The 62,110-nt window shown below is 38.2% G+C and overlaps 4 protein-coding genes across 7 annotated transcripts; 2 read left to right on the top strand and 2 right to left on the bottom strand.

Moving 5' to 3' along the window:
* Window positions 1-3,394: 3,394 nt before the first annotated feature.
* LOC148868046 (serine/threonine-protein kinase STY13-like) lies at window positions 3,395-12,422 on the top strand. 2 transcript variants are annotated; one of them, XM_088972103.1, is made up of 8 exons: window positions 3,492-4,597; window positions 5,030-5,060; window positions 5,201-5,256; window positions 5,330-5,462; window positions 5,569-5,764; window positions 6,309-6,433; window positions 9,433-9,591; window positions 11,937-12,422. In XM_088972103.1, exons 1-8 carry the CDS (start codon window positions 4,362-4,364, stop codon window positions 12,231-12,233), a joined length of 1,233 nt encoding a protein of 410 aa, XP_088828229.1. In that variant the 5' UTR covers window positions 3,492-4,361; the 3' UTR covers window positions 12,234-12,422. The 2 variants fall into 2 exon arrangements, with proteins under 2 accessions (XP_088828228.1, XP_088828229.1); XM_088972102.1 differs by lacking the exons at window positions 5,030-5,060; window positions 5,201-5,256 and having other exon boundaries at window positions 3,395-4,597.
* A 9,072-nt stretch (window positions 12,423-21,494) lies between these two features.
* LOC148868045 (MACPF domain-containing protein CAD1-like) lies at window positions 21,495-44,333 on the top strand. Its single transcript, XM_088968246.1, has 10 exons — window positions 21,495-21,876; window positions 22,503-23,045; window positions 23,518-23,840; window positions 35,275-35,373; window positions 38,410-38,648; window positions 38,739-38,934; window positions 39,052-39,129; window positions 41,957-42,140; window positions 42,309-42,472; window positions 42,993-44,333. The coding sequence occupies exons 1-10, from the start codon at window positions 21,495-21,497 to the stop codon at window positions 43,629-43,631; spliced, it is 2,847 nt and encodes a 948-aa protein (XP_088824372.1). The 3' UTR covers window positions 43,632-44,333.
* Window positions 44,334-44,424: 91 nt separating this feature from the next.
* LOC148868044 (appr-1-p processing enzyme family protein) lies at window positions 44,425-51,339 on the bottom strand. 3 transcript variants are annotated; one of them, XR_016108239.1, is made up of 10 exons: window positions 50,952-51,303; window positions 49,451-49,499; window positions 49,266-49,368; window positions 49,068-49,163; window positions 48,913-48,987; window positions 48,491-48,560; window positions 48,231-48,304; window positions 47,006-47,073; window positions 44,849-45,032; window positions 44,425-44,711 (listed from the first exon to the last, which is right to left on the bottom strand). XR_016108239.1 is itself a non-coding variant. In XM_088973888.1 (8 exons), exons 1-7 carry the CDS (start codon window positions 51,276-51,278, stop codon window positions 48,236-48,238), a joined length of 789 nt encoding a protein of 262 aa, XP_088830014.1. In that variant the 5' UTR covers window positions 51,279-51,339; the 3' UTR covers window positions 46,807-47,073; window positions 48,231-48,235. The 3 variants fall into 3 exon arrangements, 1 of the variants encoding a protein (XP_088830014.1); XR_016108238.1 differs by lacking the exons at window positions 44,425-44,711; window positions 44,849-45,032 and adding an exon at window positions 45,697-45,923; XM_088973888.1 differs by lacking the exons at window positions 44,425-44,711; window positions 44,849-45,032 and having other exon boundaries at window positions 46,807-47,073; window positions 50,952-51,339.
* An 8,510-nt stretch (window positions 51,340-59,849) lies between these two features.
* Window positions 59,850-61,562, bottom strand: LOC148868043 (expansin-A8-like). Its single transcript, XM_088973887.1, has 3 exons — window positions 61,182-61,562; window positions 60,787-61,099; window positions 59,850-60,694 (listed from the first exon to the last, which is right to left on the bottom strand). The coding sequence occupies exons 1-3, from the start codon at window positions 61,327-61,329 to the stop codon at window positions 60,391-60,393; spliced, it is 765 nt and encodes a 254-aa protein (XP_088830013.1). The 5' UTR covers window positions 61,330-61,562; the 3' UTR covers window positions 59,850-60,390.
* Window positions 61,563-62,110: the final 548 nt, after the last annotated feature.

The following is a 62,110-nucleotide window of genomic DNA, read 5'->3' as shown; positions in this document are numbered from 1 at the left end:
ATAAAAGTTGTCCTATCCAGATACAAACCCGATGAAATGTTGACCACTTGAAACAGCCAATACGCAACAACCAAATGGTGCCATGAATTCTGCTTAGACTGTTAGACAGGTTCGAACTTGAAGCAGCCAATTCCACCACTTATCAATCACCATCAACAATCTCGCCTTTCCAATTTGGTGTTCAAGACTTACTTCAACAGTTTCTCTCGGCATCTTGAACCCCAGAGATGCTTTTCCACACCAGAGACGGTTTTCACCCTTTCCGGTTTTCATCGAACATAGGAACACCTTCGGTTGCTTCAAGTATGACTTCTCTATCTGTTCCTCCATGATCGAGAGATGCTAAGAGAAGGTCGAGCGAAAGGAGGAGAAACTAGGCACTCTGTAGTCGGCTAGAGCTGTTGTTCATCTTAACAACTGTCTCACTCTCCATTCTCTCTCTCTTAGACTCTTCTTCTTCATCTTCTCCAACGGGCCAGACCTACTCTCTGTTCTTTCCTTCTCTCAGTCTCTCTCTCTCACTCGACACTTACTCGGTCTCTCTCTCAGTTTTTTTTTTTTTTTAATTTCAGTATATAAAAAAACCCTGAAAAACCGAACCGCAATTAACCGATCCACCAATTAATTGGTTACATCAGTTCGGTTTCGATTTAATTAAATTTAAAAACTGAACAAGTCGGTTCAGCCTAAAAAATCACCCCAACCAAATCATGGGCAACCCTACGACTTGGAATGGAAAGGAACTGACCCATACCCAATCCATTTAACCTACCTTCTTTCACCCGATCCGGCATATAGAATGTTTAAAGGGCCTAGTACCTTCAGATCAAGTGAATGGATATGAGAAACCCAAAAGCAGCCTAATAAACCATTGGATATGTGATTGACTTGAAAACAATGGTCGGCAGATGTATGTTGGGATTCAACTGAACTGGGTTTTAGTAAGTAGTTACTAAAACTAAAATAGTGGATATTTCACTAAGTACGATTAATTTCACTAATAAATTTTGAAATTTATTAATGATTTTCACTAACTACAACTAATTTATTAATAATAATTTGCTAATTTGTTGTAAGCAATGATGATTATTTATGATTTTTACTAATTTGTGGTAAGTTAATAATATTAAAAAATTATTCAAAATTTTCACTAATTACATTTATTTAACATTAATTAACTAATCAATGGTTGAATAAACCTTTTGGGTTGGGTATGGATAAAAAACGATCCAGAACGCTAGGTAGACACAGATCATAATAATTCTACTTGGATCCGGTTTCGGGTATGGAGAGATGAACCCAGAAATCGGTATTATACCTTCTTCACCCGTTTTTTGCTATAGTGGCCGCTCGACAAAGCGACCACAGCAGCGAAGAACGGTTCCCTTTCACTATAATTTTACTATACCAAATCAATTCAAGTTGGACATTCTTTGTATAAAAACTGACTCATATAAGCTAGGGATACACTGACATTGGAGGAGAGGATTGATTTGCAGCATGAATGAATTGAGATTAATTTGAAGAACCAAAAGCACCTGAAATACGAAGAGATGACATATAGCATTAAATAGTGAGAGATGCGCACTAAAAAAATGAGAGAAAACTGAGAAGTAAACGAAGAAACATCACATGTTCCATCGCTGAAACGTGGTGCCCCTATTCCACTCCTATTTCTTTGTCCCAAACAGAGAGAGACGGAAGCAAAAGTACCAGCAAGATTTACTTATTTTTAATAGTAAGTAACCAGAGACTCAGCTACCGGTTTGGAAGATTAATAACCAAATCAAACGAAAACCGAATTGAAGACAACGAATTTTGATGTGCAGCATCTGAGACATAAAATTTCATAATGAGAGAGTGTGTGAGTAAATTGCAAGAAATGATCAGTCGAACCCATGCTTTGGTCACTTCTCTATCACAATATTTTTGAGGATAGTCAGATCATGTTTTATGGGAAGAAAACATCTCTTGCAAAGCTTTATGAGTATTGAAACTTTAGTTCAGTTGGTTTTCAAAAACACCTAGTTACATCTGTTTCTCCAAAGCTGCCGTTTCGAGGAAAGATTAATAGGCCTAATTAAGATTATAGGAAAAGAAGCATTATCAAGTAACTATAATGTTTGTTGTACTGTGTAGACAGTTAAGGCTAAATTTGGAAGAAGTATAAATACAAATATGTACAATACAAATATATACAAAATACATAGTTTTGCACTCTACATATTTGTATTTGTACTTCTTCCAAACTGAATCTAAAAGAAAAATAAAGGATCACTTTACAATATGACCTAATGATGCTGCATTTGAATAGGACTGTGATAAGAATGAAGTAGATGTTGAGAAGAGGAAGAAGAAGCAGGGAGGAAGAGGCAAGATAGAAGGTTGTTCACGTCTGATGGAAGAGAGTGTGTGTGTGTGTGATTGGGCTATGCATGTTGAGGTGTTGATATGAGAGAGGGAGAAGGGAATCATGAAATGGCTTCATAAGGGGGTAAGAAAGGCAAAAATGAGAGGGGCTGAGAAAAATTAATGGAGAAAGTTGAGGTCGTATCCTATCAACTGATTCATTCATTTATATTTTTTGGGTAAAATATAAAAACCTCCCCTGAAGTTTCTCATAATCATAAAAACCTCCCTATAGTTTCATTTTAACAAATATCTCTCCTGAACTTTTGAGAAATTCAACAATTGATGCACCAGTTTTTTCTAAATACCCATTCTACCATCTTCTAAATTATTTAATATACAAAATTACTAAAATAACCTCATTTTAACCCAACAAAAACCTCTTTTAACAATCATTTCAGTAATTTTACATACATAATTACTGAAATATGTTTTTTTTATTGAGTTAAAATGAGATTATTTTAGTAACTTTGTATGTAAAATAATTTATAAAAGGGTAGAATAGATATTTGGAAAAAAAACTGATGCATCAATCTAATGTTTTTCATTTGGGACAGTTGATAGAAGGGATGTTTTTGTTTAATTTCTCAAAAGTTTAGGGGATGTATTTATTAAAATGAAACTATAAGGAAAGTTTTTATGATTGTTAGAAACTTCAAGGGAAAGTTTTATAATTTACCCTATTTTTTACTAAAAAAATGATATAGTTTTATACTAAAAAATAGAGTAAAAATTCATTTTACTCTATTGCTTCCTTTTACTCAACAAAAAATCATTTTTATACTTAAATTTTTATATTGCCCGAAGAATTTTGACCAATCAAAACGTTCGTGAATTTTGACGAGTAAAGCTGATCTGATTCTTTTTGGGTAATAGTAAAGCTGATCTCATCGGTTACGACTTTTATGATACCTATTGATTAGTTATTATTATTTTTTATGTTTGACTTTATATTGTGCACGACATCAGTGGAGCCAAGAAAAAGCGGAGCTGCCAACTATCGTTAGAGTAGAGATCTGGGATCAAATCCCGCTGCCACTAGGGATTGGGTAATCTTTTATCTGTCGTGTAGGCATCCGCCAGGCGCCACCCCTTCGGCCCTTCCCTCGACCAAGAACGTCCAAATCACTGATGCCTGCAAACGCAAGCTTTTGCTCCAAGCCTTGTAGTGCGTGTCTACTTTTGATTGGTCAGCCAACTTCACCACATCCCATTTCCCCTACTATAAGCTCTGACCGGGACAAATACTCGGAATATCTTTACCGAAACGCGTCTGATCAGAGAGAGAGAGGGAGAGGGAGAGGGAGAGGAAAGAAGGGGGAAAGGAGGGAGCATAGGGAGAGAAGCTTAGAGTGAGAAAGAGACGTTGAAGGGGATTTTTCGGGTTAGGGTTTTCAACTAAAACCCAGTCAAGGAGAAAGACAATCCCGAGCTTACGATTTAAGTTCTTCCTTTGTTTCTCTCTATTGACTGGGTAGGGGAGCTAGAGTATTCCGAGGCGTATACTGTATAGTTTGGGTGAAATTACCGGATATCGGATTTGTGGTCAGGCTTACTGCGCTTATTGACTGCTGTTAAGGATTTCGGAATTAATTTAGCTTTGTAAATGAATCAGCACAGACGAGAGAGGTTTGATGATTGTCACATTGAATTCCGTAGAAAAGGCGTTTGGCGTAGAGGAGATTCTTGTTTTCTCCTCTTCTTTAACTAATATCGATGGTTAATTTGAACAGAGGACGAAAAGTTTCAGAAATTAGGTTTTCGTTTGATGCTTGGAGGACATACAAGTGATTTCAAGAAATGTTTCCTAAAAGTTGCTGTATTTGAGTGGGAGCGAAGCTTTAGGCTCCCTCCACTAAGCAGGGAAGTGTCTATTCATGAGCTGGTTATTCCCTACTTGAGCAAGAAGGATAATTTAAATGAGGCGCCAAGCTGTAGTTTGAGGCTGCAACATGAGTTGCGGCGGCGAGGAGAACAAAGAAGGTGCAGATGAGGAGGAATTTGGACAATCGGCAAGGGACAAATCTGTTGAAGTTGGTTTCCATTTAGAGACACAGTCGGTCTCGCAGAATGAGTTGATTCCTGGAACAGAGTTCAAGATTGATGAAAAACTTCTCATCGATCCGAAGCTACTCTACGTTGGATCCAAAATTGGAGAAGGAGCCCATGGAATAGTTTACGAAGGAAGGTAATTTAAAGCTTATGGTAAAGGGGGCATTTTTCTTTCGTTTAAGAAAACTTTAACCATTATAGATGCTAAATTCCACCACTCCTAGTGTTGTGAGAAACTAATAAATAATCAATCTATTGCTATATACTGCTTACAGCACCATAGACATACCGTTCAATATTTATATATTTGTCTAAAACCTTTTTCTCTTTAAGTATCAGCTATCAACTGTTTGTCCTTTATTTTGACCTTATCTACAATATTTCATTGCACATAGCTGATCAACTCACACTGTAATGTTCCTATTTGACTCTATTTTGTTCATATTTTTTTTAATAGTTTTGTTTTAATGTTGATATTATGTAATCACAGAATATGTTTCCTCTTCATTCATTTTCTATGGAATTAAGCCCGATTTATCTCTTGATATCTTTTTCTTTTTTGTAACAGTTGCTACAACGCCAAATTAAACCTAAAAATGGTAGGGTTTTGCTTACAGAAAACCCTTGGTTTTTTCTCCACCATTTTTTGTGCCTCTAAACCTTGCCAAATGAATGCAATTTGATTGCATCAAGATTTCTAAACGAGGATCTATGCATATTTTTTGTGCACGCAATGCAGTTGCCTTCACTTTTATCAGGACAAACCACAGTTTTCCAGCACTGCATGCTTAGCTGGTATTCTAGCCTACATAAATACGATAATCGCTTTATCGTCGATGAAACTAATATTCATCAATTATTAATTCAGGTATTGCAATCAAATAATTGCAGTTAAAGTTCTCCATTCTGGAAAAACCCCAGAAGAAAGAGAAGTGCTTGAAGGTCGTTTTGCCCGGGAAGTAACCATGATGTCTAGAGTAAAACACGAGAACCTTGTCAAGGTATTTTTTCATACATATATATATATATGTATGTATCACCATTAATTACCTTTTTTTACCCTTTTCTCCTACTTGTTGTCTTTCAACTTGTTTTCCCCCTTTGCAGTTCATTGGTGCCTGTAAGGATCCTTTGATGGTGATAGCTACAGAACTATTACCAGGGATGTCACTTCGAAAGTATTTGACTAGTATTCGTCCAAAACAGTTGGATCTTCATGTTGCAATAGGTTATGCTCTTGATATTGCCCGAGCCATGGATTGTTTACATGCAAATGGGATTATACACAGAGATCTGAAACCTGGTATAGCAAATTGTGCTGTATGACAATTAATTTTTACTTGAGTTTGCTATAGTTATCTGTGCTGCAATTGTTTGATTTCTCTTTTTTCAAGTATTTCTTTATGCTCCTCAATTATTGACTAAAGATCATCTTGGTGGTTAGCATCTAATATCTTCTTTTTCTACTATTTTTTGAGTGTGCTGCTGATTATGCTGTTTCTGTTGGAAACATTCGGATTGCTGCCTTTTGATGATGAAATTGAAATGAGTGTTTTGGAGGATTCGATTTATTAGATAAATCCAAATTAATTATATAAAATGCTAAAAGAAGTTACTTCACTTTTCCCTATTACTTAGATGTCCTTTTTTCACCTTAAGCTTCTGCGTGTCTTGGTGGGTAATTTTTTTGGACAGTACTTTGGATGTTCAAATTGTATGGTAGAATGTACAGCTTGATATCCCCTGGCCACATATATCATTTAAGATTTCTCTCTCTCTCTGAAAAATAATGGTAGACATGGTCATGCATTGTTAGTCATGTATATTTATGAAAATTAATGATGCAGACAATTTATTACTCACGGCAAATCAGAAGTCTGTAAAGCTTGCTGATTTTGGTCTTGCAAGAGAAGAATCTGTTACTGAGATGATGACTGCAGAAACTGGAACCTACCGCTGGATGGCCCCTGAGGTATGTGCCTTTCCTAATTATCATTAGATAGCTACTAGTCTATTTGTGTGCTGCTGTTATAGAACTGGTGGTGAGTGGTGATTCTAAACTGTTAGTCAGTTCTTGAGTATCTTCTAGGAATTCTTTGCAGGATGAACAAGGCAGTGAACCTTCTTGCTTAGGAAAGGATTTCCAAGAAGCTTTTGATTGTTCTGGGGATCGTTTACCCCCTTTATCTGTCTGCACATTTGTTTATTTCCAAGAGAACTTTTTGGTTGTCATTTGACTGGGACATGATTTTTAGAATTGGCATAAAAAAATAATTGCTTGTAAATCCAAATTCATTTTTAAGTTATCACCTTTAATTTGTTTGAGGGATATTCTATGGGGGATTTTGGGAGAAAGGAATAGAAGGGTGGTTGGTAATGTCCAGCATGTCATGCACTTGATAAAGATTGATGACATTTTCAGCCAGGTGTCCATGGATTCCAAATGGTTAAAGATTGACCTGTTTTATCATTTACAAGGAGAAGGAAGGAGTAAGTTCTTCCTAGTCCCATTACTTAGACTTAATTTTAATGGTTGGAAAACTCTGATATTGGTGGGACACTGGCGCTTTCATAGATGGCAAATTAAGCAATCTTATCGGTTTTATGATTTGGGAACACCATTTCCTCTAGGTTTATGGCACGATGGGCACTTGCTTACATGACACCCATGCCAGGAAATGCCAGACATGCAATTGGGCACATGTTGACATGTCTATCTTCTTCATTCACTTGGCTCAAATGGGTCCAAAGATATATTGATGGAAAATTAAACCATCTTATCAGTTTTATCATTTGGGAACACCATTTCCTCTAGGTTTATGGCATGTAGGGCACTTGCTTACATGACACCCATGCCAGGAAATGTCAGACATGCAATTGGGCACATGTTGACATGTCTATCTTCTTCATTCACTTGGCTCAAATGAGTCCAAAGATATATTGATTCAGTTACAGATGCACTTTATTGGTAAGCCACAAGAAATTAGCAGTAGAAGGCTAATGGGGTAGCATTTATGGGTATATGCTGGCTGGACTGGTGACCTGCTGATGTGTGAGTTTTGTTTACTTATAGTTGTATCCTTGTATTTATTGGATGTATATATTTTCTGCTTTTAATATATGAATTGATTTATTGATAAAAATTCCATTCACTTTTTAAATGTACATGAAGGAATTTCATCACCATTTACATATGCATATACGTATTGTAATGCCTTCTCCATGTTTAGATTTAGGGGGGCTTGGTGTCTGGCACTTTGTTTCTTGTTTCTTGTCAATTCAGAGGTGGTCGTGGGCTGGTTAAAGCAAGATAAGAGTGGGCTTTGTTACTACAGTAATTAAAAGAAGAAGTTCAAATGGTTGACAAAGGACATTGATGTAAAATGTATAATTGTATATGGGTAAAGAGAAGTGCAAATTCTTTTGCTGATGGGTTAGCTAAAGACGGAGTGAATAGGGAGTCTTTATTTTTGGGTTCACCTGTAAATGTATTTTTTCTTTTTGGGGTGGCCTTAGGCCTTAGTTTTTCATGGGGGAGTTAAGGATTTAAAATGGTTTATCTCCCCTTTGTACTTACAGTTTAAATTTTTAATGAAATTCTTTTGCTATTGATAAAAAAATGTGACACTCCTGTTGGTACAGATATGGATAATGGAAAAAACCATGGAAGAAGAAATCAAATTGCTTTGCATTCCTTCACTAGTGACAATGTCATAGTTTTTAGGTGATAAGGATTTTGGTAAATTTGAGTTTCTAAAAGTTATTTTCTAGTTTGCTATTGCCTAAAGGGTAGGGTTCCAAATGGTCATATTCCTTCACTAGTGGTAATGGCATAATTTTTTGGGTGATAAGGATTTTGGTGAATTTGAGTTTCTAAAAGTCATTTTCTAGTTTGTTACTGCCTCAATTTGAGTATCCTAATGGGCCATTTTTTTTTAAGTTGAAGATACAATCATTTCACTCTTTTGTTAGCATATTTTCAATGACTAAACCTTGTCTAGTTTTTGTTTGCATAGTAACGTTAGATACATTAGTGACTCATGTATTCAATTTAACAAGACCAAGATCTTGTAAAGCTTGCATGCTTTGAGAGAACTAATGCTATTTTAGGGGTTATTGCTTGGTGTAATGGTACAATCTTGAGCTAACAAGCGTGAGAATGCAGGTTTGAGCCTATGGGGGCACCTGTGTGGCCACTATGTGCTAAAAAATGTCAAAGGTTATGCTTGTCTCCAGTCCACTTCTTCCACATTAGATAGTTGGGACCAGCATTACGTAGTGGGCTTTTTTTTTTTTATCACTATGATGAAATTTGAGTCTTTTGATTTTTGGGTCTATCTAAGAGGTGTTTTTTGTTTTTACCAATAAAAAAGAGGTCTTTTGTTGTTTTTTCTAATTTTCATAGGGTGAATAGTGGCTTTTTAGATTTCAGGAGTTGGAAATCCATGAGTTAGAAGGGGAAACTCAAATTAATTGTTGGTTGAACTTTATTGTTATTATTATGTTATTATTATTGTTATTACACTGTTTCGCCCATTCAAATTTTGACAACATACCAACCCAAGCCCACCCAAGTTGCACCCCTACTTGAGAGAGGGTAACTAAGACTTTGTCCCTTTTTTCTTTGTTAATAAATTTCCATTACTATTATTAATTTAAAAAGAGAAACTGCACTAATTACCTATAAGTCTATAACAGCAGTACTTCTAGGTGTACTAGAATAAGCTTGGAAAGGAGGATAACTTATTCATTAAGGCTGTGTTTGGTTTAAAGGAAAAAGTAGGGAAAGGTAGGGAAACCTTTACAAATCTTGTATTAGGTTTCCCTGCCTTCCCTTCCTTTCCTTACCTTTTCCCTCAAACCAAACATAGCCTAATTTCTAAAAAGAAGCGATTGCAATTTTCTATTTTATTTCCCTTCCTGGATTTCCACAAACTCTCTTTTTACCAGAATTAGAATCTCACCTTGCAGTTGTACAGTACAGTGACTTTGCGTCAGGGGGAGAAGAAGCATTATAACAACAAGGTTGATGTCTATAGTTTTGGAATTGTTCTATGGGAGTTATTGACCAACCGAATGCCATTTGAAGGCATGTCCAACTTGCAGGCTGCTTATGCTGCTGCTTTTAAGGTGTGATAATTCGTTTTTCTTTTCTTTGTTCTTGTTGATCTTATATTGTTAGCATGATTCAAGGATGTACTTGATGTCTTGTTGATTCCTAAAACCTTATTCATTTTTTTTTCTTTCTTCCCTCCCTCCCTTTTTGTACTGGGATCCTGTGTACTTGAATTCACCTGAGAAGGACTCTTGAAATGCCAAAAGATTAGCATTTCTAGGTGAAGACTTTGCAAGGCATATATTGGAAAATACAATCAGTCAAGTTGGTAAAACTGTGAAGATGTAGATGATAAAGTTGGACAATTAATTCATAGCTTGGGAACTAACAGATGGTAATTGGTAATTTTGTAAAAAGAATATAATGGCCATATAATGAATCAGACAATGTTCTGGGCTCCATGGTCTCATATCACAACTTTCTTGGTTTGTATTTTTTGTAATATAAAAAGTATATTTTGTTCTTCCATACTTAGGTTGTAGTAGATCTATTACTGTCATGTTTGCCTATTAATGGGAGCCTAATCATCCATCAGAAAGAAAAGGAGCCCAATCAATCACAGGTTTTCTTGTTAAGTGATATTATGAAGACATTGTCCTACGCTGGGAAATCCTCTGTGATCACTACTAGAGGCCTTCTACATGTTGTAACAGCTATTATCCTGCATAAGCAGAGGATTTGTTTCTTGTCTCTTCACTCATGATATTTCTGTCTTCTATGAAGGTCTGCAAAAGACTTTGCGAAAGCAATCGAACCAAAGAATGTCATCCCTCCAGAATACTCTACAACTTCCCTTATGCAAAAATTTCCACCAATTGTATGTACCTGTTGCACCTGTTTTCTTTCCTTTCCACTTCAAATCTTCTTTTTGGCTACTACATTCATTTTTCCAGTCCAATCTGATGTTTGCAAGATAAGCTTCGCCCACAAGGCCACAAATCGTTCTTGCCCAACCATGCTTCATCATCCATTAAGACTGTTCCTGTCCCAGTTTCTTTCTTCTTCAATCCTGCATAGCCACCTTCTGTTATTTCTTCCATCATGAAGTGTTTTTCCCCCACTGTAACTTCTGCTTCTACTTGGTTGTTCTCTGGAAAGTTCTCTCCAGGTTCTCTGTTCCTCCTAGGCTGCTCTTATTTTTATTTATACCATGCTAAACATGTGATTTTTTCCTTCATCTCTACCAAGGAATGTTGACGGACTTGGTTCTATTTCCTTTCTTTTTTAAAGATCTGTTTCATATTAACAACTTAAATTAATATAAAATCTTATAACTTGTGAATGTGATGGTGTGTAACTGTGAATTATGTTCCATTCACATGCTACTATGATTCAACTTTCACATAGAAGAACAAACTACCAATTGGTTATAAGATTTTTTCTTCATCTATTCTATATAATGCCAATACTTTGACTTGGTTCTGGTGCAGGTCATAAAAGTTAAATTAGAGTATGATATTAGTTAAGGTTAATACTCATCTTTTATCCTTTTATCTTTTCTTGCACATTTATAGCATGTGCCCTTACACTAGTAGTTTATAAGGTGAAATTAATACCCTGAACCCCATTGAAAAAAAGTTCAGATTCAGCTTAAAGTTTTGCACATGCCTTGATGGCTTGCTATATGGAAGTAATTCTATGATATATTACAATTTATCTCTAGAAATGATTTTGCTGAACCCCATTGAAAAAAAGTTCAGATTCAGCTTAAAGTTTTGCACATGCCTTGATGGCTTGCTATATGGAAGTAATTCTATGATATATTACAATTTATCTCTAGAAATGATTTTGCTTTATGATGTGAATGATATAACGTACTATGATTTTACTGTTATTTTCTATTTTTTATTAATTTTCATTATAAAATAAGAAGGAAGTAAAAATATGTTACACCATTATGGACAAAATCCTGTAAATTATAAATTTTAACTCAAAAACCAATACATAGAAGCCACCTAAGATTGGTGCCTAAGTGCTTAGGTGACACGGCAGTAGTACCTTGTCTTGTAGCCTTTAATGTCTTGATTAATGTGGGTGTAATATTGATTACAAGATTATGAAAATTTGCCTTCGGCATGAAAGTAAAAGAAAAAACACTATCTTCAAACCTACTGATAAATGGAAGTGAAATTACTTTGTTGGCTGTTAACATTTCCAGGACTGCCTTTAAGGTTCCTTGATTGAATGATTGTGTTTCCATAATGCATCTTTAGGGTTTGTTTTTACTGATGTGGAAATTGTTTTTGTTTTGAACAATAAAATTATTTATATTGGTGAACCATACAGTATGCAATGTTTTGAACTGTACAACTTTTTTATAATTTATTTGATTACCATGTGCTATTATCTGGGTGGGCAGCAAGCAAGGCCAAGTCTTCCTGAAGATTTACCGCCTGATCTTGCATTCATCATACAATCATGTTGGGTGGAGGACCCTAACATCCGGCCTAGCTTCAGCCAGATTATTCGCATGCTCAGTGCATTCCTTTTCACACTCTCACCTGTCTTGCCACCCTCACAAGAATCAGACACTGCCAAGATGGTTACACCAAGTGATGGTATGATGATCGAGTCATCTGCACGTGGAAGAGGGAAGTTTTCCTTCCTTCGCCAACTTTTTGCTGCAAGGAGGATGAGGAACTCAGTGAACGGGTAAATTTTGAAATATTCCTGACCTTCCATTTCAACTAAAAAAAGATATCCTGCCATATTATTATTATATATTTCTCTGTTAATCTCTTTTTCCACAAATAAACTTGCTGGCAATGGATGGAAATATGTGAAAAGAAATGATACTAAATCACAAATAGGAAAAGTTAAAAAATAGGTATTGGATCTCCCTTAATCTAGTCTTTCCTATTGCAAATAGAACTACATGGTTGTTCACACAGAAAGCTATTATAGTTACAGATTCACACTTGTTCCCCCAAAATGCTGGTCGTACTCGTATATACGGTTAAGTTGAGATGATGCTCCACTTATACGACATACTTCTTTAACAGGCTATATAGCAAATTTGCATTCCGTATACGTATATTTTATTTTCGAATTGTCCAGACTCCAGACCTTTTAGATGAAAATAAAAGATTTTCCTTTTTGGTGACCTTGGGAATCTCCTGTGCCTCGCTGCGCCCATCCAGTGTTGGGTAAGTGGCCCTCAACTGTTGCAACTTGTATGAATGAAGTGGAGGTGTCCATAATTTTCACTAGGCCCCTTTTAGGCAGTGGAATTGACTGAATCGGTTCGAAATTTTGAAAGTTGGAGTAATGGTGATGAAAAGGGAGTGAAGTCCTCTCGGATCTGGCGATCTGACAGACCGCAGAGAATGAAGGGTGACCACAAACTGTGAGAGAGAGCTAAGGCCCCCACCAAATTGGCAGAATCACCTGAATACGAGTCTGGTGGGGAATATCCTCGGTTAGGGTTTTGATACTGATCTTTCCTCTCTGGGATCTTAGACTAGATTACTGATTTGTTGCTTTGGAATGTGAACTGATGTCTAAGTTTTTGGACTTTTTGGATTTAGCCTTTATTCTTCGGGGATTTTACCATTCAGTCCATGGAGCTACTAGTAGAGTAGGAGGGGCTGCAAATTAGATTTCTGAAGGGGATTGCTGTCCAAAAATCTCTTATTCTTATTCTTTCTTGAGGATCACAAAAGTACTGTTAAAAATGTATTGTCAGACTGGTACACGATTGCATTATCCTTCTGTTATTCCCAACCTTACATGCGTCCTATAGGGGAGGCAATTTTTCACCCAACCCACCCAGTATCTAAATCACCCAAACCGCTCATTTACTTAGTGGGTTGGAAATGTGTTGATCATCTATTAGGTCAATTTAAATGGGTTGGGTTGTGGATAACCATTGGGTTAACCACTAAAGATACAAGTATTAATTCTTTAGTTTTTTTTTTAATTTTTTAGGAGAAATAATTTATAATTAATGCATTAGTTTTTTATTAATTATTAATTAAAAATAGTTTTCCCTCGAATCAACACATTTCACCCAAATCGACATAAATCCAAATCAACCCGACCCAAGTACGGAGTAGTTCAACTCGGTCTAAAATAGATCTAATCACCTTGATTTGGTTCGTTTGGGTCGGTCAATTCAGTCTAAGCCAATGATTAAAGTATCGGTATCGAGTATTGTATCGGAGAATTTGGATATTGATATGAATACGCTTTGGAAACACATGGGATATAGTAAAAAAATATGAAAACAAATGAATATGTTAGGAAATACATACAAATTTCACAAATACATTAATAACACTAGATTTTAAGACTAAAATAGTTACAAATAGTATATAAATACATAGAAAATGTTTATTTTAATGGTGTATATGAAAAAATATATTACAATTTATATATTGGAGTGCGTAGATATCATATAATTTTATTTATAATGCATCAATCAAGAGTCCAAGACACTAAATGCATGTGCTCATTATATTTTAATTATTATATCACTTATTTTTTCTTTTACTATTTTACTTTTTTAACATTAACAAAAAATCAATTAAATATTAAAATCTCAAATGCAAATTAAAATACCAATTAATAATTCACAAAAATACAATATAACTTAAAGTATATCAAATTTGTTAAAATTTCTAAGATACATATCCTATACAAATTCATAGTTTTTAATTACTAAAATAATTATTCCATTGTTAGTATTTTTATTTTTATAAATAATTTGAAATAAAAAAATCATTTTTTTGAAATAAATGTAGATTAGTGAAATTGATGGATTCAATTTAATATTATATTCTTCAATATTTTGTAAACAATATTTTTATTTCTTTATAAATAATAAATATGTTATTAATTATTAATGTAAATTAAAATATTAATTAATAATTTTAACAAATATATAAAAATTAAAATTTATATAATTTGCAATTTAAATATTAAATTAATTATTTTATTTGTATAATTTTATTGATATTAAAATTCATCTTTTTATATAAATATGGACTTGATAGATTATTTGTTCTATTAATTTATAAAATACTATTTTTGAAAATTAGTGCTTGGAATAGTTAGAATTGTTAAATATAAATCTGTCTTTTTTGTTTAAATTGTATGTTGACACAAGCGTAATAAAATTTATTTGATTCTTTTGAATAACACAAGATGAAGCTTGGTTTGATGGTTCAGAGTGTGACAAAAGAGTGGTAGCGCGTCCGAATGACTCCCCTCCGAATCGGCATAGTTGCATTTTTTATGAAGTAGAGATGTGGGGTTTTGCGTGTATCATCTCATACCGATGCAGTACGAACGACTTACGGGATACGTTTCTATTCGTTGCGTATCTCGTACCATTATTAACCAATATCGATAGTCTGGTATGATATGCCTTGTATCGGGCGTATCCTGTCGATATTTAAGTCCTTGGTTTGAACCCAACCCGATCCAGAGCAGGCTAATATGGGTCAACCCGAATCCAAACTAGACTCGGGTGGACTGGTTTGACCCATGCTCGGTACGATCTGGCCTACTTGCTTTGGCTAGTTTGGATTGCTGGCCTAACCTCTATTTGTACAACGTGACCCAAATTTTGACCGACCCGATTTATTTTCCTCGACTTGGTTTAGTCCCAAACCGGTGCACAACCTAATATGGGTTGGTTTGAGTCATTCCTACATTGACTGTGTTGCTTTGGCTTGGTTCAATCAGATTGATCCAAATCCAAATGGCTCAACCGGTCTTAATGTGATTAGCTCGAAGACAATCTAATTAGATAGTTTAAGGTCTGACTAGTTTGAACATAATGGACTGTGATTTGAACATAACCAAATGGCTTTGCCACTTGTGTAAAAATAACATGCATGGATTGTGATTTGAATATGTCCAACTTGTGTAAATAACAACTACTATTACCACCGAGCTATGGCCAACTTATTTGACAGGTGGGAGTTTTTTGTTTTAAGTACATAAATATAAAATTAATGGGTTTGGGCGGATTGGATTGGATCAAGGTGGGTTTAGGTTGAACCCAACCCAACTTGCACAATTGCCACCGCTACCTGTACATAGTCCATTACCTACAAATATTGGCATTCACAATTCCCATGGCTATGATATTTGTAGTCACATCCTGGGTCTTATGTACATCTATGTCCGGGATGGGCTCCCAAGAGAGAGCGCCCCACCGCCCACCCCCTCCGTGATTTGGGAACATCTTCCTATGACAAGCATGGTAGATGGGCTGTGGAGTGCTTGTTGGACATGTTCGATGGGGAGCTCATCTGATTTCTTTTAGACGTGATGGGAATTTGGGAATTTGACCTGTACCCATGGGGTTTTGCCCCATCCACCCCAGTTGAGGTGGGTTTCTTGACCATTGATAAGGGTTCAAGATAGGTTTCGGGAGAATCCAAAATTTAGGGGATCGGAGATGGAACGGGGATGGTATTTGTCGATTCTGCCTTGATCTTGCTCCAACTATATTATATAACATAGTGTATATAAAATTCTCAATACATATTATATTATATAAAAATAGTTTTAGATAGGTTTAAAAAATTAAAAAAAATAAATAAATTTGTAAATATGCAAGTAGGATGATAAGGGTAGGGCAGAGGGCTAGGGGTGGATTCGAGCTGAGTTGAGCCAAATACTTGGTTATTCGAGCTCAGCTCGCAGGAATAGTATCAAGCTCGAACTCGACTCGGTTCATAGCTCGCATGTTCGAGCTTGACTATAAGCCAAATGTCTTTTAAAAAATACAAATTATATGTATAAAATTATTTTTATTTTATTTTATAGACAAAAAATTAAGAATTATAAAGATTATTTACTATTATACATAAAAAAATATTATTATACATAATGAAAATGATTTATTTAATACTAGGCTCGCAAGCTTCATGAGCCAAGTTTCATTTGGCTCGAGCTCGACTCGATTAGCAGACGAGCCTATATATCGGGCTTGAATTTGGCTCGAAGCTCGGTTTAAACCAAGCTCAAATAGCTCGTGAAAGGCTCAACTCGTGGCTACCCCCTAGGAGGGGCAAATTCGGGGATCCCGTTCCTTGTGGGGATGGGGATGGGGCTTGGATTTCTAGCCCTGGTGGGGTTTGGAGCAAGGCATTTCAGTTCAGGATTAGGATGGGACATGCAAAACCCGACTCCACTCTGCCCCATTATTCCTACATGCCTATAATGTTTCTTTCCACTTGATTGGCCCTAGGACAATTGGTAACCCCATAGACCTTATGTCTAAGATTTTTTTTTTTTGCTTAGGCTACATTTGGTTGTAGTGCAAATCTTTATAAGGAGTAAAATTTATGACTAGTTTTTGGTTTAGATTTGCTTTCCTTTATTTGGAATTATGATCTGGTTTTTATTTTAAATTTGATTTCCTTTAAGGCTGTGTTTGGAAACGATGCAAATGGAGTGTAAGTCCCGGTTCAAGGTAAATTTGCACTCTGGTTCACTTTTCTTGTGTTTGGTAACATTACATTTATGCATTGACAAATGACATACCAATGCATATTTACATTGATAACAAGATGTAAAAGTACATAAATAAAAAAGAAGTAAATTTGCATTCAAGTGGGCTTTTGATAAAAAAAAAGCATATGCTTTATTGGAACTCATGTTTGCATCCGTTACAGCTAAAAGTATGTTTGATAAGAATGTAAATTTATTAAACTAACCCAATTTTGCTATTTATATGAACCATTTTACACTACATATTTGCAGCATTTCCAAACATAGTCTTATTTGTAATTATGATTTGCTTCTTATTCTGATACAAAATTCATACCTTTTATCTCTTTTGCATCCATTGGTAGTGCAAATTTTGCAAAACTTGCACCACCTTCCTACCCCCTTTTTATTGTGTGGTTTAATATAAAGTGGTGACCGCATATTCTTGTATCCTACTTTATTCGTAGATTGATAACCCTCTTACGTTACCTTCATTCTTTTCCATTTAAAGTAGCCACTTCCTTCCAAGTAGACCTGTTCACGGTCTGGGCTTTGGGCCTAACTTTACACTATATTGGGCTCGGGTTTCGGGCTGGGCCCATTGAAAATTTGGCAAAAGCTAAGTCCGAGTCCGGCCCATAAACAGGTCTACTTTCAAGGTTTAAAATATTGATACGCCCGATACGTTGGTAGAGGTGTATCGATAATTTTTCTTAAATCTGATTAAGAGGGACCGGTTTAAGGTCCATCCACCCTTGAAGTTCAGGGCGATCAAAACTCTGATACATCCTCTATAAGAACATATTGGAAAACTCCCAATACGATGTGTACGGACCGATACGTATGATATTTTGAATCTTTCTTCCTTCGCTTCTCACAAATGAATAGATCTGAAGCAAAAGTAAATAAAATTAACACTCGAGTACGGATGGTTTGAAAGCAGTTGATTCTGGTTATTGAAAGGGTGCATAGCTGATTGTTAGGGTGATTAATGATTATGATTGTCGATATTTGCAATATCAGGAATCAGGACATATGCTGTAAATATAGTAGTATTTTGTCCCTTCCAATTGCAATTGCAGTAATTGGCTTCTCCATTGGCAATGGGCTACAAAACAAGGTAGCCAGGCTCCCCAAACACACCCTGGGCAACCCCTGACAAAAGCTTATCCATTTTAATGGCCCCATTTACGAGTTTTACGTGTAAAAAATGCAGTAAACGGATCATTGATCATCTTAAGAAAGAGGGGAAATTCAAAAAGTAAGAAAAAAAAAATAGAATGAAAGAAAAAAAGAAGAAAAAGAGAATGAAAGGAGTTTTTTTGAAAGCCCATAGACAAATAAAATCTTTCAACATTAGAGGTAATAGAAAAGGGGTATCTAGACCAAGTGCATGGTCTGAGTAAAGAGAAAGCATGTTTAGCCAGACAAAGCCACTGTATTAACCTGTATGATGAACAAAAGAGAGTGATGGTCACACTCCAACAACAGGTTCCTGCAATCTGTGATTTAAGCGGAAGATTGGCCAATGTACCCCCAAGGAAGAATCCAACGGGAAACGGACAATCTATTGTGCATCTCCATTTACACAAATGGTTTCAATTCCTACCTGAATGGCAAACCGAATTCCTTCTCTACATACACCCAAATTACCTCTGGAGGGGCACTAGATACATTGACTACACATCCCATGAAAAACTCACCTTTATAATTATGTATCAACACATGGGTCGATTGAATGGGGTTAGAAGCTCCATCCACATTGAGTTGGTCTTGGCTGGGCGAGGGCACATCTTGATCAACACGGGTTAATTCTTCTCCCTCCATTACTTTCTAATATCTTGCCTTCAGGGTTAGAGTACATTTCTGAAAAAGAACACCTCCATTGATTGGCCACATGTGAGAGAAAAGAATTCACCACTCTTTGTGTTGGTGCCGTCGTAAGGCGACAGAAGTTGGTTAAGTCTCTAAAAGTTTGGAAGAGGCGATCGGAAAGAGAGAGATTGTAGGGAAGAGAGGAGAAGAGAGGAGAAGAGAGGAGAGAAGGGAAAGTCCCCCTTTTGGGAAGCCCTAGGTCTAAATTATATGATATTGTCTGTGGAGGAGAGTTATTCCCTTTTTATAGAGAGAACCCCAAGGTTATAGGGAGAATGATCTAAAATGAAACATTTTCTATTATGAAAGGGGAACTTAATCTTTAATGTTGGTTATTAAGGGAGCACCATTGAGGTTTTGCCATGATACTAGAAGTGAATTTTGATGAATCTATTTGAGGTAATCATGCCTTTCTGGTATTGTAGCCGGATTCCTAAGTTAATTGCTGGATTCGAACATTTGGGTACCATCAATAGTGTATTTGGCCTTTCATTCGGTTGAAAAGATCTATTTTACAAGTGAGGTAGATAGTTTGATTATTCAAAGGGTTCCACTATGATATGAAAAAGATATGATATCAAAAAATACGTTTGACCAATCAACTGGAATCATAAACTTGGTGGCCAATCGGGTGCTATTTATCAAAATTCATGGATGGCTTTTGATTGGTCAAAACTCTTTCGGTACCATGTCTTTCCTGCATCATATATTTTCCCTTATTCAAATTACTAGTTGTCTATGATTTCATCAACGGATTTAACTGGTCCACAATAAGACTCTTGGATCGAATACTAATCCTATCCACTCTCTTCAAATATCTTCGAGTATTAATGGAATTGAATTGGATTTAAAATACAAGGATTTTTTGTTATTAGAATGGTTTAAAATTTAAGGCTGTGATTGGTAAAAGCACAAATGTATGTGTTGGATTTATGGGGTTTCATCAAGGTATTTTTGGGAAATCTTATAAGTGTAAGTTGTGTTACATCTTGTAATCTTAGCCATTGGAGATAACTAAGATCCAAGGGCTGGTATCTATTAGGTTTTCTTTTTTGTTGTCTTTTGTCTTTTGAGAAAAGAGAGAGAAAAGAGAGAATAAGATAGGAGGGAAAAGGGCATGAATGGAAAGACAGAAGGGCTGTAGAAGGAGAGCCATTGTAACTCTATTAGAAGCTTCTATAGATTTCTTGTTCTTGAACGCCCGTGGACATAAGCCACGGTGCTGAACCACGTAAATCTGGTGTGCTCTCTCCATCTCTCTTCCATTTCTATTTTATGAGTTGCACGTTAAATTTCTTCTCTTGTATGTTTGTTATGCTTGAATACACTGTTCCATTAGCATAGTTTTGAACATTTAGAACTTGTATCAAAGCTATTGGTTTCCTTTATTGCTATGGAATGTCTTGGTGTATGTATTGTTGAATCACGAAGGGGAGTTGGCGGCTCCATTAATTCGTGAGTTATGCAGTTGGTGATTTTGGGTTCATTGTTAAGAAGGTGGACCAGTTTTCTGCATGTTTCAAGCACTTATAGTAACTCTAAACCCATAAAGTTTATGTCCTAGACGATTTGATATTCTTTTAACACTTCAAGTGTTTGTTAAATTTTTGGGTTGTTTTAAAAGGACGTGTTTGGGGCTATTTTACTAAATTTGAGCGTGCATATTGAGAGAACACACCATGAGCTCGAAGGGAAACTCTTCTACTATTCAGTATGAAGTAGAAAGATTTGATGGAAAGGGAAATTTCAACTTGTGGCGAACAAGAGTGGAGGATTTCCTTACAGGATAAGATATTTTAGTAGCTTTGGATGGAAAGGAGAATAAGCCAGAACACATGACAGATGCAACCTGGAAAATAGTTGATAGGAAAGCAGTTGGAGCAATCCAAAATTGTTTGGCGGATGAAGTTATCTATTATATATCGGGCCTGAAGACAACAACAGAAATTTGGAAGAAGCTGGAATCCTTATACATGTCGAAGTTAATGACAAACGTATTATTTTTAAAGAAAAAACTTTATAGACTTCACATGGAGGAGGGAGCAAACTTCCTTGACCATATAAGTGAATTTAATAAAATCTTTCCCAGCTCTTGAGTGTAGAAGTTAAGGTTGATGATACCGACAAAGCCATTATACTTTTGGCTTCACTTCCAAAGTCCTATAATAACCTTGTCACCACTTTGATATATGGGAAAGACGCACTCAAGTATGATGATATTACAACAATACTATTGGAAAATGAGTTGAGAAAGAAACACACAGGGGATTCCCATGGTGAAGGATTAGTGGTGAGAGAAAAGGGAAAAGGAAGGGGAAGGTCTAAAGAAAGAGAAAAAGGAAAGGAAGAAAGGTCAATATCAAAATCCAAGGCCAAAGAATTCATGTTTTTTTATTGTCATAAGGAGGGGCATATGAAGAGGGACTGTAAACAAAGAAGAAAAAGGAAGTAAACATAAAATGGAGTGAGCAAGTATTGCAGAAGAACAAGATGGAGAGGTACTTGTAGTTTTTGATAAAGAAAGGGAATTTGTAGAAACTTGGTTACTTGACTCTGGTTTGACAACTATGAACCACGTATTGGTGGTGTTGTTCTTATGGGAAATGATGCAGCTTGCAAAATTGTGGGGATTGGTACCATCAAAATAAAAATGTTTGATGGATGTGTAAGGACAATTAGTGATGTTAGACATGTCCCGACATTGAAGAAAAATCTTATCTCCTTAGGCACACTTGAAGCAAATGGTTGTTCATTCACATGGACAAATGATGCTCTTAAGGTTAAGAGAGGATCCATGACTGCAATGAAAGGAAGAAGAGAAGACAATCTCTACATTCTAGAAAGGAGTGCAGTGACGGGTGGAGCTGCAATTACTACTCCAGTTGACACAGATGTTGATGATACAAATTTGTGGCATATGAGTGAGAAAGGCTTGTTAGAACTCCACAAGATGAAAGTACTAAGTGGAGTAAAGACTTGTAAGCTAAAATTCTGCAAGTATTGTGCGTATGGAAATAAACATAGAGTGTCTTTCAAGATAGGACATCATACATGCAAAAAAGTCTTGGAGTATATTCACTCTTATGTGCGGGGTCCAGCCCCTGTCCAATCTATGTGTGGAGCTCATTATTTTGTAATTTTAATTGACGACTACTCTAAGAGGGTTTGGGTGTATTTCTTAAAGCACAAATCAGAGGTAATTGCTAAATTTAAGGAACAAAAGGCTGAGGTGGAATTACAAACAAGAAAAAATGTGAAATGCTTAAGGACTGATAATGGGATGGAATACAAGGATGGGGAGTTCCTAAAATTCTGTAAAAGCATGGAATCAAAAGACATTTTTCAACTCAAAAAAGACCCCAACAAAATGGAGTGGCAGAGAGAATGAATAGAACATTGACAGAAAGAGCTAGGCGTATGAGGTTGCATGCTGGATTACCTAAAGTATTTTGGGTAGAAGCCATATACAACCTGCTATCTAGTGAACAAATCACCGAATTCGGCAATTGGATGCAAAATTCCTGAAAAAGTTTGGACTGGAAAACCAGTTGACTATAGCATGTTGAGAGTTTTGGATGTCCTGCATATGTTTATGTACATGAAGGGGAAATATTCAAGTTGGATGCTAAATCTAAACCCTATATCTTCATTGGGTATGAGAAGGGAATCAAGGGGTACAAGTTATGGAATCCAACAACCCAATGTGTGATATATAGTAGAGATGTGGTCTTTGATGATCGGTCCATGGAAAAAAAAATCAATAAGGAAGATGAAAAGCTATTTGTGGAACAGGTACATAGGCCTACATCTAATGATGAGAGCAATGGTTCACCGCATTCATCATTAGAGGGATCATTGGGCCTAGAAGAAAGCCAAGATGAGCAAGTGGAGCAAGAAAAGACTAATTACCATTTGGCCAGGGATAGAGAAAGAAGGTCTATCAAACAACCTATGAGATATGAATTTGAAGACATGGTGGCATTTGGTCTCGTATGTGGTGATGATGGCCCTTATGATTATAAGGATGCACTCAACCAAGATGGCAGAGATAAGTGGATAACTGCAATGCAAGAAGAAATTGAGTCACTTAATAGAAATCATACTTGGGACTTGGCTGAACCACCTAAAAACAAAAAGGTGATAGATTGTAGGTGGGTATTTCGCAAGAAGGAAGGAACAATAATGAAAAAGTGAAGTACAAAGCTAGATTAATAGCAAAGGGATACTGTCAGAAGGAGGGTGTGGGCTATAATGACATTTTCTCTCTAGTAGTGAAACACTCATCTATTCGCACAATGCTATCCATGGTAGCTAAACTTGACTTAGAGATTGAACAACTTGATGTTAAGATAGCCTTTCTTCCTAGTGAGTTGGAGGAAGTCATCTATATGGAGCAACTAGAAGGCTTTAAAGTGCTTGAAATGAGGGTCTAGTGTGCAAATTAAAAAGATCGCTTTATAGTTTAAAACAATCACCTAGGCAGTGGTACAAGCGCTTTGATGCTTTTATGGTTAATTCATGTTACAAGCGAAGTTCTTATGACTGTTGTGTTTACTACAAAATTGTAAAAAATGGTTCACCTATTATTTTGTTGTTATATGTTGATGATATGCTTGTAGTTGGTGAAAACATGGAGAATGTCTTGGAATTGAAGACCAAGCTTGGTGCTGAATTTGATATGAAGGATCTAGGAAGGGCTAATAAGATTATTGGGATGGAAATTATCAGAGGCAGAAACAAATGCAAGCTATGGGTTTCTCAAATGAAGCATATCCTAAAAATTTTGGAAATGTTTGAAATGTCAAATGCTAAACCAGTTCAGACACCGCTTGCACAACATTTCAAGTTGTCAGTAGAATTGTCACCAAGAACTGATGAAGATAGAGAGCATATGTCACGCTTACCATATAGTAGTGCTATTGGGAGCCTTATGTATGCAATGGTGTGCACTAGGCCTAATATCGCTCACACAGTTAGTGTTGTGAGTAGGTATATTGAGAATCCAGGGATACAACATTGGCATGCAGTAAAATGGATTTTTCGATATCTAAGATGTACTAATAATGTGGGTTTATTGTTTGATAGAGGGTCTTATAGAAATCATCTGGTCAGTTTTCTTGATGCTGGTTATGCTAAAGACTTAGATAGTTGTCGTTCAATGACGGGATACATATTTCTTCTAACGGGAGGTCCTATTAGTTGAAGGGCAATGCTGCAGCCTGTTGTTGCCTTGTCCACTACTGAGGTTGAGTATATGGCAGTAGTGGAGGGTGCTAAAGAGGCTATTTGGTTAACAGGTTTTGTTAATGAATTGGGTTTGCAACAAGACAAATCAACCTTGTTGTATGATAGTCAAAGCGCAATTCACCTAGCAAAGAATTAAGTGCACCATGGAAGTCGCTAGTGCTAGGCCGAGACAGAAGCGACCTCCTCTGCTCAAACGACAGGAGCGACCTCCACTGCCCCCCCGAGAATGCTAGGGCGAGACGGGTCCTCTATGTACACCGTTCTCATGGTGATGTTGCTAGTGTTGGCTAACTTGGAGAAGGCATCGGCCTCAGCGTTCTCCGACCTTGGGATCCAATTGATGAAGTGTGACTGGAAGTCGAGCAAGGCCTCTCTGACTTTGGCTAAGTAGGCGACCATGGTCGGCTCACGAGCTTCATATTCACCCGTGACCTGGTTGACTACGAGCTGGGAGTCACTGCAAATAACGATGTGCTTGTCTTTTACTTCTCTAGCTAAGGTTAGTCTGGCTATCAATGCCTCGTATTCTGCTTCATTGTTGGATGCTTCGAACTCGAAGCGTAGCGCGTACTCCAGTTTCATGCCACTTGGGCCGTGCAGAACTATTCCGGCACCGCTACCCTGTTGGTTCGAGGAGCCATCTACGTGAAGGATCCAAGGCTCCTCATCTTAGCTCGCGGTTGGCTGAGCTAGGAGAGGTGCCACACTGGCTACTACTTCATGGGGTTTGGACTCGACCGATCCGGGAGCTTCGGGCTCACCCAAGGTGGGAGCCTTGCGCTCAATCGGACTGGAAACTTTAGAATTGAATGTGCATTCGGCTATGAAATTTGCTAAGACTTGGGCCTTAATGGCAGTTCGCGGCTTGTACTGGAGGTCGTACTCGCTGAGCTCGATGGCCCGCTTCGTTAATTGGAGACCTCGAGCTTAAGCAATACTTGCCTCAGAGGCTTGTCGGTAAGGACGATAATAGTATGAGCTTGGAAGTATGGACGGAGCTTCCAAGCTGCAATTATCAATGCGTATGCTAGCTTTTCCATCTTCGGGTATCTCGTTTCTGCTTTCTGCAATACTTTACTAACATAATAGATGGGTCGTTGGACCCGATCTACTTCCTTTATTAGTACTAAACTGACCACCTCGTCGCTCGCCGAGAGGTAGAGTTTTAAAACATCGCCTTCATCGGGTCGGGTTAAGGTCGGCACACTAGTGAGGTATTCTTTGAGCTCGTCGAATGCGAGTTGGAAATCTTGGGTTCATTCAAACCCTTTGCTCTTTATTGCCTTAAAGAACGACAGACAGCGGTTCGCCAATTTAGACATGAAACGACTTAGGGCGGCTATGCGGCCATTCAACCTTTGAACTTCTTTCAGCTTTCAAGGTGGCTTCATGTCCAAGATGGCCTTAACCTTATCCGGGTTGGCTTCAATGTTGCGCCGGTTAATGATGTATCCTACGAAATTACCCGAGGTTACACCGAACACACACTTGTTTGGATTCAATCTCATATTAAACTTACGCAAAATTTCAAAAACGGAACGCAAGTCTTGTATTAATTCATGTGAGAGTTGAGTTTTGACGACCATGTCGTCTACACAACATTCTACTTTTCTGCCGATTAACGACGCAAACAATTTATTTACAAGTCTCTGAAAGGTTGTCCCTACGTTTTTCAACCCGAAGGGCATAATCTTGTAGCAGTAGAGGCCGAACTCTGTGATGAAAGTAGCATTTTCTTCATCTTCCGGGTCCATCTTGATCTGGTTATAGCCCGAATAGGTGTCCAAGAAATTGAGCAACTCATGCCCTGAGGTCGCGTCCACCAGACGGTCGATTCGGGGGAGCAGGAAGTAGTCTTTCGGGCAAGCCCGGTTCAGGTCGGTGTAGTCGACGCACATGCGCCACTTGCCGTTGGCCTTCTTTACCAGGACGGGGTTGGCTACTCAGCGCGGGTATTGGACTTCTCTTATGAAGTCCACTGCGAGGAGCTTCTTGACTTCCTCGTCGACCGCTTTCCACCGTTCTGGGGCTAGGTTGCGTTTCTTCTGTCTAACGGGCCTAACTACAAGATCAGTGTTTAGCTTGTAAGTTATGAGTCTGGGGTCTATACCGGGCATTTTTGCCGCAGATCATGCAAAAATATCTAAATTTTGAAGTAAAAAACTTACCAGTTTGGATCATAGGGGCTCTGGGACGGAAGCAACGATCTAGAGTGTTCGAGCTGGGTCTGCTGTCGAGGTCGGGACCGCGACCGTTTCTTCTGTGGGTGTGGCTCGCTCTTTGCCTTGCTCCGTGGGTCGCTCTAGTTCAAGGTCATCGGCTACTTTGGTTTTCCCCTTTAGGGCGACAGCGTAGCACTTGCAGGACTCAAGTTGGTCGCCCCGCACTACTCCCACCCCGAAGTCGGTTGAGAACTTCATGGCTAAATGGTAAGTGAAGACCACTGCTCGCAGGACATGGGTGATCGGTCGACCTACTATGACATTGTAAGGCGAGGGGGTTGCTACCACTAGGAAGTTGTGCTCGAATCTGGCCACACAAGGCCACGTGTCGACCTCTACCGGGACTATTATTTTCCCAAGGGGCCAGACTTCTTCTCCGTTGAAACCTACCAAAGGAGTATCAACGGGCTTCAGGTCGCTTCTCTTCAACTGGAGCTGGTCAAACGCAGCTTTGAAAAATATGTAGGCCGAGCTGCCTGAGTCGACGAGTACGCACTTGACCTCGAAGTCGTTGATCCTCAGCTTTATCATGGTTGCGTCGTCGTGGGGGTAATGGACCCCTCGCGTATCGTCTTCTGTGAAGAAAATCGACTCTTCTGTTCTTGGCCGCTTTGGGGGGTTCTGCTCCTCCCGGGTGACCTCACAAACTGACGTCCGAGCTGTCGCTGAGGTGCAACCCGCAACGATTGAACCTCCCACTATCATGTGCATGGTCCCCCGAACTAGCCTTTCCTCCGGAGGCTGTCTCTGCGATTGTTCGGTTGGCCTGCTACTGGATTCAGGAGCGTCTCTACCGTGCTTCCCTTGCCGACCTATTCTATTACTATTATTATTATTATTGTTGTTGTTGTTATTATTATTATTATTATTATTATTATTATTATTATTATTATTATTATTATTATTATTATTATTATTGTTGTTGTTGTTGTTGTTGTTGTTGTTGTTGTTGTTATTATTATTATTATTATTATTATTATTATTTATATTATTATTTTGTACAAAGTTCCTCAAATATCCGCGATGGATGAGCTTCTCTATCTCATCGTGGAGGTTTTTACAACTCTCGGTACTGTGACCGTGGTCTTTATGAAAGCTGCAATACAGATTCTTATTTCTATCATTGGGATTCCCCCTTAGACGGGGTGGCCACTTCACATACGGGGCATCCTTGATCGCCATCAGAATTTCGGCCCGCTTCGCGTTCAGTGGAGTGTAATCAGCCCGGTCCGGAGCAGGAGCAGGAGCTCGGAACAACTGACCCGACTTTGCACCCCGAGCTGTTTCCTTTTTTCTTCGGGTGTCCTCTTGACTGGGAGGTTCTTCTCTTTTTCTTTTTTCGGGTGCGCCCTCACCCTTCTGGTTGATCTCCTCTTCGGTGGCTATGAACTTATCCGCAAGTTTCAGAAACTCAGTTATGGCCGCGGGTTGGTTGACGACCATGTGCCACTTGAACTCTTTGTGCTTCACGACCTTCTTGGCCGCTGCAAGGCGTACGGCGGGATCCAGGTGCGGTATTTGCATACAAGCATCGTTGAACCGCTTGATATAACTCTTGATAGACTCTCCCTCCCTTTGTGCTATGTTGAAGATGCTTTCTTCAGTTCGCGGGCATCGCTTGCTGGTGACAAAGTGCGACGTGAAGGCTTGTGTGAACTGCGCCCAACTTCTTATTGATGTAAAGTTTCGATACCACGTGCGAGCTGCTCCCCTGAACGTAGTGGAGAAGGCCATGCACATGCATGACTCACTGACTCGCGCCAGATGCATCTGTGACTGAAAGGCATCTACATGATCACTCGGGTCGAATGACCCGTCATACTTGTCAAGAGGGGGGAGTTTGAAATCCTTGGGCATCAGGACCGCCAGGAGTTCGGAAAATAAGGCAGACGGAACTGAGAGAAGGGGAGCTTTGGCTTCGACTGAGCCTACTTCTTCTTTGCTCATGAGCTCATGCCAATCGCGGGTGATAGATTGGCGAGCTCGGTGTTGGCGCCTCTGCTTCCTGACGGGCTCGGCATTCATGCTGCTCACTTCCGCGCTATCCAGAACAGTTTGCGCTGGGGGTAGCTCGGCCTGCTGGTTATGGCTACGGACAAAAGGGGCCTGCTTGGAGTCTGCTGCTAGGATTTTGAACCGATTCTCAAGGATCGAGGTTCCAAAATTTGACTGTTGGGGCGACGTTGACCAGCTGGGTCGGGGTCCTCCCGACTTGTCCGCCCGCGGCGAGATCGGGGTAGCCGGTCTCTCCCGTCTGCCGTGGGGGGAGGCTTGGTTTTTTGGGAGACTTTGGGGGGCCTCTCCTCGGCTAGAGTGTTCGCTTTGGCGGTGAGACTTGGCTTGCTGCGAGACCCGGTGTTCAGGCTGTTGAAGCTGAGGTTGGGGCAGGTGGGGGAACTGCTGCTGATACTGGCACCGGGAGACCTGGTACAGCAGGTGTTGTTGATAGAGCTGGAGCTGTTGGAACTGTTGCATTTGGGCCTACATGGCCCTCATGCGCTGCACTAGGTCCTCTAGTTGGTTCGGGTTGGCTGTCGGGGGCACGACCGAAGGTTCGGTGAATGTTGTTTCGATTGTAGCAAGAAATGGGGCGATGACAGGTGCCATTGTGAGAGGCACGCTTAAGCTGGGGATTCCGTCCGCTAAGAGGGGGACGGTGAATTGTCCGATACAGACAGTAGGAAGCTGGGATTGTTCCCTGGAGTTATCCATTTCCGTGCTTCGTCCGACATTGCTAGGGGAAGCCATGAATGTTAGATTGTTTCAAAGAAGAAGAATGAACTAAAAGAGTTTTGAGGGAAAGGCCTTTTGAAGCGTTTTCCACAGACGGCGCCAAATGATGTAGCGCGATCCGGACACTCCTAGCTGACCGCTGACTGACTCCTTGCTCTTAACGAGCGGGACCTGAGAAGATGAAGGGAAGGATTCCCGGGGATTTACCCGATGGCAATACTCTAATGCTTAAGTTAGTATTGTGTCTGGGAAGTAAAGGGAAAAACGAAGGCTAAGAGTGGAGGTCGCGCAGTTTTCTTGTACTCAAGAGATTTTTTGGTTTTCCAGAAGAAGTTTCTCCTCTGCCCTGAGGGCTTTTATAGGGGCGCTCCTTGGGAGATTGAACATAACCGCCACTGGGCCCCCTGCTACAGCCGTTACCCGCCAGGGTTGCGTAAGTGGCCGTTGTGACATACTCCTTACCCGGGCGAGTGACACGTCTGCAAAGTGGCAGGCACGCCTCCACCTATTGAGAGACGTGGGCGCAGGCTGCCGAAAGGACAGGGACTGCCTGTTAGTAGGGGATATGGCGCAGTCTGATTGGTACGGCCTGTCAGATAGAAGCTTCCTGTGGAATGCTTGTGCGACTCACTCGTGAGCTACTTTGCAGCGAGCTCGGAATACTTCAGGAGTACCCTTAGTAGAATTAGTCATCGGGATGACTTGTCTGCTTGGGAGTTCGGGCGAGCTGATTTTCTTAGCTTGCGAGCTGAAGTTGCCTCGGAATATCCCTTTGGGGGTAGCTCGGGGAACCCAGAGCTTGCATCATGGCGAACTGCTTTAGGGGCCCATTACTTAGCTGTACCGGGCCACAATGCTGAACTGTCGCTTACATCGGGTCAATGTCCACGTGTCGCCATTTCATAGATCGGGTCAAATCACCCTTCATCACATAGTTTTAAACATTTAGAATATGTATTGTAGAGTGCAAATGCAAAAGATAGTGGTTGCAAAATTATAAATGGGTTCTTTTTTTATACTATAAATGAGCTCGGTTTTACACATATAGAATGTCTTCATCTTGTGTAGCAGTGAAGAGTGCAAAAGCAATGTACTTTTGCCCCAAGCCCCCAAACTATCAAATCCGTCTACTTGCCCGATGTTGCAGGAGCTGATTAAGCACGAACCTTGCGATAACATATAAATACCAGTATTCTCCTCTCTTTCCCTCATGCATAAAGAACATTGGTGTGTTCACTTGTGGTAGGTTGCCCAACCTGATGTTTATGATTTATTTTGTCTCCATCCAATCCGAACTCTAGCTACTCAACTGAGGGTAGCCCACTAACCTCGGTGATAGCAATATTTGATCTCAAGTGTTTGCTATACCAACCAATAACCTTACCAATTGAGTTAATTGACAATATACAAGTATAAAAGATATTCTTGATGTATGATTATAGCATCTTGTGGGAAGGGTGTAGGTAGCAGATTGATGTGTGGCTCATTGTGACACTAGCAAGTGCACTAACCGTTCAAGTAATAAAGTAGTGAGTGAAGTATCGTTCCCACGAGGATTTAGGAAACAATTACCAATACTAAATTGAGCACTTCTTATCTGATCAACAAATAAATCAAAACTCTAATGAAAGCTAAGAAATCCTAAATTAAAATCTATCTAAATCATTGGCCCAATTGCCTTCAAATCAGGTTAGAAGAGTAAGCAGTAAATGTCAATCTCAGAATTCAGCAATCTAATCAATTTGGATCATTCGAATAAATCATGATTGAGCCTTGGTTTGGTGAAACCCCAAGCTCATGAACAGCCTCTCTCAAGCGCATGTTCATCCTATGCATGAGTGACGGTTCTTCTATCTCTAGCAAGAATCTAATCCCCATGCATGCATTTCTTCAAACACCTCTAAGGCATCAATTCAAATCTGAATTGATCACCAACTGAATTGTGCAAGTTATCTCTAACCTTGCACTCAATTCAGTTCTTGAATAGTAGATCTGAATTCCTAGAGTCTCTCTCAAGCACTCTAGGAATTCCAAGCTGTAGATTAATTCGCCTAATCTGAAAATTGCAGATCTGAATTCTCTTTCAAGCAATTCAGATCTTGCAATCTCAGATCTGAGAATTCAGATCTGAGTTTTGAAGGTTAGTTGGCCGAATTAATCTACAATAACACCCTTATTCAAGAAACTTCAAGTACAATTCATGACCATTTGAATGAATAAAAAAGAATTAGATTGCTGAACTGAAATTTTACAAGCTGAAATACATCAAGGAAGAATGGAAACAAGGAGAAAGAAGAAAGAAAATGTAACAAAGAAACTGAATTCAAATCAAAAGAGAATGAAACTACAAATGATTTATTACAAAAGATCTTTGAATCACAAACCTTCAATTCGAACTCACCTTCTCTTCTAGCTTGCTTGTCTTGAACTTCCTTCAGCCCTTCTTCTTCTTCTTCCTTGCGCCTAGCCTTCTTCTCTTCTCTTCTCTCAAGGTGGTCGAACCTCTAAGAGTGGGAGAGCCTTCCTCTCAAGCAATTGAACACCTCTCCCCCCTCCTAGAGGCCTCCTTATATAGTTTTTCAAGGGGGCTCTTGCCCCTTCTTGAAGTCTCTAGAATTGGGTGTATTACACCCCTCATGAACCTTCTAGAGTGCTCCCTCATTCTCTTCAAGAAACTTCTAGGAGTTGCCGCCCCTAGCTCCCTTTGGGCTGCTATTTGGGCTACAACTTAGCTTGCTTTTGAGCTCATGTAGGCTACACTCTAGGCTATTATTTGGGCTAAAAATGGGCTGGGCCGAAATTTCCTTCTTGCTAGGCTTCTTCCCTTGGGTTTTCCAAAGAGTTAGCTTGCACTACTTGGGCCGAATGAAACTCCCTTGCTCTCATGGCTGGGCCGGGCTGAACTTGATAAATTTTGGGCTTTCTTTTCTTGCTTTTGCCTTCTTTTTGTTGATTTGGCTCCCCCTGAAATCTTTCTTGCAATCAAGCTAAAATAGGGCAAAATCTAATTAAACCAGCATCAAATTTAATGCAAAAACCTCATAAAATATAGATAAATTGTAGGTTCATCAAAGATCCAAGCTCCAATACAAACCTAATATGGATTGATGTTATAGCTAGATTGACATGGTGTTTTTTATATATACAAATTCAAAATTTTCTCATTTGCTTCCATTGATTGTCATCACCATCATTAGTTTTTATTGTATCTAATTAACTTCAAAATTATTTCTATTGTTGGCTCTATTCTCTCATCTTGTTAAATTCTCCCAATCCTTTTTCATATTATTCACTCAATTACATTCCTGTAATCGACTCAGACCTGTTCATGAGAAGGGTATCTTGATGGCTAGGCCAAGCCCAACCTATTCTTTGTGAGCTTAAGCATCATTTTAATCCGACAACCTGAACATGTAAAAACCCATTTTGTATCTGCTACTCGCAAAATATTCCCACATCTATAACCATGGAATACCACCGACATGCATTGAGAGCATCTCCCTATAAATGAAATGGGAGATATTCCTAATGCGCGATTGTAATGTTTTGTGGGTAGAGATGTGGAAACGACTTATGGGTAACAGATTTGAGGCCGTAAAAACTTAGAAATAGAAAAGGGTAAAACTAGATTTTTGAAATAATGTAAATTACAAATGATGATTACATTTAGTTTCCATGGGTCTTTATTGGAAAAAATGCCACCACATCAACACCACATAGGCATTGGCGTTTATAGATGCCTACGAAACTAAACACATACTACTAATGCTATGTTTGGTTTGATGGGAGTTTATTGGAAAAACACCGCAACATCAATATCACATAGGCATTGGCGTTTATTACATTTGAAACCACTATTTATCAAATAAACATTAAAAACTGAATGCTTTGACTTATGTGCATGGGACATTTGAGTAAATGTCAAATTCTTGTTTTTTTCAATGCCTGCACATTTCTTAAAATGAAATGCTAACGTGGCACACTTTTAAATTAAGGTGGAAAACAATTTTATGTGATATTACTTCAAATGCCCAACCAAATAAGAAAAAAAAAACAAAAAATATTTAAAACAACATTTTTCAGATAAACATTTATCTGATAAATACTCCCTCAATAAACACCCAGATAACCAAACACATGCTAAGAGAGAGGTAATGAGATCATAATCGTGAGAGGGGAATTTCAAGTATTTTTCCCAAATGAAAATGACACATGTAGACGTTGAACAAAGAGGAAAGAGCAAGGGGTTTGCTATCATTATGGATATTGGACACTGACCAATCTACCCACGCCCAGCCTCAGAAGTTGAAGCCAATTGAGTGATGAAGACGAACATCATTAAGTGTAAATACTAAATACTAAGCGTCTCTTTGGTATTGATGTCGTTGCTTCAAAAAACAGTGATACATCAGTGTCACATCGGAAAAAAACAGTTGTTTGGAATAGTTTTTCCATAAAAAATTGTGCTCCAAGCCATGCCTTAGAAATAAAAAAGGTGTGGTTTAGAGTAATGTTGAATTTAGCGTTTTCTCATATTGTAGCTTGTTGTTGCCAATAAGAACATGATGTGGCAATGATGTGGACTTACTATAATGGGTATCGGTGCTGAAAACAGACATGGAGCACTAGTACCAAACAAAAAGTATTGTTGTTGCTCCAGCAAACATCCTACATGATAATGACGTTTCCAAACATAAAAAAAGACACCATTTTCTCAAAAAACAATGCTTCCAACCCGCACATCAGCAATATCGAGCTGCAGCTCCAGGAAACCCCAAATTTGGCATTGCTCCAACCGTGCCTTGGAGCATCGTTTTTTCTAATATAACACTGTGTGGTGCCATTTTTTGGAGCAATGACAATGATGCCAAATAGACGTTAAATGAAAAAGAGTGGGCATCTCCACCCCACAAGGGGCCGCCCCACACAACATCCCCGCCATATATTTGGAACATTTCCCGATGATGATATCATCAATTCTGGTACTATTATCCGGAGATGTTCCAATATAGGGCGGGAATGTGATGTGCGGCGGAGATAAAAACAGTGCTGTATCTACAGCATCGATGCCAATATATACTTCTTTGCGTCTTTAGCTATTCACATTTGACACCTCAGGCTGCCGATTAGACTTCTCCAAATGTAAGCTTCCGTTAAACTTAAATGCTGTGTTTGGTTTGTCGGTAAATATGAACGAGAAAAGTTCGTAATTGTAGGTAATGACTTTCTCTATCTCCCGTGAATTTTGATAAATACATCAATTGGTTTCCATTTCTATGGTGCCGGTGTTCGTTTATTGGTTACGATTCTTTTTTTCGGTATCGTAAATTACCGTCACATAGAGAGACATAGAGACAAGGAAAAGGTAGAGCCAGAGCCACCAGGTGCTCCAATTGGAACGGTATCCCATTGTAGGTAATGACTTTCTCTATCCCCCGTGAATTTTGTTAAATACATCAATTGGTTTCCATTTCTATGGTGCGGTGTTCGTTTATTGGTTACGATTCTTTTTTTCGGTATCGTAAATTACCGTCACATAGAGAGACATATGGACACAAGGAAAAGGTAGAGCCAGAGCCACCAGGTGCTCCAATTGGAACGGTATCCCATTGCCATCAATTTTCTCGGTGGAAGAAGACCGCCCATAACAAGAGTCAATGCTTCTTTCTTTCTTAGTAGTTTGGGATTGGACACGCGCATTGTAAGAGACTCGTAAGAGAGAGTGTGTGTGCGTGTGGATACTGAAATCGGCTTCCGTCAGGGCAAGTCCGTGTTTGTACCGTCTCAATAACCTTTTTCAACCTTACATCGAGAATATCTCTCCATAAAATACAGCGCATGAGTAGTAAGATATTCCCAATGCAAGGCTCTAAAAGCTACTCGAACGGGCTTGCCCTCGCGGAAGCCGAACTCGTGGGGACTGGGGAGGGAAAGTGGTACTGTGGTAGGCTGGTAGCTAGACAGCAGTGAGTGAGAGAGAGAGAGAGATCGCAGATTCGCAGGAGATACCGAGTGGGTCGCGGGGATGGACAGAGAGAAGATAAAAGGTTGAAGTAAAGATTTCAAATTCCCAAGTCACAACAGGGAGCGAAGCGATGGAAAGTAGACGATTTTGAATCTTCTCTTCTTTTGCGTGGTTGAATCTTCCCCCTTTTTTTTCTGGATTTTCTCTAGCCTGATGAAGGTGTAGTTGTGCCCAATGTTTCCAGGGACATCAAAAGTTCTCAAGAGACAATTGGGCGTAGGAGTACGGCCATTTGCAGTTTCTATGAGGTATGTGGTAGTTTTTTTTTTTTTTTTTAACTTTTTAATAAATCTTTTCGTTCTTTTTCGATTGCATCTATCTTACCTCTTAACTTTTTACTGCCATCACATTCCTATTTCCCTTTCCTTGATTCACAACGTTTTCTTGATCTGATTTACGGGGACTTTTAAGGTGAGTTTGACTTTTGGATTTTCGATCATTGTGTTGTATTGTATGGAGTTGTCGTCCAACAAAGTGGACTGGTTCCACGCAGTTGTTGGGAGTGACAAACTTGAACAAAAGATTTCTGCTTACTAGAAGAAAAAGAACGGATTTGTTTTAACCAATGGAAACTACTAGTTAGCTTGGCACGTCAGATATACAGAATGGCGTGATGCATGTGACGACCAAATATGCCTATTTCACCACACAATCATTGCTTCAATAGTCCTAGGATTCTCTAGCTAACAAATTCATAACTCATGTAAAAAAATGTTCGTTGCTAATTTTAGGAGGTTGCTACCTTTTTGATTCTCCATTTTCTGACTTGTATCTAAGGCAACTGTTGTCACTTGGTTATATCATCTCCAAGACAGTAAAGCCATCTTTTTCGTTACTGGGATGGTGTGAGCCTTGATATCATATTGCTAAATCTAGGAGTTTTTGTCGCTTAGGCTGTGTTTGGTTGCAATGCAAATAAATCTGCACCGATACAAAACTATGGCAGCGTAAATGATTTGAGTATAGATTCTGACCTGTTTTTGATTCAAAATTTAGCTTATTTTGTTTGATTGCTGTACAAATGAAGTAAATTAAGACATGAAGTAGAATAAAGTAAAACACAAAGCAAAATTAAACGAGAATTTGCATTGTTTTCATTTCCACTTCCGTGCATTTGTACTAATGCAAATAAAATTGCACTGCAACCAAACACAGCCATAGCTTGTCTTTTTTTTTCTTTCTTTTGTCATAATTTTCTCTGGAATATGGTTAGGAGAGTGGGGTTCTACCACATGGAATACTTGAAGTTTGTCTTGCGTTCTCTAAGGTTGAGATATGCATTTTTGTTTTCTGGAATAGCCATATGCAAATTTAATTAGGTGATAGAACTTAAATTTTTTTTTTGGTGACTTCAGCACCGATCACCAAACCTCGTACTTCCATCTCTACCTGAAAGAGCTTTTCCAAATTTGAACTAGAACTGGCGCCTTGACCAAAATAAAATAAAATCTTCTTCAAGGCATCAGATAATTTCTGTGCCACCTCTGTCCGTTTGAAATGGGACTCCTTAATACAATGTCAATCTGGCCCTTACAAATTGAAATTGATCAGACTGAGATAAAAATTGGCCAAACTGTGAAAACTCCTCGCTTCTATAGCCGTTTGATGAACTGGCCACTCCAAGGCTAGTGCTAGTTCTTTTGGCAGTTCCTTGTCTGACCCTTGAAAACTCTCTTGCACATCTTCCTGATTAAAATTTTCCCCACATCATTGGTACTTTTATATGCTTCTCCTCGGTGATTTAAAGGCGTGTCTAGGTGAATAGGCGAGGTGCATTTTAGGGTAGGTGCTTTGCCCAGGTCCTAGGTGCAGCCCTTTCAAAAGGTGTATGCCTGGTGCACCTAGGCGTGTGCTTGATGCGCCTTGCGCCTCAACCCAAGTGTGTGCCTTTTGAAAATTTGGCACTTTTTTGCTTTTTTTGAACCTAGCGGCTTGGTCGGGGGCTCTACCCCCATACCCGCATGCCACGCCCCTTGAGGCAAGCCCAAACAAGTCAATGTTAAGGTCTTAAATTTTCCGAAAACCCTCTTTTTGGTAATGTTGTTCATTCATTCGTCCTAATAAAATATCTTCTTAAAAAGTAATTAAAATTATAAAATCATTATTTTTTATATGAGAAATGAGAATTAAGAATTTAAGACCCTAACATGGACTTGTTTGGCTTGCCTTGAGGGGTGTGGCACAAAAGCGGCTCGTAGAATCAGGAATATGTTGTACATCACATTAGCTACTTGAAGTAATGCAATTGAGGAAAAAAAGATTGTGGGTTTTACATGCTTGAAAGTTGAAATGTTTTATTTGTTTGATTTTATTTTTAAATTCTCATTTGAATATGCTTTACATCTTATGTCTATGTATTTTAATTTTAGATAATAGTTTTTTTAAAACATTTATTTTAAATTTTATGTTTATATTTTTATTAATATTATGTTTAGTATTTTTTATTCTTTTGTATTTTTGATTTTTTATTTATTTGACTTTTTTTATTTTTTAGATTTTTTTTTTTAATTTTTGCACCTTGTGCCTCGGGCGCAAATTGTCCCCTGCACCTTTTTTGTGCCTTGCGCTTTTAAAGCACTGCTTCTCCTTTTGCATAAAGAGGATAAATTTCAACTTTGGTTTTTTTTGGGTTCCAATTCTGGTCCCAATCTATGGCCATAGGCTAGTTACTGTACATGTGTTATATATGTTTGTTGATTGATATGGTTATATAAAATTTGTCTTTTGCACAAAAGAATAAAAGAAAAGAGAAGAAGTTTAACTGCAAAAGCCATAAAATCAAGAGGGAAGGGCCTATTTTTGACAATACAGAGTTCGTTCCAAGAACATAGAATCATTGAAACTATAGTTCAGAAATTTATTCTTTAATGGTTTTGGTTGTGGAAACTAGGAACTCAATAATACATTGGTTATAATGATATCAATAATTTCAAGTTATTTGTAGCTAGAAGTGTTAGTATTACTTCTGGTGAAATTGCTCTGTATGGAGTATGAGTTAATGGTAGATATATAATAACTAGAAGTGTCTCACAAAAAATGAATTGAGAGTTGATGGTTGGTAAATGAGTTCCTTGGCTCCAAGTCTGCAACCTAAAATTTAGAATGCAATCATAACTTTGATTATGTAATTGGGAATAGATATTTAGGCTGTCATTTTCCGTACACACTTTTTGATATCTAATACAGTTATACTTTACCTTCTTCGAATAAAGATGGCTGTGTCATAACTCATAACCTGCTTGTCCATTGGGAAGTGATATTGCTTTCTTAATAAATGGGTGCAGATGGTGGACAATTTTAATAGAAGGGCCCATCTACAGGGAAGCATTCCTCTTGGAAGCTTTAATTTTGTATTTAACTTTACTGGTTCAAAACAAATCGATGCTGCGGGTACAAAGAGCCTTGCCATGGATGGTTATTTTATCCCACTTTGCAAAGTTCAGCTCAAAAAGCCTCAGCTAGTGTTGCAAGAAAATGTTAAACAGGCAATCCCATCTTCATGGGATCCTTCATCCTTGGCAAGGTATAAAGGTGTAAACGCTGCTCAAGGCAACTTTGTTTTTAGATAAATTCCATTTATATCTTAATCATTTTTATTAAAATTGCGAGCCAGATTTATAGAAAACTTTGGAACACATGTCATTACATCCATAACTATTGGTGGCAAGGATGTAATTTACGTGAAGCAGCACCATTCATCACCTTTATCAACTATGGAGATAAAAAACTATGTTCAGGACATTGGAGATCAGAGGTTCTATGACACACAAAGCCGTACGTGTTCAGGTCCAATAAAATTGAAGGACAAGGTTAGCGCCTCAATTTTGTTTCTTTATTTGTATGGACTTTTTTGCTGCAATGCTTATTATAGTCATCTGTTGCATATCTTCTTAATTTTTGTACTTTTTCTTTCCATTGATTGGCAGGCTGTGGATCCTTGTTTATTCAACAACCAAGGAGTATACCCTCAACCTCTTACTGCTCCTTATCTTGCTGGAAAAGAAGTATGTATATTTTTCTTTCAGATTCTCTTTTGCTTGTATGACATATTATTTCTTCACAGATGCTTGGCATGACTTATCACCGTCATCATTATCCATGCCTTACCCCAAATATATGGGATTGGCTGTTACATGAATCCTGTTTCACCAATCCATTCTATTTAAAGCCATATCCACTATTAAATTATTAGTGTTTAAATCATTTCTTACTACTACTATGGTACTACCCATGTCCTTTTTTGTCTACCCTGAGCTCTTCTATGTTGATAAAATTAACTATCATGGTCAAGTGGGAATATTGAAAACTTGCAATTTATTTCAGACTTATTCTCATTTTCTTTCATTTTCCCCTTTAACTATCAATTGTATTAAAGCCATTTGACATAATTTTTCCATGAAAGAAATTGATCAGAAAAAAAAATGCCATACAGCAAGAGGTGTGGACAAAGAAATGCTATAATTTGGGTACATGGAATTTATCAAACTGCCCATAAATCTGCTCTTTAACTTTGCCAGTCAACATTGGGATTAAGCTGGCTTGAATTCTTTGGATAGGTCCCATTGAAACTTCAAATTTTGAAGTCAATGCAATTGCAGTAGCATTTGATTTTTTTTTTTTTTTTTATTTCTTTTGAAGGGCTACACAACTCGAGTAGCCCATTCCCCCAACCTAGGTGAAAGGGATTCGATCCCAAGTCTCCGCTACAGCCAGCAGGAGACCTTACCAACTCGCTGGTTGGCACCTTGTGCAGTAGCATTTGATTTTCCGTTAATTGTATGGCCCTCACACCTACAATGACTGCATTCACATATAATAGCATGTCTGGCAAGATCTCTACCACCACCACCACCATCTATACTACCTCTATCTCTAACACCACCACAATCACCTCTAGGTCCATGAACAACACCCCTTAACACCAACACCTCTGCCAGTCCCTCTAGACTCAGCCTAGGCAGACCTCTCAGACATGGAAGTGTTCTCATTCTGTGCTTGGTAACCCTCTTAACTCTTGAGAACACTTCAGATAAGGTGGGATATCATTGCTGCCCAAAATTTGAGCATGAAATGGCTTATACTTAGACTCAAACTGGATATGAATGCATATACAAATACATGTTTATCAATTTTAGCATGGGTTGATTGACCAATCTGAGACCAACCTGAGTGCATCAAATTTTAGTGTGCATTGGGCTCGGGTTGGATATTTTGGGCTTGACCTCGGGCTTGGGCCTTAGGCCCATTTCTTAGTTTTGGGCCTGGGTTGAGCTAAAACCCAGCCCAGTCTACCCAACTTGCACCCCTACCTGTATTCCGGATCAGTCACATGACCTGGGTGGGTTTGTCTAGGGAGTTATCTTGCCTGATCCGATTAGAAAAAAAAAAGTCCTTTTCTCCATCTTCTTTCCTTTTGTCCTTTTACTTGAAAGGGTTCGACTATGATACCTGAAAGACATGATAGCAGAAAAACTTATAGCCAAACAACTGGTTTCATAAAAGAGGTGACCAATCGGGTGGTGTTCATCAAAATTTACGGGGTGCTTTGGTTGGTCAAAGCTCTTCCGGTACCATGTCTTTTCGATATCATAGAATTTCCCTTCTTGAAAAGCTTCCTTATTACTGTTTCAGTTCAATTCCAAGTTATTAGGCTGAGCTAAATTCTTAACTGAAGGACTAGTTTCAGAGTGCAGAGTGGTTGAGTGGTTTGTCGACATAGGCTCATCTTCATCACAGCAAGAAGTGACGAGAGTTTTCTACAGCAAAGGATCCTGATTGAATGGGAATGATCAACCTTTTGTTTTAGATGCCCGGAATTCTTGTTGCTTGATATTTATTTTCACCATTAGGAAACTGGACACTTTTAGATAGAAATATGGTTAACATTATCAATATTTGTCAGACACATAGGCATAACTCTTCAAAAACAAAAATCCCCATAAGCCTGTAGTAACCACCATTAGGGTGCTCATCAAAAACCAAAAAACTGAGCTAAACTGAAAAATCTGGTTAACTGAACCTGTTGGTTCGGTGTTTTGGAAAAACCAAAGGTACCAGTTCAGTTTGGGTTAACCAATATGAAAAACAGGTGGTTGACTGAACTGGCTGGTATATATAGTTATATATATTTTATATATTTTTCACATATACATACATTATATATAAATATATGCTTTATATATTAATAATATATTATAAAACAAAAAACTGAAGAACTAACCCAGTCAACCAGCTAACTGATTGGTTTTGCTTTGGTTTTGGATTGTGGTTTTCCAAAAACCAAAAGACCAGTTTGGTTTGGAAAAAAGGCCCATGGTTCGTTAACCAAACTATAGCAACCATAATCACCATTGACATGCCTCGGAGAGGTGTGTGTTATTTCCTGCTGATGCCTCATTTATATAAGCATACATTGTCATCATTCTTGATCATCATCATTTGGATCTGGAGCCTTCTTTTGGGTTGGCTAACAAATATATAAGCATCTCTGCTCATGCTTTGGCAAAACTGAATTTGATAGACATTAAGAATTGTTGTTTAATAATTGTAGGCTTTGAGGTTATGGGTCCTCCTAATGGTGTTTATCTATTTACAGTCATTTTCCTTTTCATCTAATGGATGCTGTACTGTGATTTGATTTCTCAGCCACAATGTCAATAGTAATCTGATGCCAAATGATGAACCTGTGGACAGTGATTTTTGCATGCACATTGTCCAAGTGATAATATTTTGGTTAAGCAATTATGTTTACATGTTTTTTCTTGATTGCTGCAACTTAGGTGGTCATGAAACTTTGGGGCTTAGAATTGTATGGGAAATTTTTTGATGCAGGATGTTATAGTCATCTTCAGGCGGAGAGGAGGTGATGATCTAATCCAACGTCACACCTTATGGGCAAGAACTGTCCATGCCTCTCCGGATGTCATTGGTATGACTTTCTTCCCTATTACCTCTCTCCTTGAAGGGGTACCTGGAAAGGACCATCTGACCCGTGCCATTTGCCTCTACCTTGAATGTAAGAAACCTAAAATCACAGGACACATTTCTCATACATTTTTTAAAGAGTTATCATTATGCCTTTGCTGTTTATGCTTCAAAAAAAAAATTTCCTTAAACTAAAACAAGATCCGATTTCTTGTTTTATTTATTTATTTATTTATTTATTTTCAACAATGTTCAACAGACAAGCCTCCAATTGAAGAGCTGCGATATTTCCTAGAATTTCAGATCCCTAGGATATGGGCACCGGTGCAGGACAAGCTTCCAGGCCACCAGAGAAAGGAACCAGTTTGTCCTTCCGTGCAGTTTAGCATGATGGGGCAGAAGCTTTATGTCAGCCAAGAGCATGTATGTTCCATATGGAAAGTTTAATTTGAAAAAAACCCTACAGAAGCTCTAGCTTCTTCATTGGTACTGCAGGGGATCACTGCTAGTGGCAATGAAATAACATGTAAAGAGACATGGTGAAAATTTTCCATCTTTTTGCCCCATTTACATGAGTAACATACTGTCGGGGCCCATCAATTGATAGTGGTCCCACATAAAAGATGTCAGTGGTTAAAAATGGACTAGGTATTAGAATCACCACCTAACAGGATAGGTGGCGATTTCTATGACATTCTTTTATGTCCAGAAAAATATTGTTGGCAACTTGACATAAATCGGTTGGACTATTTCGCTCTTTGGGGAAAGTTATTTTTCACTGAGATACTTGTCTTTGGCAAATTAGATCTTGGCTCATGATGCCTGATCTCGTATGCCATTTGCTGACGGGCTTTGTCTTTTATCTTCCTGTCTATATACAAACATATTTTTGGATATAGGTGAACCCTTCATTTCTTATTATTGTGATGTCTGGAAAATGCAGGTATCAGTTGGACGTAAGCCTGTAACAGGTTTGAGATTACGCCTAGACGGTGCTAAACAGAACCGCCTCAGTATTCAGCTTCAGCACTTAGCTTCCCTTCCAAAGATCCTCCAGCCATACTGGGACAGCCATGTGGCTATTGGTGCATCCAAGTGGCAGGGACCTGAGGAGCAAGATAGTCGATGGTTTGAGCCAGTGAAATGGAAGAACTTCTCTCATGTTAGCACTTCTCCAATCGAGAATAATGAGACTTTCATAGATGACCTTTCTGGTGTATACATAGTGACTGGTGCACAGCTTGGAGTATGGGATTTTGGGACAAGAAATGTGTTATACATGAAGCTTTTGTATTCTAAACTACCAGGCTGCACAACACGGAGGTCTTTGTGGGACCATTCTCCTGTAAGTATTAAAGACAGGTTGAAGGATCCAGCTATAGGAAGTACATCCAGCTCTAGCGACTCCGGTTCTAGTGCAAAAGATATCACAGGCAACAAACTAGCTAAATTTGTTGATATGACGGAGATGAGCAAGGGGCCACAGGATTCCCCAGGTCATTGGTTGGTGACTGGTGGAAAACTTGGAGTGGAGAAAGGAAAGATAGTTCTTAGAGTGAAATACTCGTTATTGAATTGCTGAGTTACTGCAAAGACATTTGTCTGATATCCTGAAGTAGTACTGGCTTTTACTGGTAGAGTTGGTATGCTCCAAGTCCAAGGGGATGGGCTTGATGGACTGAATTGACTGGGATGTTGGATCTTATCTTTGGTGAGTTTTGGTCATCTCACCACCCGGGATGCAAATTGTCATGGAATGGGTGATACCGGTCTCAATGATGAGGGATCTCCTCTGGTTATATGGACTGAAATTGGCTTCATGAAATGATATAATGAAGTGAAAAGGGTTAGAGCTTTTAACAATCTGGCTGTATATTGGAGGGTGTTGTGAGAGACTGAAGTCACTGAACATTAAAATTTTGAATTTGACATCACTTTCTGCTGATGGTTGATAATGGAACGCCAATCTCCTGTAGCGTATGAATAGTAATCAACGAGGAAGGGAAATTTGGCTTTTGGTTGTAATATGTGTATGGATCAAGGTCACCTTACCAGGTGGCTCAGTTGGTGGGATATATGGACATTTGTTTGTAGCGGAGACTTGGGATGGGGATTTTGGTTTTTGGTATTCAGGGTAGGGGGCATGGGGATTTTGTTTCCTGTACCATCTCCACAATAAGAAACTCTGGAAAAACTAGCCTAGAACATTCCTGTTCATGGTACGCTACCAGGTGGCTCAGTTAGTATTTTCATTTGCATTCCTTTTGCAGTGCATTGGCATCAATTCCAAGCTGTCACCGTGGATCTAAGATTTGTGGGGTGGACTGAATAGTAAAATAGTAAAAGCCCCTTAACTAAAGAGATTATAGCTGATATGGGCAACTTTTAAACTTTAATATTAACAAAAGTAATATGTTTATTATAATTTTTAAAATAGGTTAATTTTTTTAAAAAAATCAAATAAGGGCAAAAATATTATTCATCTTCTTGCAAACCATTCATCATGTGAGTTCAATGTTTGGAATTAAAGGACAAAATGCCGGCACCCCTCCAGGCATACGCATTACCAGAAATGTCCTCTAACTTCAGAATTCTCCTCCCCTACACCGCATCTATGTCCACCAGATATAGAGCTCTGTAGAACGATAGACACTCCGTATACCTATCATCGAGAAATATGAGCTGAATTAAAGATTTGTTTGGATGCTCCGCCAGGTCTCGCTAATGCCTAATGCAAACAAAATAGGAGAAAGATTGAACGTCTCGCGTCTAGAGCAGCAGCAGAGTCCTTTAACTTACCATAAACTTGAACGTGGACAGGAGATCTCCTTTCACCAATTGGGTCGGCAACCGTGGAACCGCCGTGGATATCATGCAAATCAGAGATTGCCATTGGTTCCGCCCCAGCGAATCCCCCACGAACATCACATCACCGTCTTCCCTCTCATCCTCACCAGAAAATCAAGCGCATTGAACCTACAACCTAGAAATTAAAGAGGTATCGTCTCAATTATCTCATGCATGATCAAAATAAAATGGGATGGTGGAGACAAACATTGTGTCCGGTCGATCGTACATTTAACAGTTGGTTTCAGGGTCAATGATGGGACAGTTGAAAGGCTGGTATATCGGGTATGTATTTTCACGAATCCAACTGCCAACGAACAGGTTACAGGCAGCTCTGATTTTTATTCTTGTGGTGTTTCTTCAAACCAACCAGTAGAACCTAACAATATATAGACTCAATAAATAGCACCCGACAATGTAACAAGGTGAAGGAGAAACAAGAGGCAAGAGCCATTAGAGGAACAAAGCTATGGACACACACAACAAAAAGAGAGATTCGCACTGCTGGGGTGGAGGCAGAAGTAGGTAGAGACGTTGCGGGAGACAGCAGTGAACAGCAAACACTGAAATGATTTGTAAGAGGAATAAGACGAATGGCATTTTTGCCTTTATGATATTTTTTAAAAAATTAACATATTTTAAATATTATATTAAAAGTATTACTTTTATTGATATTAGAGCCCAAAAATTACCCTTATCAGCTATAATCCCTTAATTAAAAGACGATTCTTTCATCATCTAATACGTCACCAGCCTCAAGAGTCAAGAAAATAAATTTGTTGTCCTGCCTGCACTCAAGGTTGAAAAGTGTATTTCTCGTAATAAATTTTCGAGATGGGCAGTACATTTGATACAAAGGGATGGTTTTTTTAATCAGAGTATATATTAAAGGAAAACAATGAACAGCAGGGAACAAAACAAACTGAAAAAACAAAGAGCAAAGAAAAAACAGAAAAAAAAACTACGGAGACTGTTCCTCCCGACCTACCAAAGGACCGCCAGCAACCTTTAGCTGCAAGAGCATGCTCTGCATAATTAAAGGATAGGCTTACATAAACCAGTCTGAACTCCGACCCTGAAATCTTGTAAAGATCAAATAACAATGGCCAAACAGCAGGAGAACAACCGGACTTGCAATTTACAGCATTAACCACACTTAAAGTCGCACTCAATAAACAACCTAGATATACGAAGGTCCAAAGCATAATAGGGAAAATCTATGATATAGAAAAAATATGGTATGAAAAGAATTTTTGACCAATCAAAACCCACCCATAAATTTTGAATTACACTTGATTCGCTACCAAGTTTATGATTCCAATTGATTGGTCATAGGTTTTTCGAATATCATATTTTTTCCATATCATAGTTAAACTCTTTTTTTAATAGCAATAACTTCAACATATTTTGCAGATTTTGCCTTATAAGGTCAACATTTTTCCAATAAAAAAGAAACATTCTCATCCTTGATCAAAAACCAAAACCACTGAAACCTTGGCTTGAGAAACTTCCATCAGAGTTAGTTTTAAATAAAGGCCTGTTACCAAACAATTGTCTGTCTGAATGCAAGCTTAGAAAGGAAAACTTTCCTCACTTCCTTCATCACTTGTCCGAGTAAATAAAAAATCAGGCACAATACCCAAAGTTCTAAATATCAATATGCCCGATACGCCGGTAGGGGCAAATTGGGCAGTATTGGTCCGTTTTTGTTTATTTTTTTTCAAAACCGGTTTAGGGGGGCCAGTTTAAGACTACCCCTAAACCAGTCAAAACCCCAATACACCCTCTGTAGGGGCGTATAGGGGTGCTCCCGATACGATACATATTAACCAATACATGTCGATACTTTGAACCTTAATACCATTGAAGACAAATCGATTCTTGGCTTTTCAAATAAACATCAGCAAATATGCAGAGACAAAAATGTTTATCTTTAGCATTAGATTTGCATGCAAAATATACATTAACACATTATAAGTTTTAAGCTTATAAAAATTTAATCTACTAAAAATAATTTATATAAATTGCTTGCACATAAAGAAAACCATTGTCATGAATTAATAAGCACAAATTTAAAGACATGTTTATTGTAAAATCGTATTTTGATACCATCAGTCATTGATCCATATCGGCTGCCTTGTCATGCTCCCCAAACCAAAAAGGATACGCATTGGCTTCTGCAAGGCTCAAAGTATTGAAAACGAAAGACATATCAGTAAAAGCATTTTAAAATATGCATCGAGATATATTTTAGAAATGCATGGATATATAAAAAAAAATGAAGATATGCATGGATACACTAGTAAATTCAAATAAATCTTAAAAAAGATACTCTAATAACAATATATATAAATTTTATATAATTATAAAAGAGTTATTTAAATGTAAAAAACTACTCTTCAAGAGTTTATATAAATTGTGAGATACTGGGACAATTGGTAGCCATTAAAGAATAATGCAAGAACTAAAATTTATATTTATATATCTTAATTTTCATAAATCAATATAATTTGTTAATATTTATTAGTATATAAATTTTAAATAATCAATTTTAGGATTTATTGCCAAAAAATCCCTTGAGAATAAAATAAATTACTAAGAATAAAAATGTGTATATTTATGACAAAGCAAATATAGAATAGCCTAATGGTAGATTTGTGCTGGTTACATGCTATCAAGTAGGGTTCAAATCCTCCTATTTGTAATTTTTATATACAGTTTTAAGTAAAGGTGTAAATGGGGCTGTGCTGCCCGCAGCCCGCATGCCGACACGATCAAGTGAAGGTGGTTCAATTGGTGCACTCTCTGGCTAATTGTATTGGAGACTTGGGATAAAATCCCATTGCCACCAGGGTTTGGGGGGTATTTTATATGGGGAACGGACTACACCTCTTGTGTAGTCCCACAAGCCAAAGAAGAAGCAGCAGCAGCTAAGACCAGTGGATAGGTGTGGGTAGGAGATAAGGATTGTAACATGTATGCAAAAGCCCCTCCTTTAAATCTTAGACATTGAGAGCCATCCTTCTTCTTCTTAATATCCTTTATTCAATCTCAACAATTTTATGAAACAACTTGCCCGTGGAACATGAAATATTTCATTTTCCAATCCATGCAACAAACGTAGCATTTATTTTGCGTAAAATTCTGTTAAGGCATCCTCAATGTTATATTGATTAGTTCTTTTCTATGGTTCATGATACTTAACACCGACAATATGTAATAACCATTATAAGACTGAATCAAACTTAGGGTATTCTCTAGAAGTTTGAATCCATCTATTGACTAACAAACAGAATCATTGATATGGGGAATTGCTAGGACTTATCACACATACCGAATTTAGAGCAATTGGTTTGCCTTGTCCAGCCAAACGTTATATATATCATCTGAGAACAGAACAAAATGCACCTGTAGGACAAAGATTTTAGTGTAAATGCCTTCGATAATGCCTCAACAATGTATCTGTTATTGTAATAAATGAACAATCTTTATCCTCCATATAATACAAGACTAACCTACTCACATGTAATTTCTAAAATCAACCATCAATGTAGTCTTCTATAAAATGAAACATAAGCAAAAAGGTGATAATACCTCCTTGAAATCATCCGCAAATTCCTTAACTGTAGATATAGCTATTGTAGCAGCTTCTTCATAAGGATAACTGAGTAAGCATGGTATAAAATGGAAATGAGTATAATAAGTTTCAAATGGATATGCATCTATTATCACAAGGCCACAAGCTACACCAGACCCAGTCAATATGAATGTGTCATTTCAGTTAGTTCAAGTTCAAGACAAGCATTGCTACAGTGCACTTATTTTATTTAAAGATACCAATTACTTCTTTATACATAACTAATTGAATGACTTGTATGAGATTCACTCAAGTAATCCGACTTGGGCAATGCCAAAATCAGACTTTAAGCTTTTTCATCCATGTAAGTTCTTAAAGTAAGTTAGCTTATGATTGATCTCAACAAAACCATGATCACTTCCTTGTCACAAAAGCATACCCATAAACACCACAGGATATGGCAGGAAAAGCAATATACTGGATGTTGTTCTCTTTGGCGAGCCTTAAGCAACTCCTGTTACCAAAGGTACAAAAACCATTATGATTCTAGTAATTGCAATAAAAATGATGATGATAGCAGCAGTGGTGGTGTACCTGTAGGCACTTCTTAGAGAAACTTCTGGGTGATCATCCACATCATAGATGGGTCCAACAGTGTGAATTACATGAGAAATAGGCAGTTTAAAAGCTCTGTATATTTTCAACACTGTTACAACTCAAGAATGATAATTATATTGTGTAAAATTGGAGGATGTTAACTATATATCAGACATCAATAAGATTAATGCCTACGGGGTAATCCTTGCTTCTCCTGTAGGACAACGAACTCCAGGTCGGACCTCCGGGACATTGTAGCATGCTGCTCGCAGTTCAGGCCCAGCAGCTCTATGTATGGCTAACATAAAAAATTTTCGACATGATGGCAGGTACATGTGACAAAAATTTTAGTAAAAAAAATAAAATGCATGAATACTTACCTCCATCTACTCCACCACCCCCAAGCATTCGCTCATTGGCTGCATTTACCTGTAAAAAGAGGATCATCGTGAAACCACAGCTTGTTCTGTTCAAGAAGGAGAAATTTAAATTCATCAAATGAAGCTATAACACAATCTTCACTGCAGATTCCATCTTCAGTGATGGACGATTGCAAGGATCAGATTCAGTTTTAGCTAGGCAAATTGTAAGATTATAGAGATCTTAGGTCTCAGTAATTAGAATTGTTGGCATGATTTTCACACCAGCAATTCAATGTGAATACTGCAAATATCAGCTATTATCAAACAAATATGAGGTTTCGAGCATGGTGAACCTCAAAAATCCAAAACTGACAATGCAAACTTGATCGATATAATCTTAATAGAAGTCCTATAAAAATAAAATCTTATCAGAAGGCATATGAAAGGAATAGTTGCACAAAATCTTTGAACAAGTAATATAAAATGTGTTCTCATCGCAGCTTTTTGTCACACACTTACCAACAGAACAAATAAAATAACTGAAAATAATACAACAAAGGAAAATGTCCTTCATACTAGACCTTTGGGATGTAAGAACACCACTGCATTGATGAATCCCAGACGTTGGGTAACCATGTCGTCCATATACTGGTAATAATTTTCATCCATAATCCATTCAAACTATACTAAGGTTTTTTTATAAAACAGCCGTTCAATCATTCATTTATTTCATCTGATATAAATACAAGTCATGGAGGTGGCAAGTTATGCAGTTATTTTAGCCTCACCAGGAGAAGCATTTTCTGGTTATGCCCGGGGAACAACAAATTGATAAAAAAAAATGGTAATTTCGAATAGAAACACATACGCATGACAGTCATAACTAAAAACTGGAAATATTGTGCGCTCACTTCCTGAATTATGTTTCACTTAAAGATAAAAAATCATGAATATTCACCGCACTTGATTTTTAGCTGTCGCCAATGTTATTTTCTATTTCAACCATACGGTTAGGTTCATCCAAGAGGTAAAACCTTCAGTTCGTTCTTGATCCAAGGCATGGACTGGCCTCTAAAAATACGGTAACGCAAAACAATTATGGGAGCAGAGCAATGAGACCTCAGACTCAGGATGTCAAATTCAACCACGTCCAGGATTCATTTAGACATCCTCAAGAGGTCCGTAAAACTCCATACTAAGGCAGGATGCAGACCCTGACAAATAGTATATAATAGTTAATTATTATAGGTTAGGGAGGGGTTGAAGAAAATGCAAGTGCACTGCACTACGGCCAAAGTAGGGGACCTGAAGCCCATTGGATTTATATTTTACCTTTTCCCTACTGAAATAGGCAACGCATAACCTAGAACAGAAGTCGGAAACAAACTCTTGACCTCAAGTACATCCTATCCTAGTTCTGAGAAACAGAAGATAAGGACAACGACTGGTAGGACTGAAAATACAACATATGAACAAAGGCAAATAAAAGTTGGTCAGTCAAAAGAAAATAGTTGCTCACAATCGCGTCGGAAGTACCATCGACGAACCACCGAGTGATATCTCCTTTCTGGATCTTGAGAGCACTCAACCGAGACAGTGCGAAGTGAACCATGCGATCATCTCCTCCGTTGGACGTTATCGAAGCCCTAGCAATGGACACTCCGCCATCAGAGGAACTGGAATTCTGTTGGATAGGAAAGCTTTCGTCCATTCTAGAGAAAATTAACGAGGTTTGGCCTAGGGTTTTCAGACTTCTTTTAGGGCTCAAGTCTGCGATAGTTCCGAATCGTCCGATGATGCATGGAGCTCCTCTTTTACACACAAAACTTGCAAGCCCCGTAGCCATAGCTTGTGATTGGGTACTTACTGTATACTTAAAGTTTAGTGGGATCTAGTCGTTAGTCTGTTAACCAGTTTTTTCTTTTGGTAAATTACAAATACCCCCTTATATTATGGGGTTGTGACAAAGACCCTCTATTCTGTTTTGCGATAAAGACCCTCATAAACTATTACCGTGAGACAAAGCCCCCCTGAGAAAAACACCATTCATCTTTTCTAACTTCACGGTACACGAACAGCAGTTATGGTAAATCCCTTCTACATATTTCTCTCAATCGTTATTAAAAAATATTCCAATGACGGATTTCAAACGGAAACGGAAGGGAATCTTTGTCTCATGGTCATATCACAGGGGGTCTTTGTCGCAAAGCAAAGTACAGGGGGTCTTTGTAATTTACCCTTCTTCTTTTTTCCAATCTATTTATTTTGGAAAAATTCCTTAACAATACCCTCACTTTTGGGATGTATCAAGCCCATCTCCAAACTTCAAAAGTGTCTCTGTAGTACCCTTAATTTTCAAATTGCATCTAATAGGTCCCTATTAATATGAATGAGTAATGAGTATTGTTCGGTTAAAATCAAAAAAACCAAACCAATTTTTTTGATTTCGGTTTATTCGATTCGATTAATTTGGTTTTAAAAATTTCAGTTTTAGTTTTCATGATTAGAAATTTGGTTAACTAAAAAAACCGAATTAATTGAAATTTATTATATACATAATATAATATGTATTATTAATATGTAAAACACAAACATTTTATAATATGTATATGATATATATTATATATAATATTAATATATATAATATGCATATATTATAATATACATAATTATATTAATATATATAATATATAATATGTATTAGTATAATATTAATAAAATTTGGTTTTAACAGAAAACTGAATAAAAAAATTTAGTTTCGATTCGATTTTATATTTTATAAATTCGATTTATTTGGTTCGGTTTTTAACCAAATAAATTGAATGCTCACCCCTACCTATTAGTTGACCATTAATCGATACATCATGTGGCATCATGTGCGTATTAAATAATTTCAAAATAGCAAAATTATATTTTATGATATTTTTCTAATTATTTTACCCATTTTGTTTGAGTATTAGAAGAAGGAAAGGGGCAGAAGAGTTATGAAAATCAGACACCGATCAATTATTGAAGATCCCACTCCCTTGTTCTACCTTCCTCATTCAACGATCAATTGTAATAGGATGATCACTTGTCTGGTTTCATAACCCTTTATTCTTTTAACACTTAGATAAAATGAGTAAAATGGTCAGAAAAAAATATTATAAAATATAGTTTTGTCATTTTAAAATTATTTAATCCGTACCTGATGTCATGTGATAGTGTTGACTAATAGTCAACTAACAATAAGGACCTATTAAACACAATTTGAAAGTTCAAAACACTATTGAGACACATTTTAAAATTTGGATACTTATTTAACACAACCCCCAAAGTTTAAGTTACTTTTAAAGAATTTTTCCAGTTATTTTTGGCTCTTGTGACTTTTCATGAACTATGCTCATAAGTCACAATCCAACGGCTTTTAAGTTTTACCTGGTCAAGTCATCAACTTATCGTCTATTCACCAGCCGTTACCATTCCACACATTTCTCTTCATGATTTCAACGTACATGCATATTAGTGATACCCTCACTTTTCAAAAGCTAGAAACCTCGCAAGGTGCCAACCAGCTGGTTGGAAACGTCTAGTGCTGGTTGTCTCGGAGACTAGTTGGTTGGTAATGTCTCATTAGGGGTTGGGCCGGGCTTTGCATTTATAATAAGGGTTATAGCTTAGGCCCAGGCCCGGCCTGGGGTTTCGGGTCTGTCGGGCCTGATTTTGAGCCAATATCTTTCATATATAAAATATTATATATCTATAATATTTTACATTAAATGACATAACATACATATAAACTTATTTTATACATTATATAATATAAAATATTACATATAAAATAAATTATACATATCATGGTATAATATTTACATATAAAATATATAATATAATGCAAAATAGCATATATACATATGTATACATTATATACAAAATGCATAATTTTAAATATATGCGGGTTGGGCTTGAAGTATTAAACCCAAGCCTAGCCCTAAAATTTACAGGACTGAGTTGGGCCCGGGCCCAAGCTGGACCTGAACACAAAACCCAGGCCCAAACCTGGAATTTCCAGGCCGGGCTGGACTGGGCTGAAATGATCACCCCTAGGTGTCATGCTGCCTGTGCCGGAGACTTGGGGTCGAGTCCTGCCTGCACCAAGGTTGGGGGGTGGGCTATCCCGTTGTGCAGCCCTTTAATCTAAAATACCGTTAGTAGGGGTGCAACTTTGTACCGTCCTGCCTGCACCTAGGTTGGGGGATGGGCTATCCCGTTGTGTAGCCCTTTAATCTAGAACACCGTTGTAGGGGTGCAACTATGTGCCTCCAACCCAAGTTTTTGCATGTATTGGACCTGAGTTTTAGGATTGTGGGTTAGGCATAGGCCAGAAAATTTGGGCCTGACCTAAATTTGGATTGGGCTTAGATTGAGATCTTGGGTAATTCAAGCCCGCCCCAACCTAAACCTGGCCTGATCCAATCTGAGCCCGTCAGAAAAGTTACACATATATATATATTAATTATATAGAAATGTATATATACATTTGTAAATAAAATTTATGCATATTTTCAATCAATTTTACTCTTAAATTGGGCTATAAAGCCTAATAAAAAATGACTATACAAAAATATATACACCAATTATTTCAATAAAAGATGACTATACAAAGATCGATAAAGTTGGCTGGACCAGAGGTTTGTACCTTTAGGATTGGGCCTGCATTGACCTTTTAACCCAACCCAACCCATCCGAATTACACTCATAAACGTTAACGACTATACCTGTTCACGGGCTAGATTCAGACTGGGCTTTACCACCGATAACAAAAATGTTCAGATCCAAGCCACAACCCGAATCGATTATCAGATTTATTTTTGAGCCCGAATCTAGTTTGAATAGAAAGCTCTGAACCCATGGATATTTCACAATATCTTAATTATATTTTTTAATTTTATATTTTATAACCTGTTATTGTCCAATCACACATTTTTTTAGTTTTTTCTTGATTGTAAGTGAGGATTGAGGTATTGTTGCCGCCTCTGGGATGGTGCCGTGCTGCAAATAGTAAAGGGATCCGTATATGAGATATGGGAATATAAAAAAAATTTAAAAGGTGAGGGCCGGGTAGCTGGTAGCTTAGTAAATTAAAAAAATATTAATATAAATTATTATTTAATACCTACTATTAATATATATATATATATATAATATTTCCACCCAGATTTATTTAAAGTGGCTTAAATTAGACTTAATACTAACAGCTTGAGAGTTGAGACCGCGAATCTCAAAATATGCTTCGGCCCAATAAAAAATGTGCCAGGGCTGAGCAAGTCCATGAACAGGTTTATTAGTAGTGCCCATTAATAGAAGTGTTCATCTAAAGCCATTAATTATTTTTAAGGATTAAATTATTAATCCATAAAAATAATGAACAGGTTTATTATTAATTATTTTTAAGGATTAATAATAATAATAATAATAAGTTAGAGTGTCAAAGCGCTGTCTCCCAGCATTGCTCTCCCAATTTCAAAACCGCTCGTCAAATCAACTCTACCAACCTCCATGTATTCGTTTTGACCTTCTCATCCATCACCCATGCAACTCTCCTCAAAACATTTATCTGATAAAAAAAATGTATAAAACATTGATAAATTGCATAAACGTATAGAACATCTGATAATGCCTTCAAAAAAAAAAAAGTAAATGGATAATGCGGAACGTCAAAGTTGTGGTTTAAAACATTCATCAGCATACCCAATGTTCCACTCTGTTACAACGAATGGTCCAAACCTCAATATCAATTACATCCTAACTCATAGAACAATATTCACAAACTTCAACAACAGATTGTGGCGCTTCTCAAAATAATACTGTAAAGTTCAACGTTCACTAATCTAAGTTCCTCTTGAGAAAAAAAAAAAGGGCAACAGATTTGACCCGATAATTGTTATTCGACCACGTGAGGGCCGCTACTCAAGTACATCCCCAAACAAATAATTGTTATTCGACCACAAAAGTAAAGGTAGTTTTCTCCATTAAACGCATGCAACACTTGTAATTTTAAAACGTCAGTATTCATTATAATGAAGTATCTATCTAATTCACACACGAGGAGAGAGCAAGTTTAAAATTTCGATATAATATGCCCTGTATTATTGTATAAATAGCTTTTTAAAATCCAAAATAAGGGTTGTTTTGGAATTTGAACACTTTCAGAAGATAGGCAAGCCTAAAATCGACTCCCTGAATATAACTGTTCATTCATATTGGATGTATGGATACTTTAAACTTTAGGGAGAGAAAGAGGGCATTATAATAAGGGTTCGACTACGATACCGAAAAATATGATATCTGAAAATTTAAAGTCAATCAATTAGTATCATAAAATAAGTGATCAATCAGATGGTATTAATCACAGTTCATAGGAGTACTTTGATTGATCATCATACTTTGTTAGTCTTTTTCTCTAATAAACACTTAAATAAGTATTTGTGACTGTTTTGTCCTTTATTTTCTTTCAAGTCTTCAAAATATATCCTTTGAAAGCACTTTTTATTAAATTACTTTTATAAAAACACTTTTATCAAAGCACATTTATGAAAGTACTTTTATAAAAGTTTATGAAAACACTTTTACAAAAGCATTTTTGCAACAGTATTTTTAAGAAAGTACCCTTACGAAAGCACTTTTGCGAAAGTACTTTTATAAAAGCACTTTTATAAAAGTTCATAAAAGTACTTTCATAAAAATACTTTCATAAAAGTACTTTTGTAAAAATGCTTTTGTAAAAGTATTTTCATAAAAGTGTTTTTGTAAAAATACTTTCATAAAAGTACTTTTATAAAATGCTTTTATAAAATGTTTTTATAAAAGTGCTTTCATAAAAGTATTTTTTTATAAAAATGCTTTTATAAAAGTTCTTCCATAAAAGTATTTTTTTTTATAAAAATGCTTTTATAAAAGTTCTTCCATAAAAGTACTTTCTTTAAAGTGCTTTCATAAAAGTACTTATGTAAAAGTGCTTTTGTAAAAGTACGTTTATAAAAGTGCTTTCATAAAAGTTCATTCATAAAAGTACTTTTATAAAATTCAACTAGGGATAGTTTTATAACTGGTGGGATAATTTTGGAAGAAAAAATTGAATAAATGCTTATTGTATAAGCACTTAAAAAAAGCTGGAAATTTAGACTTAAAAAATAAACCCTTATCTTTAAAATAAGCACTTATTTTGGGCTTATTTCCCAATTACCAATATGTGCTTAATAGCCTAATTAAACAGTTATTTCGAATAAACACTTATTTTTAAGTGTTCCCAAACATAACCCAAGTCCCATCACCCCCACAAGTTGAAGTCATGAAGCCAAAGTGGCTAGTTGTAAGTAGACCTGTTCATGGCCCGGCTTGGCCCCCGGACAGGCTTGAACACACATATGGGCCCGCGGGCTTAACCCCAAAAATCCCGGCCTGCAATAAATTCAAGTCGGGCTCGAGATTTTCCAAAATAGCCCGACCCAACCTATAACTAAACCTAAAAACCTTAGTTGAAGATCCCCTCTTTTTTTCACCTCTTTGCCTCTTTCCTTTCTTTTACCTAGCCAAACCATTCTTCTCCACATCCTCCACAGTTCTCATCCTCACACTCTTAGGCATCCACACAACTGGCAAGGCGGCGAATGTTCACCGATGCAACAACTCCGGCGGTGAGTCATCACTCCTCTCCTTCTCTCTTTCTCTCTCTATCTATCTATCTTTCTCTCTCTGGCTCTCTCGTTCCTCTTCTCAAATTTTACTTCTCTTTCAAATCTCAAACACCGGCGACGGCGAGGCGACGAGTTCTCTCTCTCTCTCTCTCAGACGCGAACTGATCATTGTTAAACTTAAAATTGCAGATCGTAGCTCACAGACCATAGTCACCGCGAACTCAATTCCAACAAACACAATCATCGACGAACACAATCGGACTTCAGGCTCGAGCTCAGGCTTCGGGCTTTTTATCAGGGTTGGGCTTGGGTCCAAGTTATAGGCCCGTTGGTCGAGTCTGACTCGGGCTCGAGCCTAACAAAATTTTATTAATGAAGAGTAAAAGCCCAACCCAACCCGGCCCATAAAGTGGATTCCATGTGGGAGGAGATCTTGGTTGGGTCCCGATTTAAAGAAAGGAAGCTTCCAAGCTCTAATTTGCCCTTTCAAATCTTAATATAATAATCCAGTTCATTCCCACCATCTAGTGTAGTGAGGGATTTTGCTGGGGATCCCATCACGCGCTTTCTAAAGGTGAGGTATGAGGTATTTTGCTCCTTTAAGACAAATTTCTTAAATTTCCCTCAGTAATTGACTAACTATACTTTTACTGTTCACATATTGTTTAAGTACCTTTTAATTTTCTGATAATTGTCTAAAACTTTTTTTTGTCGTTAACTTCGTTCACGTGTGACTGATATTTTTTAAATTTCTTAAAATACCCTTCTTGGGACCTGTTTAATGCCCTCCTGAAAATTCAACAAAAGCCTCGTCACCACCTCCAACAAGAGCACCGGTAACTACTTTGTTAAATCTCTCTCTCTCTCTCTACAAAGGGAATAAGTCCCCCATCACAAATGCCGGAATGCCGGAGCCAAAAAGCCTTTGGTTTGTGTTTTGAAAACCTGGTATGGAGGTGTCAAAGCAGAATGCTGCATGTGGTCTATTCAGCCTCTCATTAATCGAAGACAGAGGTTTCAATAGGTGCTTGCTGAGTGATCTCACCTTGGTTTCTTTGCTCCTGAATGGATCAAATCGAGGGAAGAAAGACGCGCTCATAACGCTCTACAAGCTCTGTTCTATGAAACAGAACAAAGAGAGGGACGTTAATGCAAGAGCCGTGTAACCGTTAGTAGACTTAATTTCAGGGTAGGGGAAAAGTTTGACGGAGAAGGCGATGGTGGTTCTGAGCAGCTTAGCTACAAGTCAGGCAGGACAAAAGAAAATGTCCAACAAGAAACCACGCTCTGGATGCCACAAACAAACCCCATTCAATGCATACCCTACAAGAGAACCATAAGAACCTATAGATCTTCCACTTGATTCAATAGAGACCACTTACAGAATCAACAACAAGCGAGGAACAGAAAATAAACTATGGCACAAGAAGGATCTAATAATGCGATAGATAATAAATTTAAAAAAATTGAAAATGGATGGCTCAAGCTCAAGCTCCATTGGCAATACTTGGTAATGGAGTAATCTAGGCTTTTCGAATCTCCAAAAGCAGCATACTTAGCTCAGGTTCAATCAATTCCTGCTAAGAATCTCCCTGGAGCTGAGCCACAGAGAGAGAGAGAGAGAGAGAGAGAGAGGAGGTGAATCATGGCTAGACTTAGATGAGGCTCGCCAACTAATAATTAGTTGTGATTTAGTGATTTTCCAGTGGTTGTGCGGCTACAATTCCAGAGGGTAAAACCACCATAGTCGAAGAAGGAGGAATTGCAGCTTTGTTTGAAGTGATCGAAGATGGGCCGGTGAAAGGAAAAGAGTTCGCAATACCGACGCTTCTCCAACTATGTGCGGACAGTGTATGGAACAGAATGTTAGAGACATAAAGCCTCTGGTTTAGGTTTTGAAAACTGGTATAGATGTACCAAAGCAGAACGCAGTATCTGCTTTACTCAGCCTCTCATTAATCGAAGACAACAAGGTTTCAGTTGGTGCTTGCAGAGGGATCCCCCCGTTGGTTTCTTTGCTCCTGAATGGATCAAATCACAAACGATAGCTATTCAGTTACATTTGCAATGCCGGCAAAAGAACAACGAGCAGGAGATCGATGGATGGTTGTGGAAGTCCGAAAATGATAAAGCGAAGGATAAGAATGATGGTCGAGGTAATAGGGGTCGAAAAATTGGCGAGATGTACACCAGAGGTGGGTGAGAACGTTGAGAAAGTACCGCTGCCACTGTTGCTTGTCTGTTGTCATTGAGAAAATGATGAACGATGGGTAAACGAAGGGAGAAAGAAGAATGTAAAGGAAGAGGATGAGAAAGAGTGATAGATAGAATGGGAGGAATGAATGAGAATTGTAGGGAAGGGAAAGGGAAATGGAGGTGGAAAGCAGACAGAGATAGAGATAGAGCAGTGATATGCTTTATAAATTTGACATTTCATTTTTTGTATTAACACTTAACGATGATATTAATTAGGTTGTGCATGACAGACAATAGTTAAACAGTAAATTCAATTAGCTAAACATCAGGGATAGTTCAAGAAAATTGCACAAAACATAATAATCAAAGGATAAGGATTGTAGACTAGTGTATGTAAACCGACCGTTGCATGGTTGTATATTCCAATTTCCAACCCTTAAAAAACCACAGTCACGCCTAGATTTAATTTCAAAAATAAATACAGGTTACGTCATGCCAGTCGGTGAATGGGGGTGATGCATCTGGAAACAGAAGCTCGCATCTCATTAATCAAGTCAAGAATTTTTATATATAATATACCGTCAAAAGGAAGTGGGCATGGCAAACATGCCGCAACATACAACCGGCCGAATAAAGTACATTATTTTATTTTCAGCATCCACACCTGATTTTCAATCAAGTGGAAACTATAGTCTACCATTCCTAGAATGCTCTGTTTTCCTCCTATTCTATTTCTCAAATACTCACGGCCTTGATTTCAGCAAAACCTAGCAACAAAGTCACCAAGTGAACTAACTACAATCTCTCACAACAATTTCTCTCATAATATGTAATATATATAGAATAGAAGGCCAAGCCTAGCGGGTGCTAATCAGCAACCTCAGCATCAGATGGCCGCATCTACCAAAGAGGGCAGAGCTGAGAGCTTCTCTCACTCTCTCACGGTCTCACCTACCCTGCCTCTTATATATATATATATATATACCAACTAAATAAAAAGAAAGAAGAAAGAAAGTAGCATAGAATAGATACACAGAGAGTTCCTTTAAACCACACTAGCTTGTTTGCAATAAGACAAGCTAGGGCCTAGAATTGGCCTCCTTGGAACGTTTGTCCGAATTGCCAGCCAGCGGGTGCGACGTTGTAGCTAGTGACGGTCCTACCATCGCTGGTGGTGACTTGGAAAGAGAGGCTCTGGCCATTGAGGTAAGAGTTACTCTGCCAATTTTGGCCCCAGTTCCTTGACATGGATTGCCATCCTGTCTTGGAACCTTTGATCGAAACGGAATGTACATCCCCTGCACCTGCGACGTTGGTGATCAACACCAAGTTGAAGTAAGAGTGGCCGTTGATGGTGAACCTTATTCCGCCTTTCTTCACACAAGGAACCCTGCACCCAAAATGGGGAATACAGCGTTAGCAGATAGTACATATAACAGGGTTGCTCTAGCTGGTATAAACATAAAATATGCATATTTTAACCTTCTGAAGGCCACCGGGACGATTCCGGCTCTGTATTGTGCAATTTGCAAGAAAGCAGGCTCCGCCAAGTCGAAGTGCTGGAGAGGAGGATTGCACCATCCCCCATTGTCATTAGACAAAGCAAAGTTGGGAGGGCAAAAGTTTGTTGCAGTAACAGTTATGGTTCCAGGGAGGCACCATTTTGGGTCGTCGTTGCATCTCATCTCATAGCACGCCCCACAACTCAACCCATTGTTGAACAGAGCAGTGCTTAGTGCTGCAGTGTTAGTTCCATACCCCTGGCTGTACAAGTTACCGTACCCGCACGCTCCCCCTGCAAACATTACATCCCGTGAGAAATCGCAACATAAAACAGAGGATCGGTCTGGTTATGAAGCGATCCGGCTTCAACTTACCCATTGTGCCAGAAGCGTCACCACCACCGTAGAAGGTGGCGTGACCTGCTACCCAGCCCCCGTAGTCCCCGAAGGTTCCTCGTAAGCATAGGCTAAAGAGAGAGAAGAGAAGAGGAAGAACAGGATACGATTGAATTTGAAGGGCCATTTCAAGGTCCTAGAGACTCTTGGGAGAGGGAGAGAAAGAAATGCAGAAGAGCTCAACTCAAAACAGGGGAAAGATAAGAGATGAAGAGAGGGGAGGAAGAGGATGGGGGGAGGGGGGTTCTTGTTGTTCTGTTGTATGGCTGAAGTGAGTTGTTGGTTTTTGGTTGTTTGGTACACAAAGAGGAGGGGCCTCTATTTATATAAAGAGAAGCCCACACTTTGAAGTCTGAATCTGAAATTTGGAAGGGGAGGTGTGGGCCTGCCTTTTGTAGGCTTCCTTTGTATAAAAACAAAATAGCGGCCCTCACGTTTGGACCGTCCAAAGCCAGGTTGCGGATTTGAAGTAATTACACGTATCAGGTGCACATGCAAATGTTGCAGTTGGGTTACCAACCGCTAAGCCTCATGGGCCCCACCTGCACATGCCTTTCTCAACGGCTTCGTCTCTCTCTCTCTCTCTCTCTCTCTCTCTCTCTCTTTATTTATTTATTTTTGACCCTCCTTTAAATCAACCCTCTATCGGCTCTCGGGAGTCTTGTAGTTTATACGCGTAATTTCAGCCGAAATATTGAAATCCAATTTGTTCTTTTCTTCTACTCAGTGTCTGGTAGAATAACCCAAGGTTTTGCCGATTATTTAGGACAAACTGGGAGGGAATAATTTTCCATCATTAAAGAGATTTTCCTTCTCCCAAGATCATGTTACATGGTGTCCTACGTGGCCGGCTGACGTGTGTCTTGCTTTGTTGGACGGTTCAGTCACGTGAGGGAGTAGAGTAGATC

This window comes from Nelumbo lutea, chromosome 2, assembly GCF_056320005.1.
Source record: "Nelumbo lutea isolate HS-2025 chromosome 2, American lotus-T2T, whole genome shotgun sequence".
NCBI classification, from domain to species: Eukaryota; Viridiplantae; Streptophyta; class Magnoliopsida; order Proteales; family Nelumbonaceae; genus Nelumbo; species Nelumbo lutea.
The sequence above is the reverse complement of the archived record's forward strand: the minus strand, read 5'-3'. Positions and strand labels throughout refer to the sequence as shown.

Excerpts from the sequence above, each read along its gene's own strand:
- LOC148868045 (XM_088968246.1), top strand. The coding sequence starts at position 21,495 with ATGGGAAATGATGCAGCTTGCAAAATTGTGGGGATTGGTACCATCAAA. Across the intron at positions 38,935-39,051 it reads CAATAAAATTGAAGGACAAG|GCTGTGGATCCTTGTTTATT; the intron begins GTTAGCGCCTCA and ends ATTGATTGGCAG. Across the intron at positions 42,473-42,992 it reads TTTATGTCAGCCAAGAGCAT|GTATCAGTTGGACGTAAGCC; the intron begins GTATGTTCCATA and ends TGGAAAATGCAG.
- LOC148868043 (XM_088973887.1), bottom strand. The coding sequence starts at position 61,329 with ATGGCCCTTCAAATTCAATCGTATCCTGTTCTTCCTCTTCTCTTCTCT. Across the intron at positions 61,100-61,181 it reads TGACGCTTCTGGCACAATGG|GGGGAGCGTGCGGGTACGGT; the intron begins GTAAGTTGAAGC and ends TAATGTTTGCAG. Across the intron at positions 60,695-60,786 it reads GTCCCGGTGGCCTTCAGAAG|GGTTCCTTGTGTGAAGAAAG; the intron begins GTTAAAATATGC and ends TTTTGGGTGCAG.
- LOC148868046 (XM_088972103.1), top strand. The coding sequence starts at position 4,362 with ATGAGTTGCGGCGGCGAGGAGAACAAAGAAGGTGCAGATGAGGAGGAA. Across the intron at positions 5,463-5,568 it reads AACACGAGAACCTTGTCAAG|TTCATTGGTGCCTGTAAGGA; the intron begins GTATTTTTTCAT and ends CCCCCTTTGCAG. Across the intron at positions 5,765-6,308 it reads ACACAGAGATCTGAAACCTG|ACAATTTATTACTCACGGCA; the intron begins GTATAGCAAATT and ends TTAATGATGCAG.
- LOC148868044 (XM_088973888.1), bottom strand. The coding sequence starts at position 51,278 with ATGGCTACGGGGCTTGCAAGTTTTGTGTGTAAAAGAGGAGCTCCATGC. Across the intron at positions 49,369-49,450 it reads GGGTGGTGGAGTAGATGGAG|CCATACATAGAGCTGCTGGG; the intron begins GTAAGTATTCAT and ends TTTTTATGTTAG. Across the intron at positions 48,988-49,067 it reads TCTCTAAGAAGTGCCTACAG|GAGTTGCTTAAGGCTCGCCA; the intron begins GTACACCACCAC and ends CTTTGGTAACAG.